Raw genomic sequence first — 72,089 nt, 5'->3', positions numbered from 1 at the left:
TCTTTTCTGTTTAAACAAGTCAAGATAAATTGCTTTGTTTTCTCACTTGAAAGAAATTTGAAAAATTACATACCTTAAAGTTGTATTACTGCCAGGTAGGTCACCTCCAGTGATTTAGGCAAGATATAAATGCCCGATGTATCTGGGCAAACTTTTAATTTTACATATAAGGAAACTTAGGATCAGAAAACAACAGATATTAAGGCAGCTGGTTGGTGGAGGGGGATTCCTTGGTGACTTAGTGGTAAAGAATCTGCCTGCTCATGCAGGAGATACGGGTTCAGTCCCTAGGTCAGGAAGAACCCCTGGAGAAGAAAGTGGCAACCCACTCCAGTATTCTTGCCTGGGAAATCCCACGGACAGAGGAACCTGGTTGGCTGCAGTCCATGGGGTTTCAAAGAGTCGGACACAACTTAGTGACTAAACAATAACAACAAAGTTGGTGGAGGAGCCAAGACTAAACGCGGGGTTCCCAACTCCTGGATGACCTATCTATACCTGGGGCTTCCTTTTACCTATGCCAACTCATCTTTAAACTCCCCAATCAAAAATCTGACTTTCCTTTAATTCTTTTATTCCTTGCGAATACCTTTCTTTACAAAATTGTTTTAATCAACTTTTCACACGTAAAAATGATCACATAGATGCTAGAGTAGTATCAGCTTGTATTGCCACATAGATAGCATGAGCCTCAAAATAACAACTTGTGACATGATAAATTGGAATATACACTTCACTTCTCTCAGGAACTTTAAGTTTGTGATCATAATTCCCATTTAGATACTCAAAAATGCCAAAAACTGGTTGAACATGTATCTTTATGTAGATTTACTGTTTTTTCAGAGGTTTTCCATGGAGCAGCAGTATACATCAAATAATTTATTTAGATTATATTGAAAAGGACACTTTATTATTGCCCTCTAGGGCTGCTATAACAAATTACCACAAACTGAGTGACTTAAGACAACAGAAATGTACTCTCACTGTTTTTGTGGTTAGAAGTCGAAGTTAAAATTGTCGATAGGATTGGTTTCCTCTTGCTGCCTTTGGGAGAATTTGTCCCATACCTCTCTTCTAGGTACTGTTGGTTGCTCATAGTCTTTAGAATTCCTTGACTTATAGATGTAATTCTCCAATCCCTGACTTTGCTTCACAGAGCATTCTCTTCTCTGTGTGTTTATATCTTTTTTATTATAAGAACACAAGCCATACTGAATCAGAATCCACTAATCAAGTATGACCTCATCTAAACTTGTGGACAAGGCAATGGCACGCCACTCCAGTACTCTTGCCTGGAAAATCCCATGGATGGGGGAGCCTGGTAGGCTACAGTCCATGGGGTCTCGAAGAGTTGGACACGACTGAATGCTTTCACTTTCATGAATTGGAGAAGGAAATGGCTACCCACTCCAGTATTCTTGCCTGGAGAATCCCAGGGAGAGAGGAGCCTGGTGGGCTGGTGTCTATGGGATCATAGAGTCGGACATGACTGAAGTGACTTAGCAGCAGCAGCAGCATCTAAACTTGATAGCATCCACAAAGACTCTACTTCCAAATAAGATCATCTTCACAAATACTGGGGGCAGCTTCCCAGATGACACGGTGGCAAAGAATTCTCCAGCCAAAGCAGGAGACACAAGAGTCTTGGGTTCGATCCCTAAATCAGGAAGATACTTTGGAGTAGGAAATGGCAACCCACTCCAGTATTCTTGCCTGAAAAATTCCAAGAACAGAAAGGAGCCTGGTGGGTGAAAATCCATGAGGTCGCAAGGGGTCAGACACAACTGAGCATGCACGTACAATGAAATTTAGTCTTAACATATCTTTATGGGAAAAATGGTTCACCCCATAACAGATACCAGTATATTTACTCTGACTTATGTTAGGGCTTTCAGAATTAAATATCGCTTCCTTATATCATTGATTTTTTAAAACTTTTTATTTTATATAGGAGTATAGCAGATTAACAATGTTGTGATAGTTTCAGGTAGACAGTAAAAGGACTCAGCCATACATATAATGTATCCTTTCTCCACTAAACTCCCCTCCTATTCAGTCAATGTCAGGTATTATGTGAGTATTTTACACAATATCTTCATCCACTTAAATACACTATTGCTTGATTAGCCAAAATCAACCAATGCCCTATTGAGTGTAATATCACAAAGGAACAGAGTGTAGACAGGTCCTCCTGGAGAGAAAAGGAAGGTACTAAGAAAGAAATGAAGAATCTAAAGCAGCTCTCAATATCATGATTTGGGCATTGTGTCCATCTCATAACCTTGAAAACCTGTATTGTCTTCTCTGCAGGACATTTTAGAAGAGGATATTTATTTACCTCATAGTTTTAACTGAGACAATCTTTGACTTATATGCAAACAGTTTTGTTATAAATATAAGCAGTGCATTACTGTCAAAGCTAAACTTTTTCCCAAGTTCTGTAATCATCATCTTGAGGAATTAGGGGAAAAGGAAGTTGATCAAATGGAAAGCTGCCAAAGACAGTTGTATAGGAAGTTAAAAGGTTTTGTGCTATTTGATTATTTAGTTCAGTTCAGTTCAGTCGCTCAGTCGTGTCCGATTTTTTGCGACCCCATGAACCGCAGCACACCAGGCCTCCCTGTCCATCACAAACCCCTAGAGTTTACTCAAACTCATGCCCATCGAGTCAGTGACGCCATCCAGCCATCTCACCCTCTGTTGTCCCCTTCTCCTCCTGCCCCCAATCTCTCCCAGCAGCAGGGTCTTTTCCAATGAGTCAACTCTTCGCATGAGGTGGCCAAAGTATTGGAGTTTCAGCTTCAGCATCAGTTATTCCAATGAACATCCAAGACTTATCTCCTTCAGGATAGACTGGTTGGATCTCCTTGCAGTCCAAGGGACTCTCAAGAGTCTTCTCCAACACCATAGTTCAAAAGCATCAATTTTTTCGGCACTCAGCTTTCTTCACAGTCCAGCTCTCACATCCATACATGACCACTGGAAAAACCATAGCCTTGACCAGATGGACCTTTGTTGGCAAAGTCATGTCTCTGCTTTTTAATATGCTATCTAGGCTGGTCATAAATTTCCTTCCAAGGAGTAAGCGTCTTCTAGTTTCATGTCTGCAGTCACCATCTGCAGTGATTTTGGAGCCCCCAAAATATAAAGTCTGACACTGTTTCCACTGTCTCCCCATCTATTTCCCATGAGGTGATGGGACCAGATGCCATGATCTTAGTTTTCTGAATGTTAAGCTTCAAACCAACTTTTTCACTCTCCTCTTTCACTTTCATCAAGAGGATTTTTAGTTTCTCTTCACTTTCTGCCATAAGGGTGGTGTCATCTGCATATCTGAGGTTATTGGTATTTCTCCCACAAATCTTAATTCCAGCTTGTGCTTCTTCCAGACCAGCGTTTGTCATGATGTACTCTGCATATAAGTTAAATAAGCAGGGTGACAATATACAGCCTTGACGTACTCCTTTTCCTGTTTGGAACTAGTCTGCTGTTCCATGTCCAGTTCTAAAGGTTGCTTCCTGACCTGCATACAGGTTTCTCAAGAGGCAGGTCAGGTGGTCTGGTATTCCCATCTCCTTCAGAATTTTCCACAGTTTATTGTGATCCACACAGTTGAAAGCTTTGACATAGTCAATTAAGCAGAAATAGATGTTTTTCTAGAACTCTCTTGCTTTTTCGATGATCCAGAGGATCATCAAAATTTGATCTCTGGTTCCTCTGCCTTTCCTAAAACCAGCTTGAACATCTGGAAGTTCTCGGTTCATGTATTGCTGAAGCCTGGCTTGAAGAATTTTGAGCATTACCTTTGGTTTGATCTCTGGTTCCTCTGCCTTTTCTAAAACCAGCTTGAACATCTGGAAGTTCATGGTTCACGTTTTGCTGAAGCCTGGCTTGGAGAATTTTGAGCATTATTTTACTAGCATGTGAGATGAGTGCAATTGTGCAGTAGATTGAGCATTCTTTGGGATTGCCTTTCTTAGGGATTGGAATGAAAACCAACCTTTTCCAATCCTGTGGCCACTGCTGAGTTCTCCAAATTTGCTGAACATATTGAGTGCAGCACTTTTACAGCATCATCTTTCAGGATTTGATTATTTAACTTATGTGGAAAAACATATTTGTAAAATAAAGAGAATGTGTGATTAAAATGTTTCTATATAATATGTACTGATAAGTTTTCAAATCTGCATTTTAAAGTTCGGCTTTGAGATGTTTATTTTTTTTTTAATTTTTTTTGTCAGTGGGTTTTGTCATACATTGATATGAATCAGCCACAGAGTTACACGTATTCCCCATCCCGATCCCCCTTCCCACCTCTCTCTCCACCCGATTCCTCTGGGTCTTCCCAGCCCACCAGGCCCGAGCACTTGACTCATGCATCCCACCTGGGCTGGTGATCTGTTTCACCATAGATAATATACATGCTGTTCTTTCAAAACATCCCACCCTCACCTTCTCCCACAGAGTCCAAAAGTCTGTTCTGTACTTCCATGTCTCTTTTTCTGTTTTGCATATAGGGTTATCATTACCATCTTTCTAAATTCCATATATATGTGTTAGTATACTGTAATGTTCTTTATCTTTCTGGCTTACTTCACTCTGTATAATGGGCTCCAGTTTCATCCATCTCATTAGAACTGATTCAAATGAATTCTTTTTAATGGCTGAGTAATATTCCATGGTGTATATGTACCACAGCTTCCTTATCCATTCGTCTGCTGATGGGCATCTAGGTTGCTTCCATGTCCTGGCTATTATAAACAGTGCTGCGATGAACATTGGGTTGCACGTGTCTCTTTCAGATCTGGTTTCCTCAGTGTGTATGCCCAGAAGTGGGATTGCTGGGTCATATGGCAGTTCTATTTCCAGTTTTTTAAGAAATCTCCACACTGTTCTCCATAGTGGCTGTACTAGTTTCCATTCCCACCTACAGTGTAAGAGGGTTCCCTTTTCTCCACACCCTCTCCAGCATTTATTGCTTGTAGACTTTTGGATAGCAGCCATCTTGACTGGCGTGTAATGGTACCTCATTGTGGTTTTGATTTGCATTTCTCTGATAATGAGTGATGTTGAGCATCTTTTCATGTGTTTGTTAGCCATCTGTATGTCTTCTTTGGAGAAATGTCTGTTTAGCTCTTTGGCCCCTTTTTTGATTGGGTCATTTATTTTTCTGGAATTGAGCTGCAGGAGTTGCTTGTATATTTTTTAGATTAATCCTTTGTCTGTTTCCTCATTTGCTATTATTTTAGGAATTATTTTCAAGTCATAGTAAAGAGACTGTTTCATTCACAAGAGTCACAAAATTATAAGGGGACTTCAGAATGTAAGGGGATATTTAAGTAGAGAAAATTAGCATCCTTGAAATATTCTAAATCTGACATCAAGAAATCTGCATTCAAATAGAGGATTAAAGTAGCCCTGCTGAGACTATCTGCTGTGGACTGAATAGGTTTACTGATAAATAACATGCATTTTGAGGCAAGATAATTTTTTTGTCTTTTCTGCTTGTCAGAGATTAATGACTACAGGCATTTGTTTTGAATTTTTTATTCTTATTTATATTATTTTGAACTCTTGACTAGAACTGTTTATGTTAATAAATCTCCTTTACAATATGAAAATACAGAAGCTCAAAAAATATGTGATTTATCCATTCATTTCCAATTATGAAGATGAAAAATACAGTTACATATATGCATAAATTATGTTGTTAATTAGTGTTTCAGGAAGTATCCATTTACATTTAAAGCAAAGTATGTTATATAAAATATTATATAAGTTGAGAAATTTTGTGAAGGCAATTTTTTAATCATCACAGGTTTAATTTTGCTACACAGTGTTTATTTAAAAATACTGATTTGGTTATTTTCTTATAAATAGCCAGGTTTTTGATAGCTTATGGTGAACAGTGTCAAATTCATGTTCTCTGAAGAAGATTTTACCTCAGGACCAGGGACCAGGCTTGATCACTCAAGAGTTTTGTGTAGCAGAGTTTCACTAAAGTATGAAAAAGGGACAGAGAAAGCTTCTGACATTGACACAAAATGAGGATGAAGAGTGCCCCCCTTGCTAGTCTTTAGCAAGGTAATTATAAACTCTTTAAATTAGTTTTTACAATAAAGCAAAAGAATGTCTCAGGTTGTGAATGTTTTACCAGACCCACTCCCACAATTTACATTTTAGGATAGCAGGATTAGAATTTAGCAATAGAAATATCCTACTGGACCCTCTCCCATAATATACATTCTAAAATATCAGGATTAGTCAGAGGTTTTCAGGAAGGAGAAACTGTCTTCAAGCAGGATACAGTGTTGTTATATAATCTCTAGTATAGACTTTAAACTGAGTTGTTTGTTGTGTAATCATCAGTTCAGTTCAGTTTAGTTTTCACAGAGTTGAAAAAAGTCTTTTCCTTGAAATGGAGAAACCCCCCACGGGAAGCCTCCAACTTAGGAAGAGGGGAGCACTCCGAAGACCCAGCGATTAGACCGATTGTGTAATGCAGCCTAAGAATGAGCCCAGGACAGGAAGACATTGTTTTGAGGGTCAAATGGCAGACTCATGACTTTTGGAGTCAGCAGGAGCAGGTCCACATAGATTATCAGGCCCATCTGAAAAGTAAAAGTTGAAAGACATAAAATGACATTGTTTAGATTTGGTCAGGGTGCCACTTTTTAACTCAAGTGTGGTGTACCCAGGAATCAATTCCTGGTACCTTGACAGTTGTGGGGTAAGAAAGAATAGCCTGGTAAGGGCCTTCCCAGAGGGGCTCGAGAGATTGGCCTCCAGATCCCAAAGTCTTAGCAGGACCTTGGTGCCTGGCTCAAATTGTGGCTTGTTTAGCTCAGAGGCTGGGCCAGGAGTCACCTCTTGGAGTTTCCATAATGTCTCTTGAAAGGCTGAAATCTGAGTCACATAATTAGTTAATTCTAAGGCTTCAGGGTCTATGACAATATCTGTGCACAAAAATGGTCTGTCATAGAGACAGTCCCTTCTTCTAGGGTGGGGGGGTGCAGTGCAGTATGAGCAGCCCTCATTAAAGCTATGGGTAGAACTGTAAACCAACTGTCTTGTGTTTCCTGAGTCAGCTTACGTGGATGTTTATTAATAGTCATTAGCCTTTTCGAACTTTCTTGAAGATTAGGGTCTCCAGGAACAGTGAAAGTGATATTTTATTCTTCGAGCTTTTGACACTCCTTCAGTTCAGTTCAGTTCGGTCCCTCAGTCGTGTCCAACTCTTTGCGACCCCATGAACCACAGCACGCCAGGCCTCCCTGTCCGTCACCAACTCCCAGAGTCCACCCAAACCTGTGTCCGTCGAGTTGGTGATGCCATCCAATCATCTCATCCTCTGTCGTCCCCTTCTCCTCCTGCTATCAATCTTTCCCAGCATCAGGGTGTTTTCAAATGAGTCAGATCTTTGCATCAGGTGGCCAAAGTATTGGAGCTTCTGCTTCAACATCAGTCCTTCCAATGAACACCCAGGACTGATCTCCCTTAGGATGGACTGGTTGGATCTCCTTGCAGTCCAAGGGACTCTCAAGAGTCTTCTCTAACACCACAGCTCAAAAGCATCAGTTCTTCTGCGTTCAGCGTTCTTTATAGTCCAACTCTCACATCCATACTTGACTACTGGAAAAACCATAGCCTTGACTAGACGGACCTTTGTTGGCAAAGAAATGTCTCTCCTTGAGGTACAGCAATTTTAAAGGCAGAGCCATTATCACTCCAGAGGCTCCGCAGCAGCCCAAACCTGGGAATAATTTCATGGATTAAAATTTTTATAACATCCTTAGCCTGTTCACTACAGCAGGGAAAGGCCTCAATCCATCCAATAATAGTGTCTACCCAGACCTGTAAGCAAGAAAATCTGTTTGTTTTTGGCATATGAGCAAAAGGAACCACAGCCTCATTTATTATTTGTAAATCTTGAACTAGTCTCCATTTATCATTTGACTTTTTCACACTCAAAATATCAGTGTTGCATGGACTATTACAGGAAATTAATAGCCCCTGTTCCTTTAAATTCTCAATGATGGATTTTAACCCTTCCTTCACCTTGGGTTTATATCTTCCCTGATGGTTCAAATGTAGGCTCCCTGCCTACATTGTGGGAGACCCAGGTTTGATCCCTGGGTTGGGAAGATCCTCTGGAGAAGGAAATGGCAACCCACTCCAGTACCCTTGCCTGGAGAATCCCATGGCTGGAGGAGCGTGATAGGCTACAGTCTATGGGGTAGCAAAGAGACGGACACGACTGAGAGACTTCACTTTCACTTGGGTTTTAATGAGTACTGCTTTTGATGTGGAAGTAGGTGAGGGTCTTTGAGTCTGATAGCGACAGGAACAGCATTTTGTGCTCGACCCACAGTTTTTCCATCAGCCCACACTTTAGGATTTACAAGTTATTCAATTAATGGGAGAAAAAGATCAGGCTCCATATTCATGAAAACAGAGGCCTGGATCTTGCTCAGTATATCCCTCCCCAGAAGGGGTGAGGGAGACTCCAGCATGATCAGAAACGTGTGAGAAAAACAGCACAGAGTCCCAGTTGCAGCTTACAGGATGACTGAAATAATAATGTTTGGCTCATCCTGACAGCCCCATTACAGTAGTGGATCATGAGGAAAGTGGACCAGAGGCTTCAGTGAGCACAGAGAAAGTTGCCCCAGTGTTCAAAAGAAAATTGACTGATTGGCCCCCACAGTTACTAACACCCGGGGTTCCTCAGGTGTTATTAGGATGGTAGCTTGTGTGGGGACCCCTGGGCTCCTTCAGTCCTGATTGTCCTGAGAGCCTGATCCCTGGGGCCTACACTTCTGGGGCAAGTCTCTCCTCCAGTATGGTCCTTAACAGACAGGACAGGGAGCCAGGGGCAGCTTAGATGCCTGAGAGCAACTTCACTTGAGATGCCCCTCCTTTCCACAGTAATAGCAAGCCCATCCTTTTTCACTTGGGTTCCTCTGGACATTTTTCTCTTCAGGCTGATTCATAACAGTTTTCACAGCCATCACTAGAGCCTGGGCCTTTTCTTTGGTTCTTTTTTGTTGTTGCTTTTCCTCCTCACATTCTCTACTGTAATATACTGTTTGGGCCAGCTGCAACAGTTTTTCTAGAGAATGATTCAGTCCAAAAGCCCGTTTTTAAAACTTATGGCAGAAATCTGGAGCTGACTGGTTGAGAAATTTATCTTTTAAAATCATCTCTCCCTTTGCACTCTCAGGAGAAATATTAGTGAACTTTTGTAGGCCTTCCCACTATCTTTCTAGGAATCTGCCAGAAACTTCCTTCTCTCCTTGCTCGTTGTCAGCCAACTTAGCATATTTTAGAGGCTTAGTTTGAGCTCTCTTAAGTCTTTCAATAATGCAATTGATGAAGTGGATCTGCTCCCATATCCCTTTCTATTTGTGATAATCCCAATCTGGTTCTACTACGGGAACCACTTGGCTCCTTGTAGGGAGGAGAGATATTTCATGTTTCCTCTTTCCCCTTGCCTCACGCTCAAGCCATTCATCTCCAAAAGCAGTAACTTCCCCAAAAACTTGAGCTCTCAAATCAGGAGTCAGTGTCTGTCCCAAGACATACATTACATCTCTCCAAGTTAGTCCTGTAAAGGCTTCTATGTACTTTTCTGGATCCTCTAGATAGTCTCCCAGATCTCTCTTTATCTCTTGTACCTCTGGGTTTTTATGGGTTGGTTATTTTTCCCAGTGGTAACCTCCTGAAGAGGCAGTAAGATGTGTGGCTGTTCCCCAGCCCCTCTAGCTACTCTTTGCATATGTTCCCAGGGATAGATTAGAGAAACCTGCTTTTTCTCATCCTCTTCCTCTGTCTTGTCCTTAGTTTCATCATTAGTTTTGGTTGTCTGCACCTCCTCTACTTTGACTGTCTGAATTCCTATTGAAACCAAAGTAGTCTGAGGCTGCATTGGAACTGGGGTTGTTTGAACTTCTTTTGAAACTGAGACATCCCTTATTGGAAGGATTCCTTGACCCTCAGCTTGCTCAGTTGTGAGTCCTTGATACAAAGGCAGAGGCATAGTAAGAGGACAGGAGGGAGCTGAAGCCTTTACACCCAAATCTGTACCCTTAGGACATAAGTCTGGCATATCTTGCGAGAAAAAGAGTAATACATATGGCATTTCTACCCATTTCCCTTGTCTTCTACAGAACCAGTCTAGTTGTAAAACAGTATCTTAATTAAGAGACCCTTCAACTGGCCATTGTCTGCTGCCATCCAACAGAAATTGTGGCTATGTAGATTTGCAAAAGTCAGATGTGTCTTCTTTAAACTCTGGGGGTCAAACTAATCCTAGTTTTTCAAGACCCAATCCAAGGGTGTGAGTATGGAACTTTAAGTAGCTCCCATCTGTAAGAGAGAAAAGAGTGGTGACCAGCCCCTTTGCTTCCTTCCACTGGAGATGTCCCTCCCTGCTCTAGATGGAGGTGTAAACAGACTTTCTATTGAAGCTTTCCTTCCCTGGTCAGACTTACCCTTATGGACACAGGTGACTTATTCATCCCTCTGGGTTCTACCACGGAGGTGGTGTAGAGATGCACCAAGGGAAGACCTGATGGCATCCTGAATTGATTTCTAGTTCCATACCACCACAACCTGTATTTGATTTGCTAGAGTAGTTTCCTGGAATGTTTCCCAAGCTAGTACTACTAGGGGAAGCATCCATCTTATGTGTGTCCATTCACATTCTTGATTACAGTCCTGACTGCAGTAGAAAGAATGAATCATTGCTACATCAGTAAGCCACTGGAGAGCTTTTTCTAGTCTGCTAAGAGCTAGTACCACCAAAGGAAGAAGCCCACTGTACTTCCAAACTGGGATTCTGAACCTATGTTTTTAGAAACCTCATGCTCACTAGCAGCACTTCCATCCATATAGTTTGTAGGCACAGCTATGACAAGGACTCACGAGTCACACTTAGTTCCTAAACATGCTCCTAGCTAGTCTGGAATCCCATGACTACCAAGCTTGTAGTCTAAGTAAAAGTACATAGTAACACCATGAATCACAAGTCCATTGAAAGTCCATGCTCCGACAGATTAGGTTAGTAGTTCTAATTTCCCACGCAACAATTAAATGGTCAAATTGACCAGGAAAAGCTGATTGAGAAAGGAATATTCGGTCCACACGCTTCACCCATTTCTGGTCATTCCCCTTGTAGAGACCTTGTGTGTTTTGGTATTGGCAGGTAGGTATAAACCCCAGACAGGGCTCCCCTTTTGGGGCTGCCTTCAGTCATTATGAGGCACCATGAAACCATGGAGCAGGGCTCATCACTTGCCTCACACAGGGCACACAAACACACTGAAGAGTTAGTAAAGTAAAGCAGAAAATGTGTATAATGAGAAAGCATCAATTTTTTGGCACTCAGCTTTCTTCACAGTCCAACTCTCACATCCATACATGACCACTGGAAAAATCATAGCCTTGGCTAGACGGACCTTTGTTGGCAAAGTCACGTCTCTGCTTTTTAATATACTATCTATTTTGGTCATAACTTTCCTTCCAAGGAGTAAGCATCTTTTAATTTCATGGCTGCAGTCACAATCTGCAGTGATTTTGGAGCCCCAAATAATAAAGTCTGACACTGTTTCCACTGTTTCCCCATCTATTTCCCATGAGGTGATGGGACCAGATACCATGATCTTAGTTTTCTGAATGTTCAGCTTTAAGCCAACTTTTTCACTCTCCTCTCTCACTTTCATCAAGAGGCTTTTTAGTTCCTCTTCACTTTCTGCCATAAGGGTGGTGTCATCTGCATATCTGAGGTTATTGATATTTCTCCTGGCAATCTTGACTCCACCTTGTGCTTCTTCCAGCCCAGCGTTTGTCATGATGTACTCTGCATATAAGTTAAATAAGCAGGGTGACAATATACAGCCTTGACGTACTCCTTTTCCTATTTGGAACCAGTCTGTTGTCCCATGTCCAGTTCTAACTGTTGCTTCCTGACCTGCATACAGGTTTCTCAAGAGGCAGGTCAGGTGGTCTGGTATTCCCATCTCCTTCAGATTTTTTTTACAGTTTATTGTGACCCACACAGTCGAAGGCTTTGGCATAGTCAATAAAGCAGAAATAGATGTTTTTCTGGAACTCTCTTGCTTTTCATTGAAATTTGATCTCTGGTTCCTCTGCTTTTTTTTTTAAACCCACTTGAACATCTGGAAGTTCATGGTTCATGTATTGCTGAAGCCTGGCTTGGAAAATTTGAGCATTACTTTACTAGCATGTGGGATGAGTGAAATTGTGCGGTAGTTTGAGCATTCTTTGGGATTGCCTTTCTTAGGGATTGGAATGAAAACGGACCTTTTCTAGTCCTGTGGCCACTGCTGAGTTTTCCAAATTTGCTGGCATATTGAGTGCAGCACTTTCACAACATCATCTTTCAGGATTTGAAAGAGCTCAACTGGAATTCCATCACCTCCACTAGCTTTGTTCACAGTGATGCTTTCTAAGGCACACTTGACTTCACATTCCAGGATGTCTGGCTCTAGGTGATTGATCACACCGTTGTGATTGTCTGGGTCGTGAAGATCTTTTTTGTACAATTCTTCTGTGTAGTTTAATAGTTAAACGACCATAATTCTACACTGTACTGTAAAAGTGCAGACATTAATTATCAGTGGTTTAATAAGTAGTCACCAATATACTAAGTATTTGGAGTGTCCAAGCAGAAAGGAACACATGCAAACATTCTAATACATTATATCAAGAAGAAGTCTGAGATTGGGGGTGAAACTCTTGAAAACTCTTAATATTTCTGGGAAATATAGTTTTATTTCATTTTTTGAACTAGAAAATCTTTCATACAGTGATTTTGGATAAGTAAGATAGTTCATTTTGGAGATTAGAACTGTTTCAGAATAGAAGTACAAATATATATATATCTTAAAACATTCATGAGCTCATGCAAGACCCCTTCTCTCAGCACACACGAGTGCACACAGTCAGACACCATGTTAGGTACAACTCACCTCTGGATGGCTCAGTGTACATCCAGCAGCATTATGTTTTGTTCATTAATATTGATGAAAACATGTAAAATGGTTACTAGTGAATCACAAGTGAGATGTGGCAAGGAATAGCATGTGGGAAAACAGAATATTATTCTGAGAAGAGCATGTAACTCCTGGACTTCAGAGGATTCTAGAATGATTTTTGGCGATGTCAGTGCTGGGCTTCAGTTCTATCTGACAGTGTCTGGTGACCTGATAAGGAAGATCTACTAAAGCTATTTAAGAGAAGGAACTTTGGAGCTTCCTGGAGAAAACCTCCTAAGGAATTCATAATAGTCAGGTAACTCAGTGTTGTTCCTTGATGGAAAGGTTTGGGTGATCAGGAATGCAGCATTCTGGGATGTCTTACTAGGATTTTTCTTCCTACCTTGCACCCTATGGGGCTTCCCAGGTGACTCAGGTGGTAAAGAATCCACCTGCAATGCAGGAAACCTGGGTTTGACCCCTGGGTTGGGAAGATCCCCTGGAGGAGAGCATGGCAAGCTACTCCAGTATTGTTACATGGAGAATCCCATGGACAGAGGAGCCTGGTGGACTATGGTCCATGGCGTCACAGAGAGTTGGAGATGATTGAGCAATTGGACATTGCACAGTTGCACCCTATAATCTTCTCATCCAGCACATTTAAAGTATATGGAGGTACAGAACAGAATTTTGGACTCTGTGGGAGAAGGCGAGAGTGAGATGTTTCGAGAGAACAGCATCGAAACATGTATATTATCTGGGGTGAAACAGATCACCAGCCCAGGCTGGATGCATGAGACAAGTGCTCAGACCTGGCGCACTGGGAAGACCCAGAGGGATTGAGTAGAGAGGGAGGTGGGGGTGGGGATCGGGATGTCCCCATGTATATGTAATACATGTAAATCCACTGTTGATTCATGTCAATGTATGACAAAAACCACTACAATATTGTAAAGTAATTAGCCTCCAACTAATAAAAATAAATTGAAAAAAAATAAAAAATAAAGTAAATGGAGGGACTAAACAAACAAACAAACAAACAAAAACTGTATGTAAAACTACAATAGCTTTTTTCCTAAAGATTTGTGTTTTGGTACTAAGGTACTAAATCATAGCACAAAATGATAGAAAATATAAAATATAATTGATTAACTTTTATAGGAAACGTATACCTTTAACAAATTCTATGTATTATATGCTTCCTGGACTATAGCACTTAGCTCCAGAAAATTTCCAACAGATCAGGGTGCTTGTGGTCCCTGTGAAAACTTAAGAACCAATTAATAGGGGGAAAAAAATAAAAACAGTACCAGCAGAAGCAGAATTGTGGCTCTAAGGAGCAGAAATATTATATGGATGTGTTATCTGTAGCACCTTTCTCCAGGGGATCTTTCCAACCCAGTGATCAAACCCAGGTCTCTGGCATTGCAGGCGGATTCTTTACCACCTGAGCCACCAGGGAAGCCCAAGAATACTGGAGTGGGTAGCTACACCTTCTCTAGCAGATCTTCCTGACCCAGGAATCAAACTGGGGTCTCCTGAATTGCAGGCAAATTCTTTACCAACTGAGCTATCAGGGAAGACCCTAAAAAGATAAGACTGTGAAAGAGCTGCACTCAATATGCCAACAAATTTGGAAAACTCAGCAGTGGCCACAGGACTGGAAAAAGGTCCGTTTTCATTCCAATACCAAAGAAAGGCAATGCCAAAATTGTTAAAACTACTGCACAATTGGACTCATCTCACATGCTAGAAAAGTAATGCTCAAAATTTTCAAAGCCAGGTTTCAATAGTACGTGAACCATGAACTTCCAGACGTTCAAGCTGGATTTAGGAAAGGAAGAGGAATCAGATAAATTGCTGGCATCTGTTGGATCATTGCAAAAATAACCAAGTTACAGAAAAATATTTACTTCTGCTTTATTGACTTTGCCAAAGCTTTTGACTGTGTAGATCACAACAAACTGAGGAAAATTCTTAAAGAGATAGGAATACTAGACCACCTGATCTGCCTCCTGATAAATCTGTATGCAGATCAAGAAGCAACAGTTAGAACTGTACATGGAAAAACAAACTGGTTCCAAATCAAGAAAGGAGTACATCAAGGCTATATACTCTTACCCTGCTTATATAACCTATGTGCAGAATACATCAGGCTAAATGTTGAGCTGGAAAAGGACAAGCTGGAATCAACCTTGCCAGGAGAAATATCAATAACCTCAGATGGGCAGGTGGCAAGACAGGGAATTGACTGTGGTTCAGATAATTAAGTCCTGATTTCCAAATTAAGGCTGAAAATGAAGAAAGTAGAGAAAACCACTAGACATTCATGTATGATCTAAATCAAATCCCTTATGATTATCCAGTGGAAGTGACAAATAGATCCAAGGGATTAGTTCTGATGAAGTACATAAAGAACTGTGAACCGAGGTTTGTGACATTGTACAGGAGGCAGTCATCAAGAACATCCACAGGAAAAAGAAATTTAAAAAGGCAAAATGGTTGTCTGAGGAGGCCTAAAAATAGCTGAGAAAAGAAGAGAAGTGAAGAGCAAAGGAGAAAAGGACAATTATACCCTTTTGAATGCAGAGTTTCAAAGAATAACAAGGAGAGACAGGAAAGCCTTTCTCAGTGATCAATGCAAAGAAGTAGAGGAAAATAATAGAATGGAACAAACAAGAGATCTCTTCAAGGGAATGTTTCATGCAAAGATGGGCCCAATAAAGGACAGAAATGCTATGAACCTAGCAGAAACAGAAAATATTAAGAAGAGGTGACAAGAATACACAGAAGAACTATACAAGAAAGATCTTCATGACACAGATAACCAAGATGGTGTGATCATTCACCTAAAGCCAGACATTCTTGAATGTGAAGTCAAGTGGGCCTTAGGAAGCATCACTACAAAGAAAGCCAGTGGAGGTGATGGAATTCCAGTTGAGCTATTTCAAATCCTAGAAGATGATGCTGTGAAAGTGCTGCACTCAATATGCCAGTAAATTTGGAAAACTCACCAGTGACCACAGGACTGGAAAAGGTCAGTTTTCATTCCAATCCCAAAGAGAGGCAAAGTCAAAGAATGTTCAAACTACTGCACAATTGCACTCACCTCACGTGCTAGTTAAGTAATCTTCAAAATTCTCCAGACCAGGCTTCAACAGTATGAGAAGTGTGAGCTTCCATATGTTCAAGCTGGATTCAGAAAAGGCAGAGGAACCAGAGATCAAATTGCCAACATCAACTGGATCATAGAATAATCTAGAGTATTTCAGAGAAACATCTACTTCCTCCTTACTGACTATGCCAAAGCCTTTGACTGTATTCAACTCAGTTTAGTCACTCAGTCGTTGCTGACTCTTTGTGACCCCATGTAGTTCATCATGCCAGCCCTCCCTGTTCATCACCAACTCCTAGAGTTTACTCAAACTGACATCCATTGAGTCAGTGATGTCATCCAACCATCTCATCCTCTGTCGTCCCCTTCTCCTCCTTTTTTCAATCTTTGCCAGCATCAGGGTCTTTTCAAATGAGTCAGCTCTTTGCATCAGGTGGCCAAAGTATTGGAATTTCAGCTTCAACATCAGTCTTCCCAATGAACACCTAGGACTGATTTCCTTTAGGATGGACTGGTTGGATCTCCTTGAGTCCAAGGGACTCTCAAGAGTCTTCTCAAACACCACAATACAAAAGCCTCAATTCTTCAGAGCTCAGCTTCCTTTATAGTCCCACTCTTACACCCATACATGACTACTGGAAAAAGCATAGCTTTGACTAGACGGACCTATGTTGGCAAAGTAATGTCTCTGCTTTTTAATATGCTATCTAGGTTGGTCATAACTTTTCCTCAAGGAGCAAGCATATTTTAATTTCATGGCTGCACTCACCATCTGCAGTGATTTTGGAGCCCAAATAAATGAAGTCTGTCACTGTTTCACCATCTATTTCCCATGACATAATGGGATCAGATGCCATAATCTTAGTTTTCTGAATGTTAGTTTCAGGTCAACATTTTCACTCTCCTCTTTCATTTTTTGTCAAGAGTCTCTTTAGCTTTTACTCACTTTCTGCCTGAAGTGTGTTGTCATCTGCCTATCTGAGGTTATTGATATTTCTCCTGGTGATCTTGATTCCAGCTTCTGCTTCAACCAGCCTGGCATTTCTCATGATGTCCTCTGCATATAAGTTAAATAAGCAGGGTGACAATATACAGCCTTGATGTACGCCTTTCCCAATTTGGAACCAGTCTGTTGTTCCATGTCCGATTCTAACTATTACTCCTTGACCTGCATACAGATTTCTCAGGAGGCAGGTCAGGTGGTCTGGTATTCCCATCTCTTGAACAATTTCCCATAGTTCATTGCCATCTACAGAGTCAGAGGCTTTGCATCGTCAATAAAGCAGAGGTAAATTTTTTTTTTTTTTTTGAACTCTCTTGCTTTTTTGATGATCCAACAGATGTTAGCAGTTTGATCTCTGGTTTCTCTGCCTTTTCTAAATCCACATTGGTCATGTGAGTTAAATTCACCCATTCCAGTCCATTTAGTTTGGTGATTCCTAAAGTGTCGATGTTCACTCTTGCCATCTCCTGTTTGACCACTTCCAGTTTGCCTTGACTCAGGGACCTAAATTCCAGGTTCCTATGCAATATTGCTCTTTACAGTATCCGACTTTACTTCCATCACCAGTCACATCCTCAACTAGGTATTGTTTTTGCTTTGGACACATCTCTTCATTCTTTTTGGAGTTATTCTCTATCTATCTCCAGTAGCATATTGGGCACCAACTGACCTGAGGAGTTCATCTTTCAGTGTCCTATCTTTTTGCCTTTTCATACTGTCCATGGGGTTCTCAAGGCAAGAATACTGAAGTAGTTTGCCATTCCCTTCTCCAGTGGATCATGTTTTGTCAGAACTCTCCACTATGACCTGTCTGTCTTGGATGACCCTCCAAGGCATGGTTCATAGGTTCACTGAGTTAGACAAGGCTGTGGTCCTTGTGATCAGATACATTAGTTTTCTGTGATTGTGGTTTTCAGTTTGTCTGCCCTCTGATGGAGAAGGTTAAGAGACTTATGAAAGCTTCCTGATGGGAGAGACTGACTGAGGGGGAAACTGGGTCTTGTTCTGATCAGTGGTGCCGTGCTCAGTAAATTAATCCAATTTTCTGTTGAAGGATGGGGCTGTAAATGTGACTGTTAATTGACCTGGGGCCAAAATATGGTGGAGGTGATGAAGATGATGGTGACCTCCTTCAGAAGGTCCCATGCATGGTTCCTGCATCCCGTGCTCCCAACCCTGCAGCAGGCCACTTCTGACCCATGTATGTGCCAGAGACTCCTAGACACTCATGGGCAAGTCTGGATCAGTCTCTTGTGGGGTGACTGCCCCTTTTTCTTGGGTCCTGGTGCACATAACATTCTGTTTGTGCCCTCCAAGAGTCTGTTTCCAAAATCCTGTGTAAGTTCTGGTGGTTCTACGGCAGGGTTAATGGCAAACTCCTCCAAGAGGGCTTATGCCACACCCAGGTCTACTGCACCCAGAGCCTCTGCTCCTGCAGCAGTCCACTGTTGACCTATACCTCCTCAGGAGACACTCAAAGACAGTTCTGTCTCAGTCTCTGTGGAGTCTCTGGGCCCTGGTATGGCTAAGGTATGTTTGAGTCCTCTGAGCATCCCTGACGGGTATGGGGCTTGATTATAAATGTGATTTTGCCCCTGCTATCATCTTGGCGGGACTTCTCCTTTGGCCTTGGATGTGGGGTATCTCTTCAAAGTTGCTCCAGTGCCACACAGCCACAGCTCCAAAACTGCACAGCAACCACACCAGCGCCTACCATCTTTCTGGATCTTCTCTGCCCTTGAATGTGGGGTATCTCCTTACAGTCACTCCAGCACCATGCAGGCACTGCCCCAGCGCTGCACAGCCAGCACTCCACGCCGCTTTGACTGTGCGGATCACAACAAACTGTGGGAAATTCTTCAAGAGATGGGAATACCAGACCACGTGATCTGCCTCCTGAGAAATCTGTATGCAGGTCAAGAAGCAACAGTTAGAACTGTACATGAAACAAAAGACTGGTTGCAAATTGAGAAAGGAGTACATCAAGGCTGTATATTGTCACCCTTCTTATTTATCTTATAAGCAGAATACATCATGTGAAATGCCAGACTGAATAAAGGACAAGCTGGAATCAAGATTGCTGAGAGAAATATCAATAACTTCAGATATGCAGATAGCATCATCCTTATGGCAGAAAACAAAGAACTAAAGAGCCTCCTGATGAAAGTAAAAGAGGACAGTGAAAAAGTTTGCTTAAAACTCACAGTCAGAAAACTAAGATGATGGCATCTGGTCCCATCACTTCATGGCAAATAGATGGGGGAACAGTGGAAACTATGTGAGACTTTGTTTTTTGGGGGTCCAAAATCACTGCAAATGGTGACTGTAGCCATGAAGTTAAAAGACCCTTGCTCCTTGGAAGGAAAGCTATGACCAACCTAGACAGCATATTAAAAAGTAGAGACATTACTTTGCCAACATAGGTCCATCTAGTCAAAGCTATGGTTTTTCCAGTAGTCATGTATGGATGTGAGAGTTGGACTATAAAGAAAGCTGAGAACCAAAGAATTTGATGCTTTTGAACTGTGGTGTTGGAGAAGACTCTTGAGAGTCCCTTGGGCTACAAGGAAATCCAGCCATTCCATCCTAAAGGAAATAAGTCCTGAATATTCATTGGAAGGATTGATGCTGTAGCTGAAATTCCAATACTTTGGCCACCTGATGGGGAAAACTGACTCATTGTAAAAGACCCTGATGTTAGGGAAGACTGAAGGTGGGAGGAGAAGGGAACAACAGAGGATGAGATGGTTGGATGGCATCACCAACTCAATAGACATGAATTTGAGTAAGCTCTGGGAGCACATGATGGACAGGAAAACCTGGCATGCTGCAGTCCATGGGATCACAGAGTTGGACATGACTGAGCGACTAAACTGAACTGAACTCTCTGTAGTGTGCGATAGTGCCTGATATAAGGGTGTGTCAGTAAATGAAGAGAAAAATTTTAGATCCTTTATGGAAACAACCTGAATGCTCTCATTAATTAACCCAGTGTGAGACATCTTCAAGCTATGCAGGAGAAACTTTCCCGGAGGCTAGCATCCATCTTGAGTTGGAGAAGGAATCAGAGAACAGTGGGAGAAATAAAGATAAATAAGTGATAGAAAGTTAGTTGCCCAGTCATGTCTGACTCTTTGCAAACCTATGGACTGTGGCCCATCAGTCACGTTTATCCTTGGAATTCTCCATGCAATAATATTCGAGTGGGTTGCCATGCCTTCCTCCAGGGGATTTTCCTGACCCAGGGATGAAACTTGTGGCTCCTTCATTGCAGGTGGATTCTTTACCATCTGGTAGGTGACTGATAAGTGATTGATAAATGATAGATGGCTGATGGATAAAGACAAACTGAGTTTGGTTATTTTGGTAAGGCTAGTAAGAAAGAAAAAAGTCTATATTGCCAATGTATATGGTATTCTATAGTGCTGAAAAATTTTAACTACAAGGTTTTATTTATGAAACCTTATGAAGTTATTATGAAAATAGTTTTGTCTTACTTATGGAATATATGGTTGAGGTTGATATTTTCATTGTCCATTTATATGGCATATGTAAAGAAAAGACATTTGAAACTTAAAAGAACTGACCAAACTGTCTTCTGTGTACATTTCCACTTTGTGAAATTAATATAAATATCCTGAGCTGCCACAGAGCCACAAGAGATTTGTAAATCAAGAAATTGAAAAGGGATGGGGAAGTGCTTATCCCAGGACCAGGGATGCTCTGGTCTCTTGTACCATGCTGTTCCTAGAGGATGGTATCCTTCTGTCAGTACGCTTGTGCCTGCCTGAGTGGGTACAGTAGGAAAGGGCCTGGGGAGGAAGTGTCCAGCCTGTGAGTTGCCATAGAAATTCAGCTTGGGGTAATCATGCTGGAGTAGCACTGACCAAGATCTACGGTTAAAGAAAGAGAATGAAATCTCTGCTAATACCCAAGATACATTGAAGAAATTGCCCCAAATCACTCAGAAACTGTCAGATCATAGAACTGAAACTAAGTCTTTTCTCTATTTTCATGTTTTAGATATCAAGTTTACATATGAATACATCCATCATATCAAGGACAAATTTGGGTAAACAAACAACCTGTCTGAATCAAGACCTCTAATGAATCCCTTGTCTCTAGATTCATGTTGATCTTTGACAGAAAACAACAAAATTCTGTAAAGCAATTATCCTTCAGTTAAAAAGTAAATAATTTTTAAAAAAAAAAAAGCAAAACAATGTTTGCAACTTTAGTTCAGTTCAGTCACTCAATTGTGTTTGACTCTTTGTGACCCCATGGACTGCAGTACACCAGGCCTCCCTGTCCATGACAAACTCCCAGAGCTTACTCAAACTCATGACCATTGAGTCGGTGATGCCATCCAGCCATCTCATCCTTTGTTGTCCCCTTCTCCTCCAGCCTTCAATCATTCCCAGCATTAGGGTCTTTTCAAATGAGTCAGTTCTTTGCATCAGGTAACTAAAGTATTAGAATTTGCAACATAGGCCTCAGCTAATTTTCTACCATTATTTAAAAGTAAGGAACCCATTTTTGAGTCATTTATTGATCACCTCCAAGTGTTAGAGCATCCAGTACCATTTGATCAGAATGATTTTCCCATTTTGACCTCCTTGAATATTCTTGTTTTTAAGACTCTGATCAAAATACCTATTTACTTGGGATCTAACTTTATTAGAGTGCTTATTAGTTTTGATAGAAATTTAGCATTTTTCCACCCTTCATTTGAAAGACAGTATCATGTAAAAATAGAAGGTAATCTATTATGGCTGTAATATATGAAATAAAGTCAACATGAATGACCATCAATACATCCAAGTCCAAAGAAAACCCTTGTACTTGCAATAAAAAAATGGTGAATAAATATTAGTAAATATAAAATATTTACATCCATAAGACTTTATTTACATTATTTTCAGGTTTGGGGGAATTTATTTATTTATTTATTTTTAAATAACCACCTCTGTTGATTTGGATAAGAAGTAATCTACTGTGCTTAGTAAATATACATGTAATTAAAATCAATCTACCAAAGTGCTTTGAGTCAAAACTTTGATGGGAAGGGAAATAGATATTTAAAATATATTCTTTCTAAGACATAGGGAATGTAGTCAGAATATAACATTCTTTGACACTGAGATCAAAGGGTAAAAATACATGTGAGATTCTACAAACAAGCAAGGTTAATTCCCTGGAGCTGAAATAGTCTACAAACTCTTCAAAGACTATCATTCTGACAAAATGCTTGTAATACTATGTTGTTGTTGCTAACTAAATTCCCCAAGCACTTAGAAATTAGGAAGGAGATCTTAGCATGCCAATAGTATAATCCACTATGCTTTTAATTACAAGTAAATACACCGATATTCTTGTTAAGATATAACTTTTTATAAATTTATTTCAAATTTATATGAAATATAAATCAAATGAAATGTGGCAATTTATAATCTGATAAGTTTGATTGTCTAATAACAAACCTGTAGTATCTCTCATTAGGAAAAAAACTCCTCTAATGCCTAGAAGGAATACTAGCACGATACTCACTCTCTTTTCTTTTGAGCACAAATCACAAAAATAGTAATCACGTATTAGACATGAAAGGGATGGATATAATTATGTATCAAACATGCACATATGGAACTCTGGGATATATTAATGTGTATGACTTTGATATGCTTCAATATGGATAAAGGTTCTTGTGCTGGGAAACAGGCAAGATTATATTCTAATATCTAAGTTTCACTTTATCAAAATGCATTCTATAGGTAGTGGAAAATTTAACACATGCAATAAAACTGAAAAGAGAAGAGTTCCTTTCAAGGGCAAACCTTTGTTGGATATTTTATATGCTTATTATGGTTGAAATTGTCAAGTGACTTATGAATTTAAGCTTTGGTTTGAAATTTGATATCAGGGAATGATTCGAGGTCACATTTGAAAGTCTAATTCTCTGTATGTATTCAGTGATTCTTTTCATTCTGTTCAAACTACCTGGACTAATGTTAAATTTGATTATATCTTAAAAGTTGGTTATTGCATGGTTTGCTTATGACTTATACATTTGGGACAAGAAGTACACAACAAAGAACAGATTATACCTACCCTATAACATATAATTATACACATTTTATATGAGTATATGTATATAATCTTTAAAACTAATACTATCTAGTTAATGTTAGATGGTAGACTTGGCTTGAAAGTGACATTTTATCTTTTTTATTTTTTCATAAATAGAGCACATGTTTCATTTGTTAAGAAACAATGACTCTATGTACTGAACTAAAATTTTTGAAGTTTATTGTCTCATGAAAATTTGATACTTTAAACCTGGTTTGGAAAAATAAGTTATTAAAAATAAATTTCAGAGCGTGAAACATTTTATTATTTCAAAATCAGAAGACTTTTATTCCCCAAAATAAATGCCTCAAGAATTATAATAATTCCTTTTTTATTCAATCTTAGACTTTCAGAATAATATACAGACCTCTATTCTTTAACATTTTCCCTAGTTACAGACATCAAGTTAAACCACAATTTCTAGAATCAACAAATTTGTGTGTTTTGCATAATAAACCAAAAGTATATTTATTAACAAAGGAGAAAAGTGGGAAAAAAACTTTTGAGTTTGATTTTCTTATATTTAGATTCTATCTAATTTTAGATTAGATATTTAATTTTCATTAGCATTAATTATTCTTTATAAATTTTTTTAATGCAATAAATTTGTTTTCTAGAACCAGGTCATTTTTTTAAATGATATAAGCAATCTAGTTGTTTGTTTGTTTGTTTTAATTTTTAAAACGTAGCCACAATGATAATAATATAATACTTACTATGTGTTTATTAAGTAGCAGTCATTCTTCTGAAATATGTATACACATTAACTCCTTTAACTTTCACTACAACACTTTATACTCTTAAAGATGGAGAACTTGACGCATGGAGTAGTATCTTGCCCAACCGCACACAGCTAATGTGTGAAAGCCTCAGTATTCAAATGGAAACAGGTCTCCTTGGAGAGTTGAGTATGGCTGGCGTCTTCAAAGGTCAACAAGAAAATTTCAAATACAAACAAACACAGAAGATGAACTCATTAAAGAAATGCCACTTCTAACTCTCTACATTTTCTACAATGAGCTATTTTACCATATAGGTAAACATGTACAATGTTTACCAACAGCAATATTCTTTGTTCCCAAGGAACATACACAGCTTTTATTTTAATAAAGTTAGTACTCTTCAACTCTTTTTTTATAGATAGGTAGTAAATCATAAATTATGAAACAAAAGCTTCTTCTTTTTTTTTTTTTAATCTCTTTTCCACCTTAGAATTCTTGTCTTGTACTTTTCCATTATAGACACAAGTCTTGAATCTTTAGGTCATCTATAGCTCACTAGGTAAAATTGTGTTTGTCTAGCACTTAGAGTTGAAGTACTGCTGGACAGGCTACCCACTCCAGTATTCTGGCTTGGAGAATTCCATGAACTGTATAGTCCATGGGGTCACAAAGAGTCAGACACGACTGAGCAACTTTCGCTTTTCACTGCTGGATAAGCAGAAAATAAAAATGTAAGATAAAATTGAAATAGAAACTTGTGTTATGTGTAAGTAAAAGGAAAAGAGAAAGAATAGCTTAATAAGAATAAACATTGACAATTGAGAAATAAAACATATAAGGGAGGAAACCTATATTCTGGACACTGATGTTGTCCAAGGTCAGATGCCATAGCATAAGGGAAGCAGGATATTTTCTGTTCATAACCAAGAAGACATGGTAGTATTTTGAAAATGTATAGACAAGTAGATAAAAACAAAGCAAACTGTCCTCAATTAGTTAGCATCGATAGACTGAATTTAACCAATTCAGATAAATTAAGCATGTAATTTTTTTTTTTTGTTTGTTTGTTTTTTTTTTTGTTTTTTTTTTGTTTTGTTTTTTTTAATATTATTTTATTAGTTGGAGGCCAATCACTTTACAACATTTCAGTGGGTTTTGTCATACATTGACATGAATCAGCCATATAATTACATGTATTCCCCATCCCGATCCCCCCTCCCACCTCCCTCCCCACCCGACTCCTCAGGGTCCTCCCAGTGCACCAGGCCCGAGCACTTGACTCATGCATCCCACCTGGGCTGGTGGTCCGTTTCACCATAGATAATATACATGCTGTTCTTTCAAAACATCCCACCCTCACGTTCTCCCCCAGAGTTCAAAAGTCTGTTCTGTATTTCTGTGTCTCTTTTTCTGTTTTGCATATAGGGTTATCGCCACCATCTATCTAAATTCCGTATATATGTGTTAGTATACTGTAATGTTCTTTATCTTTCTGACTTACTTCACTCTGTATAATGGGCTCCAGTTTCATCCATCTCATTAGAACTGATTCAAATGAATTCTTTTTAACGGCTGAGTAATATTCCATGGTGTATATGTACCACAGCTTCCTTATCCATTCATCTGCTGATGGGCATCTAGGTTGCTTCCATGTCCTGGCTATTATAAACAGTGCTGCGATGAACATTGGGGTGCACGTGTCTCTTTCAGATCTGGATTCCTCAGTGTGTATGCCCAGAAGTGGTATTGCTGGGTCATATGGCAGTTCTATTTCCAGTTTTTTAAGAAATCTCCACACTGTTTTCCATAGTGGCTGTACTAGTTTGCATTCCCACCAACAGTGTAAGAGGGTTCCCTTTTCTCCACACCCTCTCCAGCATTTATTGCTTGTAGACTTTTGGATAGCAGCCATCCTGACTGGCGTGTAATGGTACCTCATTGTGGTTTTGATTTGCATTTCTCTGATGATGAGTGATGTTGAGCATCTTTTCATGTGTTTGTTAGCCATCTGTATGTCTTCTTTGGAGAAATGTCTGTTTAGTTCTTTGGCCCATTTTTTGATTGGGTCGTTTATTTTTCTGGAATTGAGCTTCAGGAGTTGCTTGTAATTTAAGTAAAATGGTATAAAAGTAGTGTTTTGATAAATTTTATTAAAGTTCCTCTTAGAAATCATCAGCTCCCTGAAGTATTGTACATAAAACATCAGTTCTATTAAGAGCTCAATTGACTTGCAAAGGGTTATAAATATCATAGTTTTAGCTAAATGCCTATTTATAAATGACACATCTTTCCTGATAACCTTCTTTGTCAAAGTTCTCTTAATTTCATTAAAAGTAACACAGAAAAAAATAAATAAATAAAATAAAAGTAACATAGCCCTCATAATGAAAACCTTACATCTTTGTAATGTATGTTATTTCCTGCCTTCTCTGACTACCTTAATGCTATTTTAAAGGTCAAATTCAGGTTCAAATTCACTTGTGAATCATCAAGCAAATCATGTATGATTTGCCTACAAATGCTTAGGTTATTGTTTCCTTAAATCAAGTGAAAGAATCTTGATATCTGATTACATGTACCTTTCCAAGGGTATCCTATGTCTCCTGCATTGCAAGTGGATTCTTTACCACTGAGGCCCCTGGGAAGCTCACTGGAAATGAACTGAGGGTAATTAATAATAGTTCCAATAAGAATGAAGTGGTGAAGCCAAAGCAAGAACAATGCTCAGATGTGGATGTGGCTTATGGTGAAAGTGAAGTCCAGGACTTTCTCATAGAACAATACTACATAGGAACCTGGAATGCTGAGTCCATGAATCGAGGTAAATGGGATGTTGTAAAGCAGGAGAAGGTAAGACCGAAAATCGGCATCTTTTATTCCTAAAAGTAAAATTCATGAATCAGAGAAATAAAATGGGTGGGAATGGGCAAGTTCTAGAAAAACATCCACTTCTGCTTCATTGACTCTGCTAAAGCCTTTGTGTGAATCACAACCAACTGTGAAAAATTCTTAAAGAGATGGGCATACCAGACCATCTTACCTGTCTCCTGAGAAACCTGTATGTATTTCAAGAAGCAACAGTTAGAAACAGACATGGAACAGTGGACTGGTTCCAAATTGGGAAAAGAGTACAACAAAACTATATTTTGTCACCCTGCTTATTTAACTTATATGCATAATGTATCATGCAAAATGCAAAGCTGGATGAATTACAAGCTGGAATCAAGGTTTCAGTGAGAAATATTAACAATCTCAGATATCCAGATGATACCACTTAGTGGCAGAAAGTGAAGAGAAAGTAAAGAGCCTCTTGATGGGGGTCAAAGGGGAGAGTGAAAAAGTTGACTTGAAACTCAACTTTTTTTTTTCCATTAAGCGTATTCACAATGTATTTCTGTTTGACATGTTCTGTGTTCTAGGTACTGTTTTAAGGACTGTACAATAATTATCTCATTTAATCCTCACAACCACTTTTTTATATAGGTACTATTTATATCTATTTTTTAAAGATGAAAATTTGAGGCACAGAGAGGTTAAGCAATTTTCTCTTGGTCAAATAGTTAATTACAGAATCAACATTTGAACTAAGAGTCTGACTTCAGAGTCCAGGTCTTCAGCTCAACATGGGTAGATGCTCTTGTTTGTTTACTTAAAAATCTTTGTAATTACAAAATGCAATACATGCTAATTATTAGTGAATAATAAAATATATAAGTTGTTAAAACCTCAGACTATGGTAACATTGATAAAGTTGATGCTAGTTCCTACTAAGCCACCAGTTTTCATGGAAACTCAACATTTAAAAAACTAAGATCATTACTTCTGGTCCCATTACTTCATGGCAAATAGATGGGGAAACAATGGAAACAGTGGCACGTTTTGTTTTCTTGGGCTCCAAAACCACTGTGGAAGATGACTGCAAATATAAAGTTAAAAGATGCTTGCTCTTTGGAAGAAAAGCTATGACAAAGATAGACATTGTATTAAAGAGCAGAGATATCACTTTGCCAGCAAAGGTCTGTCTAGTCAAAGCTATGGTTTTCCCAGTAGTCCTGTATGGAAGTGAGAGTTGAACTATAAATTGGGAGTTGGACCATAAAGAAGATTGAGCACTGAAGAACTGATGCTTTTGAGCTGTGGTGTTGGGGAAAACTCTTGAGTCATTTAGACAGTAAAGAGATCAACAGTCAATATTAAAGGAAATAAACCCTGATTATTCATTGGAAGAGCTAATGCTGAAGCTGAAGCTCTGATACTTTGGCTTCCTGATGTGAAGAGCTGACTCATTAGATAAAACCTTGATGCTGGGAAAGACTGAAAGCAAAAGGGCAAGGGAATGGCAGAGGGTGAGATGGTTAGATAGCATCACTTACTCAATGGATCTGAATTTGAGCAAACTCTGGGAGATAGTGGAGGACAGAGGAGGCTTGCATGCTACAGTCCTTGGAGTCTCAAAGAATCTGACAGGACTTAGAGACAGAAGAGCAACAACAACAACCTTTGCCCACAAGAGAGTGGTCACAACTCATCTATCACTCTACCAGTAATCATATTAGAACTGGATTCTTGGGGTTTTTTCTTTACCACCACTGCATATTTCTACAAGTTTCTAGAACTTTTGTGATCAATTTGGAGTATAAGGGCAGTCTCCAACTTAAATATTAAAGGAAAATTCTCTCATGCTGCTTCTTAATGAAAACAAATCATTCTGAATGATTATGAACTGAATCGTTATGAATGAACTGATACTGATCTTTATCATATAACTATGCCACATTTTATCCTTTCCCCAATGTTACCATTTAAAAACAATACTAAAATGAATTTCAACATAGATGGCCATATTTAGATTCAGTTCAGTTCAGTCGCTCAGTCATGTCCGACTCTTTGCAACCCCATGAATCGCAGCAAGCCAGGTCTCCCTAAGTTTTCTCAAACCAACCCCATGAATCGCAGCAAGCCAGGTCTCCCTGAGTTTTCTCAAACCAACTCCCAGAGTTTTCTCAAACTCATGCCCATCAAGTCGGTGATGCCATCCAGCCATCTCATCCTCTGTCATCCCCTTCTCCTCCTGCCCCCAATCCCTCCCAGCATCAGAGTCTTTTCCAATGAGTCAACTCTTTGCATGAGGTGGCCAAAGTATTGGAGTTTCAGCTTCACCATCAGTCCTTCCAATGAACACCCAGGACTGATCTCCTTTAGCATGGACTGGTTGGATCTCCTTGCAGTCCAAGGGACTCTCAAGAGTCTTCCCCAACAACACACTTCAAAAGCATCAACTTTTCGGCGCTCAGCTTTCTTCACAGTCCAACTCTCACATCCATACATGACCACTGGAAAAACCATACCCTTGACTAGATGGACCTTCGTTGGCAAAATAATGTTTCTGCTTTTTAATATGCTATCTAGGATTACTACTACCATATATCAATATTTATGTTGTAAGTATAATCTTGTCAATAAGTAATTTTTAATTTTCTGTAAAATGATGAAAAGCATCTTCTTTTGCTATACAGTGAAAAACATCTCAAACTTACATATCATCTATTATAATCTTTCCTATTAGAAAGTAAATATGAAAAGTTAAATTATTTTTCTTCAGGGAACTGATATAGTTTGTGTAGAAATAACCTTAGCTTTTGATATTCTGAGTTAAGCATCCTGGAGAATAATATTTATGCTGTGTGTCTGAGAAATTACTCCGAAGTTAGTGATTAGTTGGATGTTACTGATATTTTTTTTTCCTCTGTTTTTCAGCTTTCTGTGTTTTGTTTTTCTCTCCCTCCTTTTATTGATATATGATATTTAAGATGCATTTCTTCTATTAATTAATTTACAAAGCTAGACCCTGATCTGGTTTGTGATTTATTCTGTTTCTTTATGTAGGAAAAACAAATTAGTAGCATAAGGGCTTCATTTGGCCACAGCCACACATTATTTTATTGTTGCTTTTCATGTATGTGTTTTGGTGCTCAGAGTCATTTTCCTTTAAATTTCAGTGCCTTGTAATGAGGACTTCTTTCCTTTCTCACAGTCATCTTGACTCCCTATTGTTTTATGCTTGAGTCAGTTAGTTCATATTACCTATTTTGTTCCTGTGGGTAGGTAAATATTTATCCCTTTTACTGTGTTTGTTTTCCTCTCCATAAATTACTTCAATGGTAGCTCATCCTCTGTTTTCCCTTCCTCAAGTAACCAAGAGCAAGAGTTTGCACCTCTTCTTCAGCCTGTTGTTAGTGGGTACAGACAGAAATGGGTAAGGCATTATCCTGATTAAGTAGAACCCAATGAGTTCCTGGAGAAGGAAATGGCAGCCCACTCCAGTATTCTTGCCTGGAGAATCCCGTGGACAAGGGAGCCTGGTGGGCTGCTGTCCATGGAGTCGCACAGAGTCGACATGACTGAAGCAACTTAGTATAGCATGAGTTCCAGTGGAAAAGTTTTTCTATTTCAGCTCCCTAACCAAACTTTACCCAGAATTCACTGCACAATTGTTTCTCTCCTCTGGATATCACTGTTGATCAGTTTCTATTCATCATAAGTTTTGAGTGGTCTGATTTCACCTGTGCTCCCACCACCATTATTCCATTTCTCTATATTTAACTGAATCTGAATCTCCTTCTAATTTGTTTGGCAATCAGGACATAATACACTTCAATGTTTTTTTTTTCCTTTGTTTTTATTAACAATTTCAGAATATTAACTATTTCCTAAGAATTTAGTGGGACTTCCCAGATGGCATAGTGTTAAACAATCTGCTTGAAAGTGCAGGAGAGCAAGACTTGGATTCAGTCCCTAGGAGGGATTGGTAATCCACTGGAGAAGTGAATAGTAACCCACTCCATTATTCTCGCCTGGAAAATCCTGTGGACAGAGGAGACTGGCAGGCTACAGTCCACGGGCTCACAGAGTCAGACTTGACACAGCAGCTGAGGACACTCAGCACACAAGAATCCAACAGTTGTTGCTGCTGTTTAGCTGCTTAGCTGTCCATGGGGTTTTCCAGGCAGGAATACTGGACTGGGTTGCCATTTCATCCTCCAGGGGATCTTTCCAATCCAGGGATAGAGCCCATGTCTCCTGCATTGACAGGCAGATTCTTTACCACTGAGCAACCTGGGAAGCAAAAATTAAACAATAGCTGTTTGTAAATTAAAAAAACAAACAAACAAACTAGAATATCTTTCTTTAACATTTCTCATTCTTTTCATATCAGCAGTTCTATTGGTAGAGTGCTACCTCATTTCTATATGACAAATCTTAGCACCACTGTCTTGTAACAAAAGTCTGAATGTTATTACTTTCTGTCCCCAAAATGGGCTATATACTTAATGCCATTTTAACATTTTGCAACTGAAAATTTATAAAACAGTAAAAGGCTTTGAAGTTTCAAAGGACATCTCTAAAATTTGCCTTGTGTGTTGTTATTTAAGTATTAAGGCACGAGGCACAAAGGTTTTTGATTTTTTTTTTTTTTTGGTTGTTTTTGTTCTATCTAAGAAACATCCAGATAGATAAACAAAATAATACTAGAGAGAATCTTGAAATTTTCTGATGAATTATTGTGACCTTCCTTGAAATCAAAAGAGATAAATTCTGAATAATTTAACTCTACAGAACAACAACAACAACAAAAAATCAAAGCTTGAGTCTTGATCAATGCCCAGGACATGAACTGTAGTATCACTGGGATTTAAACAATAGGTTACAGAAAGCTGACAAGCTTTTTACATTGTTCACTTTATAAGAATAACAAAGACTCTCTTAATTATTAATTTACATGATTCAATGTTTTTGAACTGGTAAACTTTATAAATACATATCATAATCAGGCTGCTTAATTTTTCTCCAGGAAATGTATTTTTCCTTCCTTCTTTCCCTATTTCCTTTCTCTCCTGTCCAGTTGTCCCCCGACCCCCCCCCCAAAAAAAATCAAGAAACTATAATATAGATTATTCTTGCCTAAAATCAGCTTCTCAACATCATGTCAGATTCTGATATGCCTGTCATCAATCATTACTTCATTCTTATTAAATTATCTTGTTTAATACTTTCTGTTTGTATTATAAAATACAGTTCTTTTGTATTATAAAATAGAGTTCTTTAAAAGAACTCTAGAAAACCTAGTTATATTAAAATGACAGCAAAATCTCAACACACAGCCCATAGGACTCAATGAATTTCACTTGGAGTGAATCTCTCCGTGATCACATAGTGTTCCTCCCTCCTCTTGAGGCCCCCGGGGCTTGTTACAAGGGGCTTTGTTGTCTGTTATATCAAGGTAATTGCCATATTGTAGCATCTCAGATTTATTTCTGTGGAACACTTGTCAGTGAGGACTGTCATCATTTTCTGTTTTTGTCTGCTATTCAAAATTCAACACTGTGCTCGGAACAGAACAGGCATTTTCTTCTGCTGATAATAGATGATATATAATGAAGAACATCACAGTCCCTGTTCGTCTTTATTTTTCATTTTATGTTTTTTTTTTTTTTTTTTTTCTGACTTGAATTCTATCTCAGTAGATGAACTCCAGTGGGACAGTAAAAATCTATAATAGACACAAAGGAAAAAATAAAAATGTTAGAGGTTTAGGGTTTTCATAGAAGGCACAGTATCTACTGCTCTGTTTTTGGAGAGCAGGCACTCACCTACTCTTGGGGAGATGATGGTGCTTTAGCAATAAGATTTGTGTTACTTAATTCGTGTGTGAGTGTGTGATTCTTTCTTCCTCCTGACCCCTTCAGAATTGTTTATTATGTGTCCCTGGTGATGTGTACCATTGCTTGTCAGAGCTCAGTTTTCTCGACAAGCCAGCTGAGCCAGCACTACAGTTAAAAGAGCACTGTCAAATACATCTGTATGCTGCTACTGATTCTTGTAGGAAGAAGCCTGAGTTACCTCTTTCTCTTGGGTATGAATTAAATTGATACCTTTGGAAAAATTTTGTCCAGTTAATTCTAACATTTCTCTCCTAACCTTTCATCTTCTATGAAAGTACCTTTAGTCCTCATGCATCTCCATATTTTCAATACCTTTTACTTTTATAGAGATAAAATTCACTCAACTCTTTTAAACTGAACAATGCAGCTTTAAATATATATATATATATATATATATATATATATGTATATATATATATATATATATATTCACAAGGTTCATCTATGTTTTGCTGTCTTTGTTTCAACTCTCTTTCCCATTGTTTTCTTTACCAAAACATAACACTCTCTTTCTGGAACTCACATTATCAGCTACAAGACTTTCCACAACCTGAACATTTCCATATATTTGACCTCTGTGTCATTGCACTAACTGAAACCTGTTTGTCTGCTGAAAGTATAACTCCCATTACAGCTTTCTAATTATCTTGTATCCCTCCTACTTTAGCTAAGAAACAAGGGTGATATCCAAGTCACTCCTGAAAGTAGCTTCAAGATCATTACTGCTCCACCCTCACATTAAAAACATCTGTTCCTTTGAGCATTATGCCATCTGTCTGTGTCTATTCCTCCAACTACTCAATTTTAGTCACTGTTTTCTCAGTTACTGAAGAATGCAGTACCTAAAATGAATGAGTTCTCTGCATTCTAAATTCAGCCATTATTTTCATTGGTTACTACATTCAAATGGACTGTATTAACTAATGCTAGACAACACAATACAGATTCTTATTTCCTAATATTGAATATACCTTCACTGCTTCCTACTAAATGTTTCATTTTCACAATTTCCTCTCAGTGAAAACTATTGCAAACTTTTATCACTCTTTTCAAGCATATTGTAAAACACATCATCACTTATTCATGTCAATACCATTTCAAAACTTCATGAGAAAATTGAGATAAGTGACAAAAAATTTAACTATATAATACTACATTTAGAACAAGGCTTTGTCTTAAGGTAAGGTTTTATCTCTTCTCTTTCTCACTTTCTTAGTGATATTGATCCATTTCATTATCCCAACACTCTCATACATTTTCAGTTTGTTCAGTCCTCTGTATTGACATGTTACTGTATGTTTCAAAGTGATCATATGTATGAAAACTTTAAAAAACACAAATTTTAAAACCTTAAACTTTAAAAGCCTTGCCTCAAATTCTTATCTACACCAATTACTTTATCTGTGTTGTCCCCTCCATAGCCATATTTCTTTGTAAATGTTGCCTACTTTTACTCTGTTTCAGAAAATTTCAGTCATTCCCAGAGCATGGGAATCTCAATTTTATTTCCACCATACAACTTATTCATTGCTGTTCAGTCACTGCATCATGTCTGACTCTTTGCAACCCCATGAACTGCATGCCAGGCTTCCCTGTCCTTGACCATCTCGCAGAGATTGCTTAAACTCATGTCGGCAAAGAGATGTCTCTGCTCTTTAATACACTGTCTAGATTGTTCATAGCTTTTCTTCCAAGGAGCAAGCATCTTTTAATTTCATGACTGCAGTCACCATCTACAGTGATTTGGGAGCTGCATTATGCTTCGTCTTTGTTGGAGCTGTTAGCATTAAAAAAAATACAGACTGAGTAGTTTAATAAGCATATTTCTCAGATTTGGAAGCTACAAATCAGGTTCTTGGTGGAGTCTACAGATGACTGCCTTTTCATACTCTCTCACACATGATTAGCAGGGAAGGAGAGAGGGGGAAAGGGAGTGAGAGAGAGATGGAAGGAAAGAAGGACAGAGGAAAACATTTGTGTCTCAGGACTGGAATGCCATCATGAAGGGTCTACCCTTGTGATCCAATCGCTTCTCAAACATGCCACACCCAGGTACAATCATGCTTGGAATTACGGTTTCAACAAAATGAATTTGAGGACACATTCAGTTCAATTCAATTCAGTTAGGGCTCCCTGGTGTCTCAGATGCTAAAGAATCAGCCTGCAATGCAGGAGACCCAGGTTCAGTCCCTGGGTTGGGAAGATTCCCTGGAGAAGGAAATGGCAATCCATTCCAGTATTCTTCCCAGGAGAATTCCATGGACAAAGGAGCCTGGTGGGCTATAGTCCATGGATTTGCAAAGAATCAGACACTACTGAGCAACTAATGCTTTCAATTCATAGCTTTATTTATTCCAAAATATGCTTTTGTTTCTAAATGCAGTGAAACTTTTGAGAATGTTACAGTTTTTGTATACTGATTTTTGAGTAACATCTGAATTATCAGATGCTAATTATGCCTCTTATAGCTTCTGTTTAGAACCAGAGAGTAACATTCTGCCCACATTCTACATTTTGAATCAACTTTGATATCTTAAGCTCAAAGTCAGCTGAGGCAAGATAACATAGGTTTACTGTGGCCTGGACTAAACCAAGGGCAGAATGGAAAGAAATAATTGTGAATAAATAATAATACTTCTCAAAGTTCTGTGTATAAATGGCAGCTACCTTTATGTCACAGAAGGCAATATACCCATCTATGTTCTTTCCTTCTTCTTATAGGGCAGAGTGATTTTTTAAATTGAAATATAGTTGATTTACAGTGTATTAATTTCTGCTATACAGCAAAGTGACTCAGTTATGCATATATATATATATTATGTTTTAATATTTTTTCCACTCTGGTTTATTACAGGATATCAAGTATAGTTCCTTATGCTATACAGTAGGACCTTTTTGTTTTCCATTCCATATATAATAGTTTGCATCTGCTAATCCCATGTCACCCTGCTTTTTAACTTACATGCAGAGTACATCATGTGAGATGCTGGGCTGGATGAAGCACAAGCTGGAAACAAGATTGCCGGGAGAAATATCAATCACCTCAGATATGCAGATGACACCATCCTTATGGCAGAAAGTAAAGAACTAAAGAGTCTTTTGATGAAAGTGAAAGAGGAGAGTGAAAAAGTTGGCTTAAAACTCAGCATTCAGAAAACTAAGATCATGGCATCCAGTCCCATCACTTCATGGCAAATAAATGGAGAAACAGTGGTAATAGTAACAGACTTTATTTTGGGGGGCTCCAAAATCACTGCAGATGGTGACTGAAGCCATGAAATTAAAAGATATTTACTCCTTGGAAGGAAAGTTATGACCAACCTAGACAGTATATTAAAAAGCAGAGACATTACTATGTCAACAAAGGTCTGTCTAGTCAAAGCTATGGTTTTTCCAGTAGTCATATATGGATGGCAGAGTTGGAACATAAAGAAGGCTGAACACTAAAGAACTGATGCCTTTAGACAGTGGTGTTGGAGAAGATTCTTGAGAATCCCTTGGACTGCAAGGAGATCCAACCAGTCCATCCTAAAGGAAATCAGTCCTGGGTGTTCATTGGAAGGACTGATGCTGAAGCTGAAACCCCAATACTTTGGCCACTTGATGCAAAGAACTGACTCATTGGAAAAGACTCTGATGCTGGGAAAGATTGAAGGCGGGAGGAGAAGGGGATGACAGAGGATGAGATGGCTGGATGACATCACCAACTATATGGACATGAGTTTGAGCAGGCTCCAGGAGTTGGTTAATGGACAGGGAAGCATGGTGTGCTGCAGTCCATGGGGTTGCAAAGAGTCAGATGCAACTGAGTGACTGAACTGAATCCCAAACTCCCACTCTATTCCTCCTCCATGGCCCATTTCCCTTGGCAAACACAAGTCTGTTTTCTGTATCTGAGTCTGATTTGCAGGTAAATTCATCAGAGTCATATTTTAAATTCCACTTATACATGATATCATATCATTTGTCTTTCTCTTTCTGACTTACTTCACTTAGTATGATCATCTTTTGTTCCATCCAGGTTGCTGCACATGGCATCATTTCATTCTTTGTTATGACTGAGTAGTATTCTGTTGTATATATGTACCACATCTTCTTTATCCATTCATCTGTCAATGGCCATTTAGGTTGTTTCCATTTCTGGTCAATTTCAAATAGTGCTTCTATGAACAAAGAGGCATGTGTATCTTTTTGAATTGTGGTTTTGTATGGCTATATAGCCTGGAGAAAGAAATGGCAACCCACTCCAATATTCTTCCCTGGGAAATCCCATGGACAGATGAGCCTAGCAGGCTACAGTCCATGGGATCACAAGAGTCAGACTCAACTCACTAACTAATCTGTCATCACCACTGTGGATTTTTAAGGCATACTAATTTTATTTTTATTGGAATATAATTGCTTAACAATGTTGCATTACTTTCTGCTGTACAACATAAATCAGCCATATGTATACATATATCCATTTCTTCTTGAGCCTGCCTCCTATCCTCCCCATTCCACTCCTCTAGGTCATTACAGAGTACTTAACTGAGCTCCCTATGCTATAAAACACCTTCCCACTAGTTATTTGTTTTATATATACACTGTATACACATGGTAGTGTGTACATATCAATGCTACTCTCCTGTAGCATATCAGTGTATTAATCAATGTATCAATCAATACACTGTATCAATCAGTGCAACTTGTCCCACTCTCCTTCCCACCCTGTGTCCACAAGCCATTCTCTGTGTCAGCACCTCTGTTGCTGCTCTGCAAATAGGCTCATTAATACCATTTTCTAGATTCCATATATACGCATTGATAGACAATATTTGTTTTTCTCTTTCTGACTTCACTCTATGACAGGTTCTAGGTTCATCCACATCACTACAGCTGACTCAATGTTGTTCCTTTTTAAGGCTGAGTAAAATTCCATTGTTTTTAATGAGGGTGCTATAGCTTCATTTGCCTAGAAATACCCAATATCAATATATCTGATCTCTGGAGACTTCCTGGAACTGACCATGAAATAAGACACATTGGGCTTCCCTGCTGGCTCAAACAGTAAATAATCTGCCTGAAGTGTGGGAGACCTGGGTTCTGTCCCTGGGTTGGGAAGATCCCCTGGAGGAGGACAAGGCAACCCACTTCAGTATTCTTGCCTGGAGAATCCCCAGGGGCAGAGGAGCCTGGGGGAGGTGACTGAGTGACTAAGCACAGAGCATCTTATTCTTAAATCAACACAACTGGCCCCAGTCTTTAGTTTGCATAGTCTCTCCAGTCCAGAAAACTAATGCTACTTTTCCTTTCTCTGAAACAATTTGTTTAGGTTCCAAATCTGAATTCTCCCACCCACACCTTATCACGCACAAAGGCTTCAGTTTTTGGCATTCAAACACCAGATAAGAATTACACATTTTTCTTCTTTGGGCTGTGTTCTTTCCTTATTTGGAGATGGTGAGAACCAACCATCAACTTGAAAGTATGGATAGGATACAGGAAATAGCAGAGGGAAATGCAGATGGGATATCATCTTTCAAAGAGTATCACTTCATAAAAATAGTCTAGGATAGCTCATACCTATGTGCTTTTTCCTTTGTGCTATATTTAAACACTTAGTCTTTACTTATAACCAGAAAAGGCAGAAATTGTATTAAATCTGAAGTTGGTATAGAGGATGAAATTGTTACTGTCATCAGAAAAATCATAATACAATCAGAATTATTTTGAGAACTAGAAGTAAACTTTGATGTAATTAAATAAGTATGAGAGATTAAGTAGCACACTGAAGATTACACATATGGGTAAGGACAGTACTAGGGAGTCACAGTAATAAGACATTTCTGTTCCTGAATGGTATAAGTCCCTTTACTATTGCAGTGAAGTTAAAATAAACATCATTTTTGACAAATGTTGGCTGTATTCCAGACTCCTAGCATTTAGCGCCAGTTAAATGTCAAAGCATTTTCCTGATAATTATTACCTCAAAAATACTGATGCCAATAAAGGGGCTAAAATTAAGCAGGCCATAATTATACTTGCACCAAGTCAAGGATTACTATCAAATACTAAAATACAATTAAACACTATATGTGTTTTCAGATAGCAGAGTACTTTGCATTATTTCCCATTCTATGTTATTTATGAAAGAGCCAGAAATGTATGTTTTTTATTATGCACCATCAATAAAAGTATAATTTTCAAATAATTTTCACAGGGAGTCATATTCTTAACAGAGCACAGTAAATAAGTCATAAATTTAGGAAGAAGGAAAATCTATGCACTAAAGTTGAGCTTTTCATTTTTTCCCTAAAACTAATTCCCTGCAATTGGGTCTAATAGATTCCATTGTCTGTTTTATCAAAGTTATTGCTATAAGACATTATGTTTAACTTTATTTCTAATTTTGTTAGTGAGGGTCTCCTCTTACATTCTTTAAAGATTTCAGCATTCATATTAATTGCTAATTAAATCTTTTCTTTCTTTTCACTGTTTGCCATGAAGAAAAGAGGGTGTAGTCCAGTAACACAGAAGTAGTGCTGGGGTATTACATGAAATGTCTTTTCTTTGATTAGATGTAGCTCAGATGGTAAAGAATCTGTCTGCAATGCTGGAGACCCAGGTTCAACCCATGAGTGGGCAAGATCTCCTGGAGTAGTAAATGACAACCCACTCCAGTATTCTTGCCTGGAGAATTCCATGGACAGAGGAGCCTGGTGGGCTACAGTCCATGGGGCGGCAAAAAAATTGGACATGAGGGAGAAATTAACAGTTTCACTTTCTATTTTTTTCACTTTTTATTTTTATCAAATTACATTGATAGTAGGTGTCTCTAAAGCACTGAAATATCAAATTTAAGGAAGGTAAATTAGGTGGCCAGAAAGTGTGTCTGCAGCCAGAATTTAAAGCAGAAATTAGAAATATCAGAGGTGTCAAATTAAAACTGCTCCTTAAAGCAGCTTATGAGAAGGACAGAATTTTACTGGATAACAACTAACCACAGTTGTTTGGAATCACATCATACTAGAAAAAAATCTTACCTGTAAGTTCTTTATGCTTCAAGAAAGGTATCACTATTCAGATGGTGGCAGTGAACCCAAAGACAGACAATGTGACCTCTAATGGGCAAGACTCAATAATCAAAATCTATCCACAGGTACTCAAAGTTAATTACTGTGATAGTTAACTACTTCTCCAATATTACAAGCTATAAGTTAGCTACATATTTTTTCAAATCCTTCTTCTAAATTACTGGCTAGTCTACTGGGAGAATCATTAACAAATATAAATAAATCTCTATTCTTCCTCACCCTGGAGCACACATTTGAAGTTGTCCATGTGAGAGTTGTCTGGATTACAAATCAGTGCCTGTAATTTGGAGCATCTATTTTTGTAACTTTCATTTAGAGATCTTGTTTTAAACCACTGTGTGTTTGATTTCTCAATTGCATATGAGCATGTATTTCTATGCTAGCTCCCTTTCAATAGCCAAACAGACCTCTAGTCATCAATTCTATCTATCCCTAAGGAAGTTTGCAAAGATCTTTGAGATTTTCATCAGATTTTCCCAAGTATTCAGGAAACTAAAAAAAATCCCTACATTTTATGTAACAATTCCAAACACACACAGAAGACTGGGTTAAAAATCTGTCCCACCATATGTGCATTATGCTGGAAGGGAAAAAACAGCAAAAAAATAAAAATGTTTAATTTATATATTTTAAGAAATTCAAAGATGACCTTTCTTTTTGTTAATCTGTATCTTAGGCTAGTTTCTCTTCTTATAATAAATTCGAATCACTACTTTTGATATTGACTCATTGATATGATTAAACCCCAGAATGTTAAAAAACCATTCTTACTCTGACTACCACTCCCCCCTGCCAGCAATGTTTTATGGAATCTCTCATATAATGAAACCATCAGTTTTCATAGTCACTCAGACAAGAAATTCCAATGTCATGTTAAATTCATTCTCTCACACGTAGTTTACATTCAGACCATTTTTGGGTCTTCTTAATTTTCTATTTCATTTACTTAAATTTTGTCATTCATGCACTTAACACATATTTATCAGATGTCTACCATGTGTCAAGAAATGCTGTTGCAGTGGGTATTTCTCAGGTAATGAAATAGACAAAAACCTTTGCCTTTACCTTTGTTTATGCTCTGGTAGGCGAGAAACATTGAAAAATTAGAGAAGTAAGTAAAATACGTGTTCTATAAGATGGTGATGTCTAGGCAGGAAATGTAGTAACGTTAGAGGAAAGTTAAAAGAAAAAATTTTTAAATATTTGATTTATATTTAAAAATTTACTTGGTTGAGCTTCCCAGGTGGCTAAGTGGTAAAGAATCCTCTTGCCAGTGCAGGAGATGCTGGGTTGGGAAGATCCCCCGGAGAAGTAAATGGGAACCCACTGCAGTATTCTTGCCAGAATAATCTCATGGACAGAGGAGCCTGGCTGGCTACAGTTCATGGGGTCACAAAGAGTGGGATGTGATTGAGAACATTTACACTTGCATTTCATTTTTGTTGTAGTAATATAGACCGTGGGTGGAGGCCAGGAAGTCCAAGAAAACAGAAATAAGCAGAAAGTAAATTTTGAAGTTTATTACGAGAATCCACGGAGAAGGCAATGGCACCCCACTTCAGTACTCTTGCCTGGAAAATCCCATGGATGGACGAGCCTGGTAGGCTGCAGTCCATGGGGTCACTAGGAGTTGGACACGACTGAGTGACTTCCCTTTCACTTTTCACTTTCATGCATTGGAGAAGGAAATGGCAACCCACTCCAGTGTTCTAGGAGAATCCCGGGGATGGCGGAGCATGGTGGGCTGCCGTCTATGGGGTCACACAGAGTTGGACACGACTGAAGCGACTTAGCAGCAGCAGCAGCAGCATGAGAAGCCAAGTGAAAATAATGGTGACTTTGGCATGGTGGATGCCCTGAAAGTGATAAAAAGTGAAAGATACTTGAACTGATTTTAAGAACTAAGAAGAATTCCTAGTTGATGAATTCCAGTAATGAAAGAGTAAAGAAGAGTAAAAGTAAGCTGAGGATTTCTCTGCAACTAAATTAAAGATCCTTTCACTGAGAGAGAAAACATTGTTATCAAAAGAAATTTTGGAGGAAAGATTTGTAGCTTAATATTAGGAACAGTATATTTGTGATGCCTTTCAAACATTCAGCTGGAAATATTAGGTTGGCAGCTATATTCAGCTACGTGGAATGCGGGGTGCTCAGATGATTGATTGATTGATTGATAGCAGGTTGGCAAGGTTTTTGGAACTCGGTACATAGATGGTTTTTTTAAGCTTAATTACCTGTAGAGAACAAATGTAAATAAAAAAGATAAGTTGTATGGGGTCTGAATTTTGAAGTACTCAATGATTCAGAAATCAGGGAAATGAGGAAAATAAAGAAGAAATAATTATGTAAAAGGATATCCAGTTAGCCAACTATGACACAGGAGGATGTAGGACAGAAATGAACAGCATGATGTCCTAACGTCAAGTAAAGAGAAATTTCAAACAATGAGTTACTTACCTGGCAATATATTTTTAATTAAACCTTTTATTTTGAGGTAATTTATATTCAGTTCTATAAACTAATATAGAAACATTCAGTATCCCATTTATCCAGATTCTCCTACACACACACACACACACACACACACACACATACACACACTATAGTAACATATTGAAAACCTGATAATACAGTACATAGAGATGGTAGAAGCATGGACAGAGAAACTGATGGTATAGTATCACTATCTGTATATTGACATTGCTACAGTCAAGATACAACATAGTTCCATCACAAAATGATCCTTCCTGTCGCCCTTTTATTGCAATACCAACCTCCTACTTCCTGCTCACTTTTGAAAACTGTTGATGGGTTCTCCATTTTTGTAATTTTGTCATTTCAGTAATATTATATAAATGGAATCATATAGTATGTAGCATCTTAAGATTGGGGATTTTTACTCAGCCTATATCCCTTCAAATTGACATCTCAATAGTCAATTATTATTATTTTTTTTTACTGCTGAGTAGAGATGGTATGAGTATACCACAGGCATGCTTAACTATTTGCCCATTAAATGTATAATTAGTATTTCTAGTTTTGTCTGTTATAAAAAAAAATGCTATGAACTATTACGTTCATTTTGTTTATGTGTGATCATAAGTTTTTGGTTTACTCTGGGGTACATTTGATACTTTCTTAATGCTTTTAAGAGTTTTCACTTATAATTTCTGGTGAGATGTTGGTGTTTAAGCTTCTTTTCTTTTCTGTGGGGGGATTATATTTGATTTTGATATCAGAGTGATACTGATTTCAAAATATGTGTTAGAAAAAAAACAACAACAAAATATGTTTTGGGAAATATTTCTTCACTTTCATTTGGGGTTAATACTTATTTAAATGTTTGATAGAATCCAGTGACACCATTGGACCTAGAGATTACTTTTGGGAGGAGTTTTAATCATGCATCAAATTTATGTCATGGTTATAGAATTATTTATATTATCTATTTAATATTGATTGAGCTATGTTAATCTGTGGTTTTCAGAGAATTAGTCTAAATCTTCTAAATTGAATTTATGAACTAATTTGTTCATAGTATTTTTTAAATCTTTTTATTACAGCAGGATCTGTAGTGATAGTCCCCTGCTTAATTTCTGATATTGGTGATTTATCTCTTCTCTCTTTTTATTTGTGTCAGGTTTTTAGAATTTTATCTATTCTTTAAGATTCAGGTTCTCTTGGCTTCTTTAATTTTCTCTTTTGTTTTCTTACTACATATTCTAATACAAGCAATTATTGTGATAAATTTCCCTTCCAGCATTGCTTTAGCTACATTCTACAAATTTAGTGGGCTTCTGGAGTGGTATTTGTAAAGCTACTGTCTTTTATCTATCTCCTCCAGTCTTTAAGTTAGATTTTTTCTATGGGCCTGGGGCAGCTATTGGTCAACAAGACCAACTACTGAGAATATAGCTGGATGTAAATATGGGTTAGGAAAAGTCAAAACTGTCAAATATGAATACCTCTGCATCTGTTCTTAAACTTATCTGACAGAGAATTTCAGAGAGTAATGGTTGATGCTTTACTTCTTTTTTCCCACAAGTTTTTTTCTGGACTAGTCTAACCTGAGACTACATAGAGAAGGATATTTGAGGAAATCTAAGTTCCAGCTTAACCAATCTGCCAAAGTAGAGTTCAGAGCAAACCTCTTGACAACTTGAAATTCATGTAAACTCTCTTAATCATACTTACAAATAAAGATAATAGCAAAATTGTGCTTTTCCTAATAAGATGGAGCTATTGAGATGGAGTTACTGTGAAAAACCAAAAACATGTGGCTATTTTCAATAATTGAGGATTTACAAAACCATGTTGTTAAGGCAACATTAAACACTATCTCTGCTGTTATGGCCTCTTGTTTATATTGTGTAAGGGCAAGGGTGCCTGGCGTCCATCCACAGTTTGGAGCACTGCCTTCATATGATAAGTAATACACCCCTCTACTTAGGTCTATCAGAGCTAATCTGCTGAATCTACTTGTCACTTCCACTGTATAATCTTAAAGGATTTGATTTAGGTCACACCAGAATGGCCTAGGGCTTTCCCTACTTTCAATTTAAGTCAGAATTTTGCAATAAGGAGTTAATGATCTGAGCCTAAGTCAGCTCCTGATCTTGCTTTTGCTGACTGTATAGAACTTCTACATCTTCAGGTGCAAAAAATATAATCAATCTGATTTTGGTACTAACCATCTGCTGATGTCTTCATGTAGAGTCTTTTCTTGTGTTGTTGGAAGAGGGTGTTTTCTATGATCAGTGTGTTCTCTTGGCAAAATTCTGTTAACTTTTGCCCTGCTTCATTTTGTACTCCAAGGCCAAACTTTCCTGTTAGTCCAGGCATCTCTTGACTTTCTACTTTTGCATTCCAGTCCCCTATGATGAAAAGGACATCTTTTTTGATGTTAGTTCTAGAAGGTCTTGTAGGTCTTCATAAAACCTTTCATAAAACCTTTCCACTTCAGCATTAGTGGTTGGGGCATAGACTTGGATTACTGTGATACTGAATTGCTTGCCTTAGAAATGAACTGAAAGCATTCTGTAACTTTTGAGACTGCACACAAGTACTGTATTTTGGGCTCTTTTGTTGACTATGAGGGCTCCTCTATTTCTTCTCAGGGATTCTTTCCCACCATAGTAGCTATAATGATCACCTGAATTAAATTCACTCATTCTGGCCCATTTTAGTTCACTGATTCCTAAAATTTTGATGTTCCCTCACCATCTCCTGGTTGACCACTTCCAGTTTACCTTGATTCATGGACCTAACATTCCAAATTCCTTTACAATATTGTTCTTCACATAATTGGATTTTACTGTCACCATCAGACACATCCACAACAAGGCATTGTTTCTGCTTCGGTTTGGCCTCTTCATTCCTTCTGGAGCTATTTCTCCACTTTCTCTAGTAGCATGTTGGGCACCTACTCACCTGGGGAGTTTATCTTTCAGTGTCGTATCTTTTCCCCCTTTCATACGCTTATGGAGTTCTCAAGGCAAGAATGCTTAAGTGGCTTGCCATTCCCCTCTCCAGAGGGCCACACATTGTCTGAACTCTCCACAATGACCCATCCATCTTGGGTGGGCTTACACAGCACAGCTCATAGTTTAATGAGTTAGACAATGCTGTGATCAATTTGGTTAGTTTTCTGTGATTGTGGTTTTCATTCTGTCTGCCCTCTGATGGATGAGGATAAGAGGCATGTGGAGGCTTCCTGATGGGAGGGACTGACTGTGAGGGAAACTGGTTCTTGATCTGGTGGGCAAGGACATGTTCCGTAAATATTTAATCCAGTTTTCCACTGATGGGTGGTGTTGTATTCTCTGCCTATAGTTTGGCCTCAGGTCAAACTAGGGTAGAGTTAATGGAGATAATCTGACTTCCTTGAAAAAGACTTATGCCAGCATCAGAGACTCCTGGACATTCACAGGGAAGTTTGGCCTAAAGAACAGTATGGACCTAACAGAAACAGAAGGTATTAAGAAGAGGTGGCAAGAATACACAGAAAGTGAAGTGAAAGTGAAAATGAAGTCTCTCAGTCATGTCCAACTCTTCGCGACCCCATGGACTGCATGGTCTACCAGGCTCCTCCGTCCCATGGACAGAGAATACACAGAAGAACTATACAAACAAGATCTTCAGGACCCAGATAACCACGATGGTACGATCACTCACCTAAAGCCAGACATCCTGGAGTCCAAAGTCAAGTGGGCCTTAGGAAGCATCACTACATGGCCACAGGACTCAATTACAGGCTAAAAATTAACCATGCCTTCAGAAATTTTTCTTTGGTGGGGTATAAGAAAGACCCCATCAGGAAGGGAGAACTCTGGTTCTCCTTAAGGGCCAGTCACCCTCTCATTTCCCTCTAATAAATTTCCCTTTTCCCCGACCTGCCTGCTCACTCTCTTCTTCTCTGCACTCACCTTACTACTTTGCCGACAAAGGTCCATCTATTCAAAGCTATGGTTTTTCCAGTCATCAAATATGGATGTGAGAGTTGGGCCATAAAGAAAGCTGAGCACTGAAGAATTGATGCTTTTGAACTGTGGTGTTGGATAAGACTCTTGAGAGTCCCTTGGACTGCAAGAAAATCAAATCAGTCAATCCTAAAGGATTTCCAAAAGGAAATCAGTCCAGAACACTGATTGGAAGAACTGATGTTTGAAAATGAAGCTCTAATACTTTGGCCACCTGATACAAAAAGCTGATTCTTTGGAAAAGACCTGATGCTGGAAAAGATTGAAGGCAGGAGGAGAAGGGGATGACAGAGGATGAGATGGTTGGATGCCATCACCGACTTGATGGACATGAGTTTGAGAAACTCTGGGAGATGGTGAAGGACAGGGAAGCCTGGCATGCTGTAGTGCATGGGGTTGCAAAGAGTCAGACATGACTAAGCTAGTGAAAAATAACTTAGGTCAGTCTTTGGCAAGCATTCAGATGGGACACATAATCACTCTGTCTCACACTTCTGAAACTTTTGTGTAGCCAATTTTCTAATTTTATTCCTTCTGAGTCCTTTATCATCTACCCAAATTGTTAGTTATTGCCAATGAATTAATGACTTATAGCTCTGTAAATATCTTTTTCCTAAAAAAAAAGAAAAGAATAATAATACAGATCTCTCAAAATCTATATCCCTTTTTGGGAGATGTTTATTCACCTCTCTTCTTTAGGGTCACTCCTGAATGAGCAGCAGTGAGATCACTGTCGGCTTTTAACTGTCAACTTTAAAAATATTAACAATCTGAAAGCTGAGAATTAAGCTTTATTTGGTGGGAATTTTTGGTATTGCAATCCCGGGAGACAGCATCTCAAGTAACCCCAAGAGAACTGCTTCAAGGAGAAAAAGAGAGGACCCAAGTTATATAGAAGTTTTGCAATAAAGGGCAAATAGTCTGAACATCAAAAGATTGTTAAATAAAGAAAAACAGAAAATCCAAGTTAAGGAATTTAGTGATTTTGTATGTATAGGAAGGTGCAAGAATCTGGGTTCCCTGAAATCACTCCTTTGATGTGCACCTCAGCTCTCTGGGGCCAGTAAGTGCTATGCTACTGTGCTGAGTCACTCAGCTATGTCTGACTCTTTGCGACCCCAAGGACTGTGGCCCACTGCAGTATCCTGTGGTGTATTTCTCATCCTGAGGTTCCCTGTGGCTTATGTAGGGAGTGGCTGTAAAATGATTCTGATGGATGCTCGATGGGTATTCTCTTCCTTCCTGTGTCCCCTTAGGGCTCAGCAGCTCACATTGGAGGGCTGCAGTTGTTGATGACTATGACATCATTGTTTACTGATATGGCAGGAAATATTCCATTTCTCACAAACATGCCGCACATTGTGTATAACTATCTGTAAACTCTGACTGAATTATTATTCCCCGGTAAATTGGTCATAATGAATTTCCCATGAGATCATAATGCAAATTGCGAGAGGAAGAAACGTTGGAGGAATGGGAAATGTGAGAAACAGAGATCATTTTTCATTTGGGTTACTTGTACATTTAGTATCTGTTCTATACTGATAGGGTGTGTACAACTTCCATTTGATGATGGATACTTTAAAATGCACAGTCGGGTAGGTCAGAAAACATCACAGTTCATGAGGGGGAAGGTCAGTTTTCATGATTAAATCTGACCCATGATTGTGTGATCAATTTCTACTAGGACCCAGTAGTAAGTCAAATGTTTCCTTTAAAACAGGATTTTTTTTTTTTTTTTTTTTTTAAAGAGGGGATAGCTTTGCTCCAAAATCTCAAAGGTTTCATACAACATCTGTTATATCTATCAGCTATAGATAAGTCAAGTACCATCAAGTTATTTTATTATATGACCCAAGGGTCAGGGTTGTATGCTTCTATTTAAGAGATTTATTTTCCTCTGGGATCTAGCTGAAACTAGAAGGCTTTTAATTTACTCAGTAAATGGATAGAAGTTGAAAGTGAAAATTACATATATGTTGCCTGTGAACTCTAAAGAAGTCCACTAAGTTTTGTACATCTTTTTAAGTGGTAGGAGAGTCTAGATGTAGAATTTAAACAGGGTCCTTCCTAAAAGGGACCTGACTTCCCCTTCATTCCAGAGGCTCTGGATCTCTGAACTGAAAGCTCAACTTTGTGGAGTGGAATTCAGAGGAGCTATTTGTGGAGGGGCCACCATTCTCTGACTTTGTGGTTAAATTTAGACTTTTAGTCACCCGACCCAGCATATTTCTACTTATAAAATCAAATAAAGGTTTAACAGGCAGCCCATCCTGACATCATGGTGCATTATCCAACATGAGAGATCTCTCTTTCTCACAACTTTCTGATTAATATTTGGTCTCCTGGTTACTATGGTAATCACACCACCCTTGTCTGTGACATTTAGGTATTCTCACTTGGCCCTGTCTCTCTGGGATCATATAATTTCCTTTGAGAATTTTCTATTTCCATTCACATCCTGTAAAGAAGAACCACTACCAAGATCTGAAAACTTTGATAAATAAGATATAAAAGTCTGGGTTATGAATGAGGGAAAAGTTAAAAACTGATAAACGGAAATGAAAGAGAAGTAAATAATTATTTAGTAGGTACTGACAGCCTGCTTTATCTAAAACAGAACTTTGCTAGCACAAAGTTAATTTTAAGGTAACAAGTATATTGAGAATAAGTTTTGGGATAACTGTTTTAATATTTCACTGGCACGACACCATATATCTAAACAGTTTATTTATGTTATTTGAATCCAGAGCCCATGCTCTAACCATTACCTCAAATATATAGGAAATAAAAGAGCAGGGAGTAATAAATCAGTGTGGAGTCGCAAAAGTGTCATTAAAAAGGACTACCATAAATTCCCCTCAAACTACATTGCCTAATATTGTGACAAGCGCCACAGTATTGGTTCCCAGGGGTTTATAGATGTCCAAGGCAGTGTACCACTTCTTTTATCCCTGTATGTGTTCTGTCTGACTATATTTGACTATATTCCCGGGAAGAAGATGGCTCTTTTTCCTCAGGGATGCGGGAGGAAGCACTGCTTGTGTCACTGGCCTGTTGAGTATGCCATACATATAACTGCATGCTTGTATCTATTTCAAGTTGTTTAGGGTAGTCTCTTGTGTCTTGATGGTATTATCTGATTTTATATATTAATATCCTGAAACTGGATATTCATGGTCTGATACCCTTTATAAACTATAGAAAATCAAACCTGTGCTGAACTGGCATAATTTTCATCAGCTACAATATTAGAGAAATGAGTTGAAGTGTTCACCATGCAACTGGCTCATGATTCAAGCATAACTGTTAAATAAAAGTGTCATAGTTGTTTTTCTCTCATTCACCAAGTCTCTGTAGTGTTTAAAATGCTCATTTGTTTCATATTCAGTCATTCTATCTTTTATAATGCCCATACAGTTAGTATCAGGTGAAGAGAAAAATTTGAGGTAAACTATTTTATCATGAATATAGAACCCCTCATCTGAACAAAACTCTTGATTTTATGCAGTGTGCTTAGTCACCCAGTCGTGTCTGACTCTGTGACCACGTGGACTGAAGCCCACCAGGCTCCTCTGTCCATGGGGCTTCTTCAGGCAAGAATGCTGGAGTGAGTTGCCATGCCCTCCTCCAGAAGAGCTTCCTACCCAGGGAATTGAACCCAGGTCTCCAACATTACAGGTAGATTCTTTACCATCTGAGCCACCAGGAAAGTCTTGATTTTAAATTAGAGATTTCATGGGAATATTAAATCATTTTAGAGTTGCAGTTATTTTTACCTTCAACTTGCCCCTAAATCATTGCACATGACTCTGAGTTATTGGCTGACCACCACTTATGTGGAAAAGTTCAGTTACACCAAAAGAAGAAGAGATACAAGCAGACTCATGAAATATGATTGTTTAGCTTCCTGTTTTGTCTCCTATCTCCATGTCTCCAGAGTCCTAATCGTGCTTTTCCCTTTTTCATGTATTCTCAGAATATATTCTGACTCATATTCCATCCCTTTCTGGAGAATGACAACCCATTAGTTATCTTCAAGATCCTTTAACAAACCTTCCTTATTCAATATTTCATCATTACTTTTAAAAGGCTTAGTTTTCATATTTTTTGAAATAACATAGCAATAATAGCCACAGTAAAAATGTATGTTTCTCAAACTCCTCTATCCACTGTATCTCTTTATATCCAGGTGTGCACTTCTTGAGAGAAGAGACTGAATTTACTGAAGCAATTGTTTCGTCTCCTATTTGTTTCTCAACATTTTACCATCTGCTATGCCTCACTTATGGCCATCTCTGCTGAGGTTACTTTGACAGGGTTATCAGTGACACAGTTTGTGAACTGGGAATGGATACAGTTCATTCAGTCTTTTTCTTGTTATTGATCTCTCCATATATTGTTGCTGCAAAACACTCTCTGAACCAATGTTTTTGACTTCCTATCATCATTCTCCTCTGGGTTTTCCTGCTGTCTTTTTGGCAAGTTATTCCTATCATTTTCGGACCTCTCTCTTAAGTGTTATTTCTGTTCTGTGCTGCATATTCTTCCTAGATAAACTGTCATGATTTCACCCAATGATTTTTGTATTGATGTCTTCAAAGCATGTGCTTAGTCCATCAATACCATTGGCCTCTAACTCAGTATATATCATTGCCTAATGCCTTTGGATCAGTCTACACTTTGTTTGACCCACGGTAAATCAAAATCAAAATGTCTGAAACTGAATTCATCCTTCCACATCCATCTGTTGCCTTTCTGCCCACTCTTGATTCCTTTTCTTTCTCATACAAAACAGTACATATTTTGTGTCACCCTTTAATTTATTCCTTTACCCCATTCATTTCAATAAGACACTAAATAATACCAATGATGGGCTTCCCTGGTGGCTCAGACAGTAAAGGATCTGGCTGCAATGAGGGAGACCTGGGTTTGATCCCTGGGTTAGGAAGATCCCCTGGAGGTGGACATGGCAACTCGCTCCAGTATTCTTGCCTGGAGAATCCCAAGGACAGAGGAGCCTGGCAGGCTACAGTTCATGAGGTCACAAAGAGTCGGACACAACTGAATGACTATCTACAACGACAATATCAATGATGCCTCTATAATATTTTTGAAATCCATAATCCTCACTGAATTCTCAATTCCATTCACATTATTTTTTGTTTCAACCAGAGGAAAAGGAGGCAGTATGTTATCCATAATGATACTTTACCAAATTTTTTAAATATTCAATGTCATGCAGGATAGATTTCAAAACTTTTAACATATATTCATTACAACTAGATATCTTCATACTCTTCTGTTAAATTTTGTTACCTACTGAAACAGTTAAGATTTGGTTTGGCTGCATGTAAGAGAAATCCACTGGTAATGACTTACATAATTTTTAATTTATTTTTCTCAGCCAATACTAATTCTGAGGTAGACAGCCCAGACTGGAATTGTATGTCAGGAGAACACATTTTTCCCCCCAATCTTGTAATGTTTTTCACATATAAAAGGACTCTTTAGAGTAATTCTGGTCTCTGGCATCTCTTACAACTTTATTTTCTCTGCTCCAGGGAAGTGAAGGGAAGTTTTGGCTGATAGTTCAATGTGTCTGCTTAGCCTTATTATTCCGTGTTTCCTTCCTTGCAGGTGAGCTGATCATAAAAAGCAAACATTCCTCACTTCTCCTCCAAGGGAAAGTTCTTCCCTCACCACACAGAGATACCAGCCCTGAATCAGCATTGCTTGTGACTAGGTAAGTTTGCCTAATGGTGATATTTAGTTAGCAATCTGGCTCTCGCATTAAGCAACACAGTTCAATCTAACATTACTCAGTAATAATGGTAATGCCTGCCCCCCTCCTTATTTTGTCTTTTGTTTGATCTCTCAAGTTATTCATGAGCCATTGGAACTTCTCAGAACATTAACATAATGAAGAGGTCATTGACAGTTCAAATTCGTATCTTTCTGCTCTGGACCCTGCACCATATAACTTTCAACCTCAAGGTCACAATAAGGCTAATGCATTTACAGAAAGTTCTTTTAAATTGCCAGCAGGAAGGAGGAGGAAAAAGCAACACATGAAATGACTGAACATGTTCCTTTTGGTCATGAAAATAATGGCTTTACAGAAAGTCCTGTCTAATATACTTCTACTTGGTTCAAAACTGGGTACATGGTCACCTCTAGCTTCAAAAGAGCCTGAAAAGGAGATTGTTTATTTTGACAGCCTAAGCAAATAAATTAGCTCCAACTAATAAAAAATAAATGGAAAAAAAAAAAAGCTAACTGAAAACAGAAAAACGGGAGGGAAAAGAATATTGTATCAGTAACCCTATATGTTTCCTGCGACTGCTGCTAAGTCGTGTCAGTCGTGTCTGATTCTGTGCAACCCCATAGAGTGCAGCCAACAGGCTCCTCTGTCCCTGGGGTTCTCCAGCAAGAGTACTGGAGTGGGTTGCCATTGCCTACTCTGTATATGTTTCTATATAATGTCAAATTGTATAATATTACATAGGCAGCATGAATTCTATATAAACAAGATAACGCAAACTCCATGCCCCAAGAATTACTGCCCACCTTGTAGATTATTGAACTAACAAACATTGTATCTCCAAGTCTGCTCATAATGATCTTTGCTATTTCCGCAATGTCCACTCCTACTTTATTTGCCTATTCTGCAAGATTCAGCCAGGCACTATCTATTTCACAAAACCTACTCTTTCTCAGGTTGTGGTAGGAGTGTCTCTTAGGAGAGCTCCTAGCACCCTGTACTTACGTTTATAATACTAAATTGCAAATATCTGGTAAAAGGTTTGTTGTATTATTTGGGTTAATATATTAACATGCTAAAACAAGTGCCTTATACATTATACATGTTTGAATAATATTGCCTATTATTATTTTATTTATTCCATTGCTTTACTTTTAAAGACTATGCAATGAACAATAGAGACACATTTGATCTCAAAATGAAGTGTGTGCATTTATAAAGATGCTCTCAAATTTGTTTTCCCTTTTGTATGCTTCAATTCATTTATATACTCTAAAAATTCTAAGATTTGTTTGAGCAGCATTCCTCCTAGACTGTAAAACCTTAAATCAGGGTATGAATCATAATAATCTCTTAATATTTGATACACATATAGCACACAGTGATTTGGACTCAGCTTTGCCTCACATCAATCAGGTTTGCTGTCTTAAGATATGTTTTAAGAGATATTATCTAGCTATAAGGCTTTCCATATTACTTTCTCCTAAAAAGAGATCCTGATGATAAAAAAAAACCCCTGCTAAATCAGTAATAAAATAACTTCAGTGTAACTGATTTTCTAGGCTGCTTAAATCACAGCACAGAGCTATCTTTCTTTCTAGTTATTTATGGAGTCCACCTTAAACCTGAAGATTAGACAACTGAAGTGATAAAGGTGTAAAACAAAGGGTATGCATGCATGAGGAGATGGAAATGGGAAGCTTGTTACGTATCTTCTTTAAAGGTCCTCTCATCTTCCCTTGTTTTGACTTATTCCTGTTGGATATTCCAATTTTTGAACTAATACCATTCTCTCTTCTGGTTTTTCCATTCCAAAGCTTTGTAATCATTGGTGAATCATTTAACATGTCCATGCCTCAGTTATATTATCTGTGAAATGGAGATAATAATAGCAAATATCTGGTAAAAGGTTTGTTGTATTATTTGGGTCAACATATTAAAATGCTAAAATGAGGGCCTTATACATTATATATGTTTAAATAATATTGGTTATTATTATTTTATTCATGCCATTTATTCATTTTTAAAGACTATACAATGAACAGTAGATATACATTTGATCTCAAAATAAAGTGTGTGCATTTATAATGAATTGCTAGCAATTCTCAGTGCATCAGATCAAACAAATATACCCCAAACCGAGTTTACAGAGATCTGATGACGTGTGCTATCTCTGATGTGAAGACAAAATTTAATTATGGTTAAAAATAAGTTTTGGTATATATGAGCTTTAAGGTTATTGCTAGGAACATTCTGATTTTTCTTTTTTCTTTTTATTTATTTATTTATTTTTTTGGATCTACTGAGTCTAACAAGATTGTATTTATACCAGGAAAGATTAGTTCTTCAAGTGGACTTGAACACACCATGGACCTGAGTCCATATGATTAGGTTTCTTAATCTAAGCTGATTAGGCTTCTAAGCAGTGTGTTCTTAGGGAAGTCACTGAAACTTTGTTAACTTTATTAGTAAAATAAAGATGGGATGGGGAGGGAGATGGGAGGGGGGTTCAGGATGGGGAACTCATGTAAATCCATGGCTGATTCATGTCAATATATGACAAAAACCACTACAATATTGTAAAGTAATTAGCCTCCAACTAATAAAAATAATTGGGAAAAATAAAAAGAAATTAAAAAATAAAACAAATATTTGTAACTGCTTTGTTTTTTGAGAATTTATGTGAGGAATAACTAAAATATAAAGTGCTTATGATAGTTCAAATCACATGGTAGAAACATAATAAGTTTGTAAATATGATAATTATTAGCATAATTACTCAAACTCATAAGTTAACTATATATTATAAATAGCTAGAAGGTGACTTCATAATTTATAATTACAACCATTACTGCCTAGGAAACTATTGCTTCATATCTTCTAATGAGTACAGTATCTCTTTAAAAAGAAATCTATTTGGAAAAACAAAATCAGAAGACTGGTTGGTAATCATAGTCTCTGATTATGAAAAATTATTTTTATGGCAAAAATATTAATGACATCACATTGATAACCTGGTGATTTTGTCTTCTCAAAAGGAATAAATATTTACCCAAGTTTGGATAGACTGAGTCCTTAAAAGAAAGATCTATCATTTGAGTAATGCTTGAATGTGTCAAGTCTTTCTCACTGAAATTCTTATTTCTAAGCCGTAACTCCCCTGTGCACACTGCAAGTAGGCAAGAGGGATAGTCGGAACTGATTTTAGGATTAACATCTGTGAAAATGAAGGGAAGAAAGCTAAATTGAGCAAAGGAACAAGTTGAACTCTTCTGTGGCCCTTAATATATGTTCAGACAAGCCCACAGACTTAACTGGAACAAGAATTGGCCTTTAGATTTCATGAAATAGGAGTGCGAAGGCTATATTTTTACTGTTGTATTAATAAGTCTCTGGACGTGGGCTGCCCTAAGGAAAAGGTTGGTGACTCATGGTAAATCAGTCAGCACTCTTCAAATGAGGCAGCTCTTCAAGGGGGATGACGACCAAGAGTACCTGCCAGCAGCGATTCCAGTGGCTGTGCACAAGGCCTTCAAACCTTAAGGACTTCTGGGAGGTACCACACGGTATTTAATACACGGAAGCGCCATGAGAGTGAATGACAGGATGTTGCACCTACTAGACTAGTAGGGGCCACTTAAACAAGACATAGCCCCAGCAGGGCTACTCTCCTGGTATCTTTACTAGAACAGATGAGCACAGCCTTTGTCTCTAGTAGAGTATGCAGTTGTTTAGTATGCTCTTTTTAATTCCAGTCAATAAATAGTGTCCAAAATAGTTTACGTTTTTTGGGAAGAAGAGAAGTTCATGAATTATGTGGTCCCAGAATTAATTTTTTCTGTTTATCAAATGACCATAATAAGTATTGATATAGCATATAACAAACAGAGCGCTGATGATATCAATCCTTGTCTCTTTTCACATTCGCTTGTGTAAACATATTTTATGAATGGCAAACCATGTGAAATTGCTAATAAATATTTATTATAAATTACTGCATGTACTAACTAGGCCTGTAAATATTTTGGTTCTTGTCAGATTTATCATTTTAGTTTTTACTTATTTTACTTTATCTTATTTAACCTTGGTGAATATGGCTTTAAATTTACTCTGCATCTAAACCTGGAAGGCATTGTGGGTGGTATCTGTGATAATATTTTATGTTCAGTTGTGTGTAAAGAAAAATGTCAGTGGGTACAGTGTTTGTAGATATAGAACAGCTCTACAAAATTCATTCTGAATTTGTAAAAATATTTATATTATTTCTATAACTTATTCAAGTATAAGCTATTGATGTTACTTTCTGAAGCCTTAATTTTGATCTAGGAACTTATGTTTAAATTTTTGTCAACTAGACTTAACCAAAACTCTAAACCTTATAGTGCTGAGAACAATTAGTACATCATTCTTCTGTACTGCTGAAAAAAAGAAAGAAAATTGCATTCTGTCATGGGCATAAAGTTACATAATTGCAGTCAACCTGCATAAAATAAGAAATGAAAACATATAAATGGGATATAAATATGATAATTAGGCATTAATTCATACCCTTTTATATCTGTAAAATGTATATATAAATCATCTGATTCACTTTAGACTACAACTATTTAGGAGCAAACTGCAATTTAAGGATATTTAATGCTGTTCATAGTAAATTAAGATGAGGGAATAAGACTCCTTCAGGTTATTCAAGCATGGATATTTCAATTAAAAACATTATATACAGTAAACTGGTGCTGCACCAAAATCACCATACCTCAAGAGAACTATAAGATTTACATAAAATAAACCAGAAAAGCAACAACAAAAAAACCTACCTTAAACTTTCATGCAAGCACAAATCAGCAATAAAGACTTACCTGTAAGTTTGAAGTACGAAACCTGTTAACTTTAGACACCAGGGGGAATTCTGGGAAACTATCCAAATAGATGAATTATTTTTCATATGATTTACAAACATATATATTTATTTTCCCACTAATTTCCAACTGAAATTTCATTTTCTTCCATTTTATATATATATATATATATATATATACACACACACATATATATGTATGTATATATATATATATATATATATATATATCAGGCAATAAATTATGGTAATATAAGTGATACCTGTAACTTTTTCAGTAGGAAAACCCACAGACATTTTCATATCCTATTATACCAACTGCAAATATGTCCTAGTATCTTTTATTCTTATTTTATTTTGAATTATGATAGTTAATAAGCCTGCCAATAATTTATTTAACATATTATCAAGATGCATCTGTTTAACTATTTTGTTATTCAGTTGCTCAGTCGTGTCCTACTCCTTGCGACCCCATGGACTGCAGCACACCAGTGTTCGTGTTCCCTGTTATTCACTATCTCCTGAAGTTTGATCAAACTTTTGTCCATTGAATCAGTGATGCCATCCAACCATCTCATCCTCTGTTGTCCCCTTTTCCTTCTGCCTTCAGTCTTTCCCAGCACCAGGGTCTTTACCAATGAATCAGTTCTTTGCACAGTGGCCAAAGTATTGGAGCTTCCGCTTTAGCATCAGTCCTTCCAATGAATATTCAGGACTGAGTTCCTTTAGGATTGATCCTGGGCTTCCTGGTGGCTTAGAAGATAAGGAATCCTCCTGCAATGCAGGAGACCTGGGTTCGATCCCTAGGTTGGGAAGATCCCCTGGGGCAGGAAATGGCAGCCCACTCCAGTACTGTTGCCTAGAGAATCCCTATGGACAGAGGCACAAGGCGGGTTACAGTCCATGGGGTCACAAAGAGTTGGATATGACAGTGACTAAGCACAGCACAGCTTAGTCAGAGCTCAGAGACGATTGATCCTAAAGGTTACATGTCATAGTTCTACCTCTATGAACTTTGTTATCTTAGGCACATCACTTCACAATTCTGTGGCACAATTTCTGTGTCCTTAATAGGGAAAAAATGCATATCTACCTTTCAATACGTTGGAAGCCTATAAGAAGGTAATGGGAAGAATGCATCCAGAACGAGTGTTCTTTTTGCAAACCTGAGTTTAAAAGTCCAGTTTAATAAGACTAGCAGTTTTCAATTAAGCGATTTAACTGAGAAGACAGTTTAATTAACTGAACACATGATTGACCTGTGCTTGGTATCCTAGTCTTTCAATTAAGAATGATGGAACACTCTAAGTTATATCTTTCTATAAAAGATTATCAATTATAAGTGCATGTCCCTTATGTTTCAAATAAACCTTCAGGATACAGTGCCCCTGCAGAATCACCAAAACTTCACTTCTAACCTTTGGTATGTTTTGATTGTTCTTCAATATAATTTTATTGATAAAGCGTTGACAAGAAATAGAGATCCTTTAACTTTCCTGGTTATTAAGTAAAAGAAAATGCTTAAGCTGTAATTCATTACGTACCTTGAACCTATAAAGTAGAAAACTAATATTCATGACTTTATACTCATTGAGAAACCTTAACCTTTAGGAATCATTAGTTTTCAGGATAGTCCATAAAGTTAAACTGAACAGCACAAGGGCAGATGTGGAGAACCAGGGAGGGAGTAGATCATGAACAGCATTACCATTTAACATTGGCTAAGCAACATTCCTCGATTCTCCAGGCTCTCAGCAAGTAGCAAAACATTTTCAGAGCTCAGATTCCTCAAGGAATCTACCAGGGGAAGTAAGCTGCTTTCTAAAACAACACCAATTGGCAAGTCTACCAGGGTATGTGGGACTTAAAGTTGTGGAAATATAAAACTCCTTCCCAAGGAAAATCAGTTGTTAACTTCATTTGGGGTAATAGGAAGATTTCCTGTGTGTGTGTGTGCTTCAGTTTTCTTTTAGAGCATCAGAAATGTATTAGTAAACCACCCCAAAGTCCAGAGGTTTAAAATGACAGTTGTTTCCTGAATGTCTGCTCAGGGTTGGCTTGATTGTGCTGCAGCTTTGGGTTGGGTTATAGTGATCTTGGGCTTCCCTTGTGGCTCAGCTGGTAGAGAATCCGCCTGCAATGTGGGAGACCTCGGTTCGATCCCTCAGTTGGTAAGATCCCCTGGAGAAGGGAAAGGTTACCCATTCCAGTATTCTGGCCTAGAGAATTCCATGGACTGTATAGGCCATGGGGTCGCAAAAAGTCAGACACAACTGAGCAACTTTCCCTCACTCACAGTGATCTTGACTCCTTAATTTTGTGTCTGCTGGCAGGCTGGCTTGGGGTTGCTGATCTGGGATGTCTTCAGTTCTTCTGCACATGTCCCTCACATTCTCTCCCATAGGCTCAGATTTGATCTCATACTGGTGACAGAATTATTAATACAAAGGAAAGAAGACTTGACATGCAAAAAAGGCAAGCATGCACTTTTCAAGTCTCTGCTTGTATCATGATTGCTGACAATGATTGACCCAAAGCAAGTCACATGCATACTTAATCACTGAGTCATGTGCAACTCTTTGTGACTCCATGGACTGTAGCCTGCCAGGTTCCTGTGTCCCTGGGATTCTCCAGGCAAGAATACTGAAGGGTAGCCATTCCTTTCTCCAGGGAATCTTCCCAACCCAGGGATCCAGCCTGCATCTCCTGCGTTGCAGATGGACTCCCTACCCTCTGAGCCACTAGGGAAGTCATGGAGGAGACATGGAAAGGCAGATGCTAATTTCATCTACTCACAGATAATAAAGTAGATGTAGTCTTTCTGTTATTAATAAATGCTTTTCCTACAAAGAATTCTCCTAAAAGGGAGAAAAATGGGTTTGTTTCCATTTTTTTCAGATGAAAGTAGTCTTTTCTTGTCTGCTAATTAACATAGGATTCCAGAAAAGAAGGAACTTCCCTTGTGGCTCAGCTGGTAAAAAATCCACCTGCAATGCAGGAGACCTGGGTTCGATCCCTTGGTTGGGAAGATCCCCTGGAGAAGAGAAAGGCTACCCACTCCATTATTCTGCCCTGGAGAATTCCATGGACTGTAAAGTCCATGGAGTCTCAAAGAGCTGGACACAACTGAACAACTTTGACTGACTTTTCACCAGAAAAGAAAGACATGAACCCTTAGTAAGATCTATGTAAGCTACTCTTCATCTGAACCTACTTCAAGAATAGCTGATCATACTTTAGCCTTCTATCTGCAATTTCCAACAGCTTCTTCAGTATACATTATGAGCTGATAATGAAATTTTATTGCTCCAATTCACCCCTGAAATGCTTTGTTGTGGGAGGTTGGATCTCGTTATAACTCTAAAAGTATGCCTTCAGCCAGTTCATTCTCCCTTTATTTTGGAATACCATGATTAATGATACATTTATTTCTTATTTTTAATCCTAAACTTAATTTAGATCACTTTATTGATACATCTATTACATGGTCAAGGTAAAGACTCTAACGCTCATCTTTTTTGCTTTGTTATCTGTCTTGTAATTCATTGTTTTTGTCTGGTATAACCCACTAGAGAGTATAGTGTATGTATATGAACTTACTTTAAGCTCCTAATTTATTCTTTGCTTCTGTCATCATTGGCTCTTTTATATTTATGTCTACTATAGATTGTTTGCTGATCTCCCTTTCCCTTGAGAAAAGAGTTATTAACTGTGTGTTATCACAAATCAGTGCATCTTTATAGTTGAGGACACTAAGACTCAGCAGGGTAAAGTGGCTGGTGCAACATGACTAAGTATGTAAGTGAAAGAAGAAGGATGCAAATCCAGTCATCTCAAAACATCATATTTACTGGCTATTCAGGCAGGGAACCACACCAAATTTAGCAAACTACATTTGAGAAGCAGATTGTTTTCTTTGGAAAAGATGAATATTTCTTCAGCATTTAAAGTGACTTCAAGCATAGGCTCTCCTCTAAAAGAGAGCTAAATTATGCATAATAATTAAATATAAATAGCTATACTGCAAAATAAAAGATGATATGCACCATAAAAAAAGTACTGATGTATTATTCAAGACCAACTTTTAACTTAGCATATCACGGTATAATATTGGGTCGGGACAGTAAAGAGCCAACCGACAGTAGACATCGCAACTTTGCTTTCTCACTTCTAATAAGCTTGAATTTTCCATTAACATAGCTCAAATTTTGAATTTTTGATGTGTGATTTATAACTATGTTTGCTGTTGTAGGATACTATTTAGGCATTTTTGAAGCATGTTGTATGATATTTATTCAATACAGTTGTTAAAATATTCACTTTTATTGTGTACATTCTAGACTGACAGATATTTTTTGTATGACATCCCCGTCCCCAGAATAGGTAGCAGTTTTTTAAGAATATATGAAGAAGGTAACAAGGGCAAAATGTGAGATGAACTGAATGGAATGTTGTTAGTGAGCATGTGAGGATATTCAGGGAAAGGTTTGGAAAGAAAGAAAATGAACATTTTTAATTTTTTTTCTTTTAAATTTGTAAATAAGAAAAGCAAAAGAAGCTAGTAACTTTTTTTTAAATAAGTAATAAACATGGCTCTTTTGTTTATCTGTTCATTTCAGTTTACTCCCTCATCATTAATACAATCTACAGGCCTGGAGTATTAGAACCATATCCAATAGAGGGTGGGAAAGATGCTAATAGAAACTTTAATTTGCAATTAATTTAGTAAGTGGACAGAAATACTTGACATAACTAGGGAGTTTCAAAAAGTAATTTTGGTCTGTCACTGTAGTGAAGGATTTGACATATTTTTAACTGAACAGAAAGTCATTGTTTTAATAGTTAGAAAGAGGTTTCTAACGCTGTTGGAAGAGATGCAGTTTTTATTTACATACATGAAGTCCAAAAGGGAGAGCACTTTATGGGACTAAATCTGAACCAGTCATCCTTAGCAGAATGGAAATTGTCATGCAGCATTTTAACACTATTGTCTGTTCAATGTTCTGTGGTTCTGTGATTTTTCATGTAGGGTAAGTGGTAATAAAAGCTAAAAAAATTTCAAAAGTGACTTTTTTGTTATAAAGGGCATTATTGGGATAATAGGCAGATCTTGAATGGGGTCTGAGTGTTACATGCCAGTAATGATCATTATTAATTTCCTGATTTTGTGGTTGTATTGTAGTTATGTAGGAAGAGGTCTTTTTTTGTTGAAAACATGATATAGTATGCAAAAGTGAAGGGGCTTAGGTCAGCAATTTACTCCTCAATGGTTTCAGAAAAACAAATTATCTTTCCACTAAATTATAACTCTTAAATGTTTGGGATCCTGTCAAAATTCAATAAAATATTTTAAATTAAAAAAAAATGACATTTTAAAAACAAGTTTCAAAGATACTATACTCTATAATGATATTTTATGAAAGTGGCTGTAATTTTATTCTTGAGTTAAGAATATTTTATTATAATCATTTTTGTATATTTTAGTTTTAACTTTGCCTCTTCTTAATTTTTAATAGATATAAGATACATAATTTATTTACAAATGCCCAAGTAATATCAGATAATAGTGACTCTGGGTAATGTCAATGTTAAATGTAGCAATGAAATGATATATCACATATTTAACTTCACATAAGCATATTATAAATAAAATAATGTCCTACTAAGAAAGTGACACAATTTGGGCTATTTAGCAGGGAAACAAGTTCTGAAATAAAATAACAAAGAGTGACACAACCTGAATATGTTATGAGATGAAGTCAAATATTTTAGGGGTCATAAACAACTCCTAATCTTGGCATATAGGGTGAATTACAGTGAAGGGGCAACTTAAGACTAGAGCTTAGTCAAAAACAGAAGTATAGTAGGCTGAAATATGCAGAGTATAAAAATCAGCTTAAGAAGAGGGAGTGAGGATATCAAAAAAGAATGCAAGAACATGCAAACAAACAAACAAAAAAACTAGATGACATATAGCATTACTAGTTCATTGATAGCCTTCTTTCTAATGTTAGAATTTTGTTTTGTAGGCTTACAAAACAGAACCAAAAGCTAGAATGATTTTATATGATAATGAGTTGATTTCTTCCAAAGAGGCATGTACCTTTACAATGGCTTGCATTTGCCAAATAGAGTTAAATTCATTTGCTCAATGAAAATTGTAAAAGCTTCTTCTTTTTTTCTTTTTTTTTGAAGAATAGTTTTACAAACTTGCCTTGTATGATTTAGCACAGAATTTCTTCAGTTGATCAATTACAATACAATTGACTTAGTGTAATACTTTTTTTGAAGCGTACTGTGTTAGTCTTTATTCATTACAAACAGCAAACTGAAGGAGTTATCTTCTATGTTTATTATTCAGTTGCTCTCTTTGTCTTTTACTGCAAAATTCAGTGAATTTGTCTTTAGTATAACTGGCATATTAGATTTATTTTTACATGTTAGTTTGTGCTATCTTTCTGTTTCTATGCCAAGATACTTGAGCCACAGAAATTGTGAGATTGTCAATGTGTTGTTCTAAACAGCTAAGTTTTGGGGGTCCCTGTATGAGCTTCCCTGATAGCTTGTTGGTAAAGAATTCACCTGCAATGCAGGAGGCCCTGGTTTGTTTCCTGGGTCAGGAAGATCTGCTGGAGAAGGGATAGCATACCCACTCCAGTATTCTTGGGTTTCCCTTGTGGCGCAGCTGGTAAAAAATCTGCCTGCAATGTGGAAGACTTGGATTCGGTTCCTGGGTTGGGAAGATCTTAGTAGGTATTGTAATGAACTATTGATATACAAGACAATGTCTATGACTTCAGACATCTCATGGTCCTATGGGGACAGAGCACTTTATGTGTGTGTGTGTATATATGTGTGTGTATATATATATAAATATTTAAATACACAAATATAACTAAATTGTATTTATTTGTAAATAAATATTAAAATAAAATATATAAATTTTATTATAATTTTATTATAATTACAATAAACTACATACTTGAATTTATAATTTAAATTATTTAAAAATAAATAAGTTAAATTATTAAAATTTATTAAATTTAAATTTATTTTAAAAATAAATTATAAGATTTTTATTTAAATTTTTAGAAAATTTTATAAAATTTTTATTTATTTTTAAATAAATAAATACAAATAAAATAAAATAAAATATATATATAGGAATAAAAATTATAAAACAATTATACATATTATTTAAGTGAGGGATTTGTACAAAAAGCATGCTAAGCATTACATAAAAGTTTGTGAATATTAAGATAAGCAAATATGAGGGAAATGACACTCAAGACTACTGGTACATGTTTGGGGTGAAATGGAAAGAACTGAGGTTTTTTTAGTAGGTCTTGGAGTGTAGCGAGGTTGAAATAGTTTGACAACTGTGTGAGTATTGTAAAAATGTCTGATTAATGAAAAATATTTCAAGTATGGCACCATCATTTTATATGAAAATGAAAACCATACAGTGTCTAAAAGTAAAAGCTTATTTTATTTACTTCCCAATAGATGAACTAAATTATGTGAAAGTCATCAAATGTTGCATTTCATTGGAGAAAAACAGTGTCTTCCCTATAATGAGCATTAGCATAACAAATTATTATCTTGAAAAGATATTTTCTGGAGAGAACTGACCACTGAAACGACTTATTTCTCCTTCTTACCCTATACCTTTCCAAATTCCCAAGATATCATACTTCTAGGGGCATTCAGTAGGAAACCATGGAACTGAAGGACAAATAGCACAGGAGAAAACTGAATAATGAGAGACATAAGACCAGTGCTAAGAAGAAAAGGGAGTTCAGGATGGTAGAGGTTGCTTTGAAGATGCTGAGAAGGACAGCAATTTATTGTCAATAGCAGCCTAACTACCAGTAAAGAAAACCAAGAGAGGGAAAAACAGAGGGATAGGGCAACAGAGCTAGCTGCCAATCACTACCTGATGAGGATATGGTAAAAGATAGGAATTTACAATCTGTATTGAAAGAAAAAAAATTAGTGATGATATGCCTTTTCTAAGAAGTAAGTCCTTTAAACTGTGTTTTAAGTCCAAATAAGACACATTTGGTATGATAATATCAAATATGAGAAGTCCAAATAAATTGTATTTGCCTTTTCCTCTCAGGCTAAGGTGTTAGTAGTACTGCTATTAACAGTTGTTCAGTCCCTAAGCTGTGTCTGACTTTTTGTGACCCCATGAACTTCAGCACTCCAGGGTGCCTGTTCTTCAGTCTCTCCCAGAGTTTATGTTAATTCATGTCCACTGAGTCGGTGATGCCTTTCAGCCATCTCCATCCTCTGTTGTCCCCTTTTCCTCCTGCCTTCAATTTCCCCAGCATCCTGAGTCTTTTCCAATGAGTCAGCTCTTTGCATCAAGGTGGGCAGACTACTGGAGCTTCAGATTCAGCATCAGTCCTTTTGATTAATATTTAGTTTATTTCCTTTAGGGTTGACTTGTTTGATCCCTGTGCTGCCTAAGGGACTCTCAAGAGTCTTCTGCAGCACCATAGTTCAAAAGCATGAATTCTTCAGCACTCAACCTTCTTTATGGCCCAACACTCACATCTGTACATGACTACTGTGAAAACCATAACTTTGACTATATGGATTTTGTCAGCAAAGGGATATCTCTGCTTTTTATATGCTGTCTAGGTTTGTCACAACTTTTCTTCCAAGGAGCAAGCATCCTTTATTTTCACGACTGCAGTCACCATCTGTGGTGACTTTGAAGCCCAAGAAAATAAAGTCTGTCACTGCTTCCACTTGTCCCCCATCTATTGCCCATGAAGTGTTGGGACTGAATGTCACGGTCTTAATTTTTTGAATGTTGGGTTTCAAGCCAACTTTTTCATTCTCTTTCAGCTTCATCAAGAGGTTCTTTATTTCTGCTTTGCTTTCTGTCATTAGGGTAGTATCGTCTGCATACCTGAGGTTATTGATATTTCTCCTGGCAATCTTGATTACAGTTGTGATTCATGCAGCATGGAATTTGGCATGAAGTACTCTGTAAAGTTAAATAAGCAAGATGACAAAATACAGCCTTGATGTGCTCCATTTCCAATTTTCAGCCAGTCCATTGTTCCATGTCCAGTTCTTACTGTTTCTTCATCTCCCACTTAGAGGTTTCTCAGGAGATGGGTAAGGTGGTCTGGTATTCCCATCTCTTTAAGAATAATCCATAGTTGATGTTATCCACACAGTCAAAGTCTCTGAGTGTAGTTAATACAACAGAAGTAGATATTTTTCTGCAATTCCCTAGCTTTTCTATGATCCAACAGATTTCTATGATTTCTATGATCCAACAGATTTGACTTGCATACTGGCTCCTCTGCCTTTTCTAAACCCAGCTTGTACATCTGGAAGTTCTCGGTTCATGTACTATTGAAGCCTGGCTTGAAGGATTTTGAGCTTTACCTTCCTAGCATATGAAATGAGTGCATTTGTATGGTAGTTTGAACATTCTTTCACATTGCCTTTCTTTGAGATTGGAATGAAAACTGATCTTTCCAGTCGTGTGGCAGTTGCTGTTTTCTAGATTTTCTGGCATATTGAGTGCAGCACATTAACAGCATCATATTTTAGGATTTGAAATAGCTCAGCTGGAGCTCCATCACCTTCACCAACTGTTTTCATAGTGATGCTTCCTAAGCCCACTTGACTTCACACTCCAGGATATCTGGCTCTAGGTAAATGACCAGACTGTCATGGTTATCCAGGTCATTAAAACCTTTTTTGTATAGTTCTTCTGTGTATTCTTTCCACCTCTTCTTAATCTCTTCTGCTTCTGTTAGGTCCTTGCCATTTCTGTCCTTTATCGTACCCATTTTTTGCATGAAATGTTCCCTTAGCATCTCTAATTCTTGAGCTCTCTAGTCAATCCTATTCTACTGTTTTCCTCTTTTTTTTTTTTTTTTTTTTTTTTGCATTGTTCACTTTCAAAGCCTTTCTTATCTCTACTTGCTAGTCTTCGGGACTTTATATTCAGATGGGTATATCTTTCCCTTTCTTCTTTGCCTTTTTCTTCTTTTCTCAACCACATGTAAGACCTCCTCAGACAATCAATTTGCCTTCTTGCAATTTTTTATCTTGGGGATGGTTTTGATCACTGCCTTCTGTACAATGTTAGGATCCTCCATCCAAGGTCTTTCAGGCACTTTGTCTCTCAGATCTAATCCCTTGAATCTATATGCCATGTCCACTGCATAATCATAAGGAATTTGCTTTAGGTCTTATCTGTATGATCTAGTGCTTTTCCCTACTCTCTTCAATTTAAGCCTGGATTTTGCAATAAGGAGCTCATGATTTGATCCATAGTCAACTCCAGGTCTTGTTTTTGCTGACTACATAAATCAGCTCCATTTTTGACTGCAAAGAATATAATCAATCAGATTTGGGTATTGACCACTTGTTGATGTCCATGTGTAGAGTCATCTCTTGTGTCATTTGAAGAGGGTGTTTGGTTATGACCAGTGCATTCTCCTGGAAAAATTCTGTTTGTCTTTGCCCTGATTCATTTTCCACTCCCAGGCCAAGCTTGCCTCTTATTCCAGGTAGCTACTGACTTCCTACTTTTGCATTCCAATCCCATATGATGGAAAGGACATCTGTCTTTGGTGTTAGATCTAGAAGTTCTTGTACGTCTTCATTGAACCACTATTAATAATACTCAGAGAGAATGTTAAAAATCAGAATATTATTAAGTGTGATTTTAAACAATTTATAAATAATATTCAAATAATGTGTACTTTTGTATTTCTCAAGCATGATGGAAGTATAAAGGCCTTATGAGTACATAGTATTTCTTCATTTTCTAATTGAAGAGACTCTTCCTCAGTGTAGAGTGATACGTAGTTTTCACAATCAGGTGGTAATTTCCATCTTTTTCTCTTCCACAAGCTTTTCTTTTGTTCTATTTACAGGTTCTTGTACTGTCATTTTGGTTTCCAAAATCTCAGAATTTGTGACAAGTATTAAAAGTATGGTCCCTTATCTATTCATTTCCTCCATTTAGTTACTACTGTTTAATCACATAATATTACTGTGCCTTAGTTCTCCCTGGAAATCTATGCAATTAAAAGCAGATAACAATGTTTCAACTATGTACCTTTAAGTTTGGTGATGAGCTTAGAGTTTTTAGAAATTTGCTTTGTGTCCTGTGCTACTCACTTAATTTAGCTCATAGTAGAGGCTTTTGAGTGCTTCACAGGTGGTGCTAGTGGTAAAGAATCCACTTGCCAATGCAAGAGGCATAAGAGAAGTGGGTTTGATCCCCTGGAAAAGGAAATGGTGACCCATTTCAGTATTCTTCCTTGGGAAATCGCATGGACAGAGGAGTCTCGTGGGCTACAGTCTGTGGAGTCACAAACAGGCGAACACTTCTTAGGCAACTTATCACACACATACAGAAGCTTTTGAAATGCTTCCCAAAATTAGAAATTTAGTGATCTTAAGTTAAAATCCATAAACTCTAAAATTTAGTATTCTAAGAGGTTTCCATTTGAGAGAAAGATTTTTTTTTTTTTTTTTTAATCTCCAGAATTTTTGTTTGCTCACGGGAAAATAAAAGGATAGGGTTGTTTTGGAAAAAAATGTGCCTTCTAGCCAAATAGATTAATCAGAGAAGTTTGAGTGCAGGAATAGGATTAAATTAAAAAAAAAAAAGATATAAATATCTGATAATAAAAATTTTAGGAAGCATAAATGTTTATCTCTTTCTTGTTTAAAAAAATAATCAAAATATTTTGTATTTTTATGGCTCTTCTTATCAGCTTTTTATGTTCTGGCTAACTGGTCTTCCCTGGTGGCTCAGAAGGTAAAGAATCTACCTGTAATATGGGAGACCTGAGTTCTACCCCTGGGTTGGGAAGATTCCCTGGAGAAGGGAATGGCTAGCTACTCCAATATTCTTGCCTGGAGAATTCCATGGACGGAAGAGCCTAGTGGACTACAGCCAGTCCATGGAGTCTCAAGGAGTCAGAGATGACTAAACAACTAACACTTTCACACTTTTCTGGCTTACTAACGTGAGCATTCTCTTTAATTGTGGATGTAAAACTCTTGAAATAATTTTAATTTTGGTGATTACTATATAAGAAATGAACATATGAAATGTATGTAGCCTTTTTTTTTTTTTTTTTCTGAGAGGCTTGTCAAAATTCTCTTAATAATCCAAATGTATTATTCTGGTTATGATATAATTTCATAAACCTTATGATTTATTGTTGCTAGACTTCATTTTTCATTCTAATGATTAGCTCTTATAAGTAGCCTATATTTTAATAGAAACAGCTATTGTGAAAAAATAATTATCATTGTGAAAACACTGAAGACATATGATAATTTTTCTCAATTATCTGCAGTTGCTATTCTAAAAGAAGAAATTACAAAAGAAAACTATTTCTAAACTCATGTTTTAAATGAATTCAAATCAGTTTAAAGTGTTTACAATATTATTCATTATTTTATTATTAATTTAGTATATGTTGTATTATTCATGTGGTTTTGATTCTCATTTGCAAGGGAAATATTCTGGAAGCAATTCAGGGCACTTTATCCAATTGTGAAGAAAGTTAAATGATAACTAAGCAAAGCATATTTAATTGACAGATGAATGCATGCTTCATGACCTATTTAATCACAACTATTAATATGTAAAATTGAGGAAAATTTAAATAACTAAACAATTGTTCGTGTTATTTCTCATTCACCATATTTATTCTCATATATTTGCAATTGGAAGAGCTGGCCAGACCACTGCTTTCAGCAATTTCAACAATTTAGCCTTTAGCTCTTTAAAGATTACTTTCAACATACTGCATTAATTCCCTAGAGTTAGATATTAAGTGCATCTCATATTTGTTGAAAGAAGTATATTCTTTAATTTACTGGGGAAAAATGCACTGAAATCAAGTGTTATAGAAATTATTTTTAAAGTTGAAGTACACATGCCAATAAAACCATTTACACTGTGTTTTTAACATTGCCTCTTATCACAATAACATTTTCAATTTTCTATTTTATTAAAAAAATTGGAAATTTTGAATTACCCTCAATAACATCTTAGAAGATTGCCACAGGGAATATTAAGCAGTCGTTTAATACATACCAAGGAAAATAAATAAAACTGAATTAAAACCTGAAAAGCCTGAACTAGCTCAGAGTTCAATAAGAATTGGTTATGAGACATTGACATTGCAGAATTCTGAAAAAGATACATATCTTTTTAGTACAAGTATATCTGAGGTGTTGTGAGACTGTTGTGAGGTGTTAAGACTTTTTTTAACCTATAAAATTCTCACCTTTTTCATTCTTAAAATTGTGGTAAAAAGCACATGTCATAAAATTTACCATTTAACCATTTCTACAATTATTTGCTAGTCACTTAAATATTATACCTTAAGAAGTTCCTTCCTATAGTTTCCTAGAATTCCCTAGCAAGTAGAGTTTTTTATGATGATAGAAATTGCATTTGAAGGAATATAGGCTAGCAAAATATTGGCTTTACTTGCTTCATTCATCATTATTTGTTGAAGTACTACCATACCCCTGTGTGCTTCACACAGACATGGATATAAAGGTAGCTAAATAATAACACACCTGAGCTGTGATGAGTTGCTGGGAGGGAATTTAATGATATGAAATAGAAAGAAAGATGTGCTATTCAATAGAAAGACTGTTTCCTTCTGGGATCCCAATAAAAAAGTAATTTGAAGATGAGATAATATTAATTCAATCATTTAAATGCCATAGGGAAAGAACATATTAGGAAACATGTAACAAAGTATGTTCATATTAGAGTAAAAAGTCGCTGGCAGCTTAACAAATCAAGTTATTAGACAGGAATCTAGAGAGGTTTTTTTTTTTTTTCCTGAAAAAGTAAAATAATAAAGACTTACTCAAATACAAAGACTTTCTGCATTTAATTACTGGGAATTTTTTACAGTGTGATAAAAACAAAAATATTAAAAAGCAGAAATAAACAAAGCACAGCTTTGTAAAAGAAATTATTCATCTGAACCTAGAAGAAAATAAATACAAACTAGAGTAAAATGGCATTGTTGTATATCTAGATCCTAGAAATATATTTGGTAAATTCCTATTTATGAACTTTGTGCCTTCTTTATATTTACAGTATAGTGTCCTATTTCTGTTTTTCTGAAAATAAATAGAAGTTTATAATTATGATTATAAACAACATTGAAATCTATTGTGCCCTTTTTCCAGTACCAACACATAGATATTACAAAAGCATGTAATGTTATATAATTGTTTTGGGAAATGTCACTGTATAGAAACTACTCTTACTTGCTAGTTAATATATCTATTAGAGATAGCATATCCAGTGACACTGTCTCAAATGAAGCAACATATTATGAGCATATATTAGCAAAAACATTTCTAATTCAAGAGGGGCAGTACATGAGAACACTTCAAAGCAATCACTTGTACCTATGGAACATCATTGTATGTTCAGGTTAAAGCTCTTTGTTTCAGGCTGTCAGTCAATAGATCTTGCATCTGGAATGACACTCTTAAAATGAAAAATCACACTAGAACGGTGTGAGTAGGAAAAACTGCATGAGATACGTGAATGCTGACTAAGTCTGCCGTCTTTAAAATATAGTGGAGGGTAGCAGAGGAAAAACAGTAACTAAAACAGTAACAAACTTTAATCTGAATTTCTTGGTATACTTAAATGTCTGTATCACTATATGAAAAAACCAAGACTGATTTAGGAACTAAAAGAGGACTGTGTCTGACTTGGGGTGTATAGTCATAGTTGTTCAAGTATTTTTTCATTCAATTATTCATTTGTTTATTAACTTTATGTATCCACTTCAGCTAAAGTTGTTATTTTAAATAAACCATTCTTTGGCTAGTCATTTAAATATTATGCCTCATGAAGTCCCTTCACATAGTTTCCTAGAATTCCCTGGTAGTAGAATTTTCTGTGATGATGGAAATATTTTTTATCTGTGCTGCCCAATATGGTTAAGTAGTGGCCTTGTGTGGCTATTGAGCACTTCAGATTTGAGTAATGTAACAGAGGCATTAATTATAAATTTTATTTGCTTTATTTATTTTAGCTGTACTGGGTTTTCATTGTTCTCTGTGGGCTTTCTCTAGTTGCAGCAAGTGGAGTCCTCTCTCTAGTTGTGGGGTGCAGGCGCCTCATTGCAGTGGCTTCTCTTGTTGCAACACAAGAGCACTAGGCTTCAGTACTTGTGGTAT

Source organism: Muntiacus reevesi, chromosome 22 (genome assembly GCF_963930625.1).
Source record: "Muntiacus reevesi chromosome 22, mMunRee1.1, whole genome shotgun sequence".
Classification (NCBI taxonomy): Eukaryota; Metazoa; Chordata; class Mammalia; order Artiodactyla; family Cervidae; genus Muntiacus; species Muntiacus reevesi.
Note: the sequence above shows the minus strand (reverse complement) of the source record.